We start from the raw sequence: 72,089 nt of genomic DNA on the forward strand, positions 1-72,089 counted from the left end.
GACCTGGCTGCTGGCAGAGATAACATTTCTTGGGGCTCTTCCCCTCCTTCTTCCGCCCTTCACTGGGATTTGAAACTGCCCGCGCGCGCGCTGTTCCAACTTCCATCGGCTCTGCGGGCGGGAAAGTTGGCTCCGGAATCTCTGGAATGCGGAAATCCCTCCAACGCTCCCCTTTCCCTTCCCGCTTCTCCAAGGCTCTAGCCTCCTGGCGTGCTCCAATGGTCAGCGCTGATTTGGTCAGCTGGTCCATAGACTCCGCCCTGGGTGCCCGGGAAAGTTCGTCTTTCACAGCCGAAGAAAGTCCCTCTTCGAAAAGCATTTGAATGGGTTCTGCTGACAGATCCCACCCCAATTTGTGTATCAACATAATAAACTCAGTCCAGTACTCACGGACAGATCGGCTCCCCTGTTTACAAGCCATCAACTGTCTGCGCACCACTCCCTGTTCAATGTCGCTGGAAAACATCAGGTCCATGGCGCGAAAAAACTTCCGTGCGTCTTTCAAGACTTCATTATGCCCTGCCATCAGGGGTCTAACCCAGTCTCTCGCCCCCCCTTCAAGATGGCTAACCACAAACGCCACTCGCGATTCCTCGTCGGGAAAGTCATCAAACTGCAGATTAAGGGCATACTGCATCTCTGTCCTAAAGGCTTGATAGTTCCTGGCACCAATCCTGGCATCTTTCTTGTTTGTGGGGGGGCCTTTGCCTTTTCTGCATCCGGAGCCCTCCTCTCATCGAGCCTCGCCGTTTGCAGCGCTAGCTGGACCTCCAACACCCGGTACCTTTCTTCCAGGCTTGGACCGGCTCCAGCTCCTCCTGCATCTCCGGTTCCGGCTGGGTTGCTCATGATGCCTTCTCTGCACAAGCTGCTTTCAGGGACTGTCGGATTGCTGTGATGGGATGTTGAGCTGCTTGTGCGTAAAGTCCCTAGTCCCTCAGTGTTTGGCTAAGTCCACAAACCACTGTCTGTAACGGAGCGCCATAAGCATGGCTCCGTCAGTCGCTGGCAGAATCCGACAGTGGGCGTTTACGGAATTTCTTCCAGCATAACAGCTCCTTAACGGAAACACGTCTTCTGGACTCTCTACGTGACAATTTCCGGCGAGGAGTGGGTGTCCCTATAGGAGGTCCTGAAACCTCCTCGCTGTTCTCGCTGGAATTGTCTCTGAGCCATTCTTCTGACTCGCTTTCCCTTGGAGCTCTTTCTCGCCCCCTGCTGGTTCCCTCCTCCGCTGATAAGTCTCTCTCAACCTCTGGGAGCCCCTCCACCACCTGTTCTTCCGATGACAGTTCCCTGACAGGTTCACTAATTGCTCATTTAATTTTTTGTAGTATTTTGCCATAAGGCCATCCGGGCCTGGTGACTTGCCATTTTTAGAGCTTTTTATTGCCTCTAGCAGGACGTGCACTGTTATCTGGGAATTAAGAATGTTCCTTTGCTCGTCTTTTATATGTGGCATATTACTACTTCTGATGTACTCTTTTATCCTAAATGTTTTTTCCTTCCCTTGTCTTTACTGCTCTGAGAAATATTTTACAAATGCTTCTCTTATTTCCTTCAACTTATCTGTGGTCTTTCCATTTATGCTAATTTTGTTTATGGAGTTCCTTTGTTCACTTTTTTTTTAACTGCCAGGCTAACAGTTTTCCGGTTTGTTTGCATGCTCAAATTATTTTTGTTTTACTCTTTTTATTTTCCAGCTAATTTCCTCATTTATTATCATTGAGTATTGGGTTCGTAGAGTCTTAATTGCCTGTTTTACTGCCTCTTTATTTGCTTTGTTTGGCAGCTGTTTCTCCTTTTTCATAATTTCCTCTAGAATTTCTTTTTTCTTTTTCTCTCTCAATTTCCTTTTATATGAGTTTTGTTGTATAAAGAGTCCTCTCATTACTGCCTTACTTGCATCTCAGACCATCTGTAATTTTGTTTGCCCTTGACTGTTTATTTCAAAATAATCCGTCAAGGTCTTTTTTGTTTTTTCTACAAATTTTTGGTCATCTAGTAAATAATTTAATCTCCATCTGAAAGAGATTTGGCTTTCTTTTTGTAATTCCATAATCAAGGTATTATGATCTGAAAAGGTTCTGGGGTTAATTTCAATTTTTTTGACTCTTATTTCCAATTCTTTGGAAAGCCATACGGAGTCTATTCCCGAGCTGCTATCATATATATGGCTGTAAAAAGTATACTCTTTAGCAAACATATGTCTCATTCTCCATATATCTATCAAATTTAAATTTTGAGTCATGTCAAAAAAAGTTTTTTGGCAATTTACCTTCCTTGGTCTCTTTTTTCCTGGCTGATCTGTCTTTATCTAAAGATGGAACTCCATTTAAATCTCCCATTAAAATAATCTTTTGATCTGCAAATTCAAGTAATTCTGTTTCTAATTTTTTTAAGAAAATTGTTTTTTTATCATTAGGTGCATAAATACCAACCAGTATCACTTTCTCTCCCTGGATTTTGACTTGTATAATTAAAATTCTACCTTTTTCATCCTTCTGAATCAATTTGGGTTCAAGTGCAGGATTACTACAAAAAACAACTCCTCTTTTTTTGTTTTATCTGATGAGATGAAGTCCATTCCTAATTTTTTATTGATTAAGACCCTTTTGTGCTTTTTTGCAATATGTGTCTCTTGGAGACAGATTATATCTAATTTCTGTTTTGCTATTACATGCTCAATCCGTTGATTTTTGGCTTCACAATTTAAACCATTTACATTCCAACTCAGTATTTTAAGATTGCCCATTTTCAGAGTCAGTTACAATATCTGTTTTCCCTGATGCTGCCTCTTCCAATGCTAGCTGTTCCAGAGCTTTCTTTTGCTCAGCTCGGGGGTCTCCCCTGTCTTGTTTGGGATCTAAGTCTCTCCTGCTTTTGTACAGAAACTCTCTTGCCTGAAATTCTGATGCTAATCTGTATCACCTCTTCATGTATGTGAAGGAAACGCCCTCTGGAAATTCCCATTTGTATCTGATGTCAGCTCTCCTAAGTGCCGTGGTAAAAAACCTATATTTTGTCCTTCTAAGTCTCGGTTTCAATGGAATCTCTCTAAAAATGTCTACTTTTTGCCCAGGAACCATGAGATATTTTTCAAAACTGTTCTGAAGGATTGGGTCCTTCACTTTTTTTGTCACTAATGTTAACAAAATATCTCCTGGCTGCTTCCTTTCTCTGCTCTGGAACAATTTAATTCTAAAACAGCTTTCTACTGAGCCATCCAACCAGTCTTTACTTTCCCTCATCCATTCTGAGATTGTCAGTATGATGTATGTCTCCAGGATTGGCTCAGAGTCAGAGTCTGGCAGACTTCTGATTCTGAGCGTCCTGTCTCTTTCTCTTAATTGCAGAAGAAGAACCTGATCTTCTAAGTCATTCTATTTCCCTTGAACCTCTTGTACCAGTCCCAACACCCCTTTTTGTTCCTCTTTTACTTCTACTACTTCCTCTCTTAATTTTTCTAATTTGTCTACTTTTGTTTCCAAATTATTGACCTTATCTCCCAATATCCCAAACTGTTCTTTCAGAACTTTGTTTGAGTTCTCAATGTCTCTATGTATTTGTTCCTTCAGTGATAGGTTAGATTTTTCCATGTCACTGCGAACCAGTTGTGTAAATTCTTGCATTGATTGAATCATCTCTTTCCTAAATTCCCAGAGCTGCAATGCAAAGAGATCAGTCTGCTCTTTCTCTCCCTTATCGCCATTGTCTCCCAAGTTGTACACTGACCTGTCTAGCAGCTGCCGCAGCAGCAGCTGCCGCTTTCCGAGTTATTGCTCTCTCCGTGCCAGACATTTCTTATCTGTTGGTTCCCAGCGTTATATGAGTTGTTCAAGGTCACACCTGCAAATTCTGAGTCTGTTCGACCATGAAGCTACCCCCCTCCCAGATTTCTCTTGGTTTCCCTTTCCCTTTTGTCTGCGTTCTCCCTCCCTGCCACACTGTCACATGCACTTTTATCACCAAGACAAAAGGGAAACATAAAAAAAAACTTCCAATAAATCATAAAGCATAAAATGTACAACTACAATATTGAACAGTGAAGGAGAGAAATAGTTAATTAATATTCCAAAAAGCAGAGGAGGTGAAGTGATAAGTATGTTAGGCCAGTCCAGTTTCCAGTTATTGTCTTTTAAAGAAAAGGAATAAAAAGAAGATTGTTCTTTAAGTTATACTTATCTACTTGTAAAATCTCAGATGATGGTGGTTTGCAATAGTTCCAGAACTTGTAGCTCCTTTTAATTAATTCTTATTTGTAATCCCATGGCAGTAGTCTTGTTTTCCAGTTCGCAAACAGCTGGGGTTTTAGTTGACAGATCTTATTTGGAGAGCTCTTTCATTTTGGGGAGGGGGTACTTCAGAGTGCTTGGGAAGCTGTTCCAGGCTCTTTTCCACTTTTATTGGGGTTGCCCCCCAAATGTGCAAGAGTTACCTTAGGCTTCCTATCCTTTCTTCCCCCTTTCTTCCTAAGCTCCTCCAATTTTTAATAAAGTTGCTCAAACCTCCAGCTGTCAATAGACTTTCACTTGTATCTCACTAGGTAACTGGATACAGTTAAAATTGCAAGCCATTAGAATGTAACCATCCATCCAGTCAAAGTTAACTGTTGCAATTCTCCTTCGCTATAAGCACAGTCTGAGTCCCATTCACAAAAAAGTTCCCTTTGCAGAGCCTGTCCGCAAAGATCGGAAGCTGACTTCCTGTTTTGCTTCCGTTTGCCAAATTGTAATTTTAGAGTCTAATTCCATGTTTAAAATATTTTATTGGCTTTTACCTCTAATTAGGAAGATCTGCTGCTTCTGGTGACAGATCGTAGCTTCGGCAGCGGGCTGTGTTGTTGCCGAGAGCGATCTCAAGCCTCTTCCCCTTCCCTCCCTCCCGCATAGCAGCAGCCGGGAGGTGATCGGGGGGGGGCGAGATTTCTCACTCCGCTGGAACCCTCAGGTCCCCACTCTCCTGTGGGGGTTTTTTGGGGGGTGCGCTGAGCTCTAGTGCTGCTCTCCAAGCCTCTCTGCTAGCTCCGTGTTGCGAACGACACTCAGCACACCGCCATTGTCCTCCGCAGCAGACCGGAAGTCCAGATTGATGCTTTATTATCAAACCCTTTTAACGTCTTATCTTTTTCAAAGGTCGCCCTAAGCTGGTACTATTCTAGCCAATTTACCCCTAGTTGTTTGAATTCTTCAAACCTTTTCAGTTTGGGACAATAATTTATCTCATCCACCAAGTCTCTGTAAATTGGCCAGTTATTGTTCATGTTATTCTTATGAATGGCAGTTGACTCTATAGGTGATATCCACCAGGGGTTTTGTTATAACTTTGGATTTATTCCTCTCCCAAACTTCGAATAAGGCCTTCCTCACTAGGTGATTTGTGAAGCTTTTATGTGCTTTTATTTTATCGTGGCATAATTAGCCATGCCACCCAAAAACCTTGTCCCAGCCCTCTAAATCCAAGACTTCAACATTCCTAATCAATATCCAGTCTTTCAACCAAGTCCAGCATGCGGCCTCAAACTACATTCTGAGCTTCGGGACCGCAAACCTGTCGGAATTCAAGCCTTAGTCAGAGGAATTGGCCACTCTCCAGGTGCCCGGCTTGGATTCCTTGTTGATCTCCCCCGTCTCGACTCCCGGCAAGACAAGGCCAGATCTCTGTCGGCGATCCTCCTCAAACGTGAGAAGAACACAACCACTCCTCCCCCCTCATTCCCAGGGAGGGGAGAGAGACAGACAGAAATGTATTTACATGCCTTTATTTCTGTCTTTCCAGCAGTACAGAGAAAACGTGTCTGCACTCTCTTAACACCAACAGCAGAGAGAGAAAAACTCCTCCCATGTACTTCCAGTACAGGGTCATGTGACACTCTGAGCTAACATCCGGTGCTCAGTGCACAGAATAGACTGTCCCTTTGTTCCCACGGTACAGTCCCAAAACATCAACATCCTGTTTGGCTTTCCAGCCATCTGGAGCACTCAGCTGCATTGCTCCTTTTTCGTAACATCCTCCCCCAAAAGAATCAATGCGTGTTGCGGCAAGCAAAGCGTGATCCAGAGAAGAAAACAAACAGTTGTTATACACATAACATTCCCTTGTTGTTACAGTTCCACCCTTGGAACTCCCCGCCACTGGTTTCCCCAGTGTACCTCTCTGGTTGTCTGGCTTCCAAGGAATGAGTGCATCTGCATTACCTTGGCTAGCAACTCTCTGTTGTGTCTTTGTCTCTGACTTAGACACAGCTCCAACCTGTCCTCGGTTGTGTACAACAGCAACACATGCAACAGCTAAGTTAGCAAACTCTTTTGAGTACCTTTTGGGTGGTTCACCCTTTGTAACTCTCTCAGACCTGCGTATGAGGTGCTGATCCTCTCTGCTCACTGGTTCAGTCTCAGGACTCTTAGGAGAACCAGTTCCAATAGTAAACAGTGGTTCATCCTTCACCTGTGAAGGTCTATCCATTGTGTGAGATTTCCTCTCAATGACTGTGACAACTGAGCTGTGTGAGCTATCACTGTCGCTCTCAGTACCACTGTAATCTGTAAAATCATCATCATCATCTGAATTGTCTTCTGTGGGAAATGTGTGTACTATCACTCTCTCCTGTTCAGGAGCACTCTCTAGAAATTTTGTGAGAATCACCTGACCAGATTCAGACAAAATTACTCTGTAGAGACCCTTTTCATATCGCACAAAAATGCCTCTGGCATTCTTTACTCCACCTGGAGCTTCTGTCCTCACATGAGACCCAAAAACCTTGAAATGGGCAACAGAAGGTTTTCTCTGGAACAGTTTCTCAAAAGGAGAACTTCCCAACTCTTTTGAAACCTTTCTCAACCACGTATAACAATACGACATTAGCGACTCCGCCCAGTACTCATGTGGCAGATGTGAACTAAGCAATTGCGCATTCATCCCCTTTTGCAATTCTTTGTTCACCCGTACACAGACACCCCTGTTCCACGCTTCCGCTGAAACAGCAACCTTGTGTCTTATCCCTTTCTTCTGCAGGAACTCCTGAAAATCCTGTAAAAGAAAAACTTGCTTCTCATCTGTTAAAAGACAATCAATGTTAGCATCATGCATATTTTTAACCTTGTCACAAAACTCCTGAAACCTTTCCAAGGCTTCCTGTGGCCTCTTTAGCACATAAATCCAGACAAAGTTAGAGAAATGATCCACACACACAAGATAAAATCTTGCATTGCCTCTAGATGGTTCTAGAGGACCAATCACATCAGCATACACCCGCTGAAACGCTCTGTCGACCCTGGCCATCTTCTTGGCGCTCGTTTTGGTCACACCTGCGAGAGAAATCAAGTTAGACTTAGAATTACATTCCATGTAATCACTTTGCTCAAAAGTCAACAAATACAGTCCAGCTTTCTCTCTGGCAGAAAGATACAACTCTCCATCTTTGAAGATCTTGCAGCTCTCAGCATCATAGGACAGTTTCAGTCCTTTCTTTGCAATCTGCGAAACACTCAGCAGATTGAACTTCAATTCAGGAACCAAGTAAACATTGTGTATAGTCAGGTTCAGACTCTTAAGATACACAGTTCCTATCCCGGTCGCGTCCAGCTCCTGACCATTGGCTTGTTTCACAGCGAAGCTTTGCTTCTTAAACATTGAAAAGAGCCCTCTGTGTGGGGACATATGAAAATTACAGCCCGTGTCGATTATAAACGAGTCTTCAACATCTGGCGTGGTTCCTTTCGCCATCAAAGCCTTTGCAGGTTTCACCGAAGACTTGGTATGACCTTTGCCTGCTGCCTCAGGCTTTGCTGAGCGGCCCTTAGCTCCTTTTGGCTGGCGTGGTTTCTTGCAGTTCCGCTGAAGATGCCCAGCCTGTCCACAATTGTAACATCGGACAACGTTCAAAGCTACAGCATTCTCTCCAGTAGCAACATCAGTGGGGGAATTAGAACTCCGTTCCTCCCTCCCCCTGTCCTTCACTTCCAGAGCAGCAAGGCGGTCGTGTTCATCCAGAACCACGGCACTCAGGGGAGGGGGACAAGGTAATCCTCCCCCCTCTTTGGCATCCATTTTTGAACCCAAGTCTCTGCTCTTACTCTCGAGCCTGTAAAATCCAAAAGTCTTTTCCGGGGTGTTTACTGCCTCTCTGGCAGGCAAACTGCAAGCTGTCTCAAAGTCAAAACAACTTTGAGTTCCCAGGCTCTCACTGAGCCAGCCCCACGTGTCAGTAACTCTCCAAGCCAGTCAGAGGAATTGGCCACTCTCCAGGTGCCCGGCTTGGATTCCTTGTTGATCTCCCCCGTCTCGGCTCCCGGCAAGACAAGGCCAGATCTCTATCGGCCGATCCTTCTCAAACGTGAGAAGAACACAACCACTCCTCCCCCCTTTTCCCCAGGGAAGGGAGAGAGACAGACAGAAATGTATTTACATGCCTTTATTTCTGTCTTTCCAGCAGTACAGAGAAACGTGTCTGCACTCTTTCTACAGCAACAGCAGAGAGAGAAAAAAAACTCCTCCCATGTACTTCCAGTACAGGGTCATGTGCCACTCTGAGCTAACATCCGGTGCTCAGTGCACAGAATAGACTGTCCCTTGTTCCCACGGTACAGTCCCAAAACATCAACATCCTGTTTGGCTTTCCAGCCATCTGGAGCACTCAGCAGCATTGCTCCTTTTTCGTAACAACCTCCCCCAAAAGAATCAATGCGTGTTGCGGCAAGCAAAGCGTGATCCAGAGAAGAAAACAAACAGTTGTTATACACATAACACTCCCCTGTTGTTTCAGTTCCACCCTTGGAACTACCCGCCACTGGTTTCCCCAGTGTACCTCTCTGATTATCTGGCTTCCAAGGAATGAGTGCATCTGCATTACCTTGGCTAGCAACTCTCTGTTGTGTCTTTGTCTCTGACTTAGACACAGCTCCAACCTGTCCCCGGTTGTGTACAACAGCAACACATGCAACAGCTAAGTTAGCAAACTCTTCTGAGTACCTTTTGGGTGGTTCACCCTTTGTGACTCTCTCAGACCTGCGTAAGAGGTGCTGATCCTCTCTGCTCACTGGTTCAGTCTCAGGACTCTTAGGAGAACCAGTTCCAATAGTAAACAGTGGTTCATCCTTCACCTGTGAAGGTCTATCCATTGTGTGAGATTTCCTCTCAATGACTGTGACAACTGAGCTCTCTGAGCTATCACTGTCGCTCTCAGTACCACTGTAATCTGTAAAATCATCATCATCATCTGAATCGTCCTCTGTGGGAAATGTGTGTACTATCGCTCTCTCCTGTTTAGGAGCACTCTCTAGGAATTTTGTGAGAATCACCTGACCAGATTCAGACAAAATTACTCTGTAGAGACCCTTTTCATATCGCACAAAAATGCCTCTGGCATTCTTTACTCCACCTGGAGCTTCTGTCCTCACATGGGACCCAAAAACCTTGAAATGGGCAACAGAAGGTTTTCTCTGGAACAGTTTCTCAAAAGGAGAACTTCCCAACTCTTTTGAAACCTTTCTCACCCACGCATAGCTAAACGACATGAGTGACTCCGCCCAGAACTCATGTGGCAGATGTGAACTAAGCAATTGCGCATTCATCCCCTTTTGCAATTCTTTGTTCACCCGTACACAGACACCCCTGTTCCACGCTTCCGCTGAAACAGCAACCTTGTGTCTTATCCCTTTCTTCTGCAGGAACCTCTGGAAATCCTGTAAAAGAAAAACCTGCTTCTCAACTGTCAAAAGACAATCAATGTTAGCATCATGCATATCTTTAACCTTGTCACAAAACTCCTGAAACCTTTCCAAGGCTTCCTGTGGCCTCTTTAACATATAAATCCAGACAAAGTTAGAGAAATGATCCACACACACAAGATAAAATCTTGCATTGCCTCTAGATGGTTGTAGAGAACCAATCACATCAGCATACACCCGCTGAAACGCTCTGTCGACCCTGGCCACCTTCTTGGCGCTCGTTTTGGTCACACTTGCAAGAGAAATCAAGTTAGACTCAGAATTACATTCCATGTAATCACTTTGCTCAAAAGTCAACAAATACAGTCCAGCTTTCTCTCTGGCAGAAAGATATAACTCTCCATCTTTGAAGATCTTGCAGCTCTCAGCATCATAGGACAGTTTCAGTCCTTTCTTTGCAATCTGCGAAACACTCAGCAGATTGAACTTCAATTTAGGAACCAAGTAAACATTGTGTATAGTCAGGTTCAGACTCTTAAGATACACAGTTCCAATCCCGGTCGCGTCCAGCTCCTGACCGTTGGCTTGTTTCACAGCGAAGCTTTGCTTCTTAAACGTTGAAAAGAGTCCTTTGTGTGGGGACATATGAACAGAACAGCCCGTATCGATTATAAAAGAGTGTCCAACATCTGGCGTGGTTCCTTTCGCCATCAAAGCCTTTGCAGGTTTCACCGAAGACTTGGTATGACCTTTGCCTGCTGCCTCAGGCTTTGCTGAGCGGCCCTTTACTCCTTTCGGCTGGCGTGGCTTCTTACAGTTCCGCTGAAGATGCCCAGCCTGTCCACAATTGTAACATCGGACAGCGTTCAAAGCTACAGCATCCTCTCCAGTAGCAACATCAGTGGGGGAATTAGAACTCCGTTCCTCCCTCCCCCTGTCCTTCACCTCCAGTGCAGCAAGCCTGTCGTGTTCATTCAAAACAACGGCAGACACCCTCTCCGCGGTCAAATCTTGCGCCGGAAGGGAACCAAGCTGACTGGCAACCGTTTTGTAAGTCCGATTTAAGCTGTTAATCATCATGAAGCAAAACACTTCCGCCTGCAGACGGAAATTGCGTTCCACCATCTGTTGGCGCAGATATTTCATTTCCGTCAGGTGCGCTTGAACATCTCCATCAGGCGCAAGCCTCAGATTGGTCAGCTTCTCAAAATACAGTAACGCTGAAGAACCAGCATCCCTCTGGTGTGTTCTACGCAGCGTCTCCCAAATCTCACGCGCGTATTCCAAATCCTGAATATGCACAAGTTGATCATCCGAGACACGCAGAATTATAGCCGTCCTGGCCTTCACATTCTGTGATTCCCAACCTCGCGTTGGTGCTTGAGGGATGGGGTTCTCAATCACCCCAAAAATCCTCTGATTCTGCAGCAGGACCTTCATCTTTACAGACCAAGATGAATAATTGTCATTTGTCAGGGGAGGCGGGTAAGGCAAAGCTCCCCCCTTCTTGGCATCCATTTTGAATCCAAGTCTCACCTCTCACTCTCGTGCTAGTAAAATCCAAAAGTCTCTTTTGAGCTGTTTACAGCCTCTCTCAGGCAGGCAAACTGTTTCAAAGTCCTTGCAAAGAAGCGAAGACAAAACAACTCTCGCTCTCACTGAGCCAGCCCCAGGTGTCAGTAACTTTCCACTGTACTGACCGTCGTTGCCTAGCAACTGTGCATACCTCTTTTCTTTATCTAGCCACAAGTATGCCTGGTATGCAAGCCTTTGCTCTCAGAGCTGTTTTTCCAAACGCAGCTCTTGTGAACCAGAGAATATTCAATCTGCATTCACACTTTTAGCCCGATATTCAGCATACCTTTTTGGGGCTCCGTTGCTTGGAAAACACCCCCTCTTGGTGTCCAGCCGTCTGTTCAGCTTCTGGCTGCAATGCAGACGTTATCTTCTTTCCTTGGTGCAGAGGATGGCACACGATCCATCAACCTCTCACCTCTCATGCTGATTCCCATGGATCAGATAACCAGCGGCGTATGCTACCACTTGTCGGAATCTTCAAGCCTTCAGTCAGAGGAATTGGCCACTCTCCAGGTGCCCGGCTTGGATTCCTTGTTGATCTCCCCCGTCTCGGCTCCCGGCAAGACAAGGCCAGATCTCTATCGGCCGATCCTTCTCAAACGTGAGAAGAACACAACCACTCCTCCCCCCCTTTTCCCCAGGGAGGGGAGAGAGACAGACAGAAATGTATTTACATGCCTTTATTTCTGTCTTTCCAGCAGTACAGAGAAACGTGTCTGCACTCTTTCTACAGCAACAGCAGAGAGAGAAAAACTCCTCCCATGTACTTCCAGTACAGGGTCATGTGCCACTCTGAGCTAACATCCGGTGCTCAGTGCACAGAATAGACTGTCCCTTGTTCCCACGGTACAGTCCCAAAACATCAACATCCTGTTTGGCTTTCCAGCCATCTGGAGCACTCAGCAGCATTGCTCCTTTTTCGTAACAGGTCGTTGCTTAGCAACTGTGCATACCTTTCTTCAGACAGGAATTCTTATCTACCACAAAAATGCCTGGTATGCAAGCCTTTGCTCTCAGAGCTGTTTTTCCAAACACAGCTCCTGTGAACCAGAGAATGAATCAATCTGCGTTCAAAATTTTAGCCCAAAAGTCAGCATACCTTTTGGGGCTCCGTTGCTTGGAAAACACCCCCTCTTGGTGTCCAGCCGTCTGTTCAGCTTCTGGCTGCAATGCAGACGTTATCTTCTTTCCTTGGTGCAGAGGATGGCACACGATCCATCGACCTCTCACCTCTCATGCTGATTCCCATGGATCAGATAACCACCGGCGACTGCTACCAGTTGTCGGAATTCAAGCCTTAGTCAGAGGAATTGGCCACTCTCCAGGTGCCCGGCTTGGATTCCTTGTTGATCTCCCCCGTCTCGACTCCCGGCAAGACAAGGCCAGATCTCTGTCGGCGATCCTCCTCAAACGTGAGAAGAACACAACCACTCCTCCCCCCTCATTCCCAGGGAGGGGAGAGAGACAGACAGAAATGTATTTACATGCCTTTATTTCTGTCTTTCCAGCAGTACAGAGAAAACGTGTCTGCACTCTCTTAACACCAACAGCAGAGAGAGAAAAACTCCTCCCATGTACTTCCAGTACAGGGTCATGTGACACTCTGAGCTAACATCCGGTGCTCAGTGCACAGAATAGACTGTCCCTTTGTTCCCATGGTACAGTCCCAAAACATCAACATCCTGTTTGGCTTTCCAGCCATCTGGAGCACTCAGCTGCATTGCTCCTTTTTCGTAACAAAACCCTCCTCTTTCTCTGGGTTCCGTCAACAATTTAAATTTCATTCTTGCTTTTTTGCCCTGCCAAATAAAATTGGCCAGGTCCCTCTGCCAATCTTTAAAACATTTTGTCCCAATAATTATTGGAATTGTCTGAAAGAGAAAGATGATTTTGGGAAGTACTGTCATTTTAATCATTGATATTCTGCCCCATAATGACACCTTCAATTTACTCCAATTTTCTAAATTTCCTTTAATTTCCTTCCATTTTTTTATATAATTGTCTTTAAATAAATCAGTGTTCTTATTTGTAATCCACACCCCCATATAGTTTACTTTGTTTGTGGTTTTTAGACCCATTATTCTTTCTAGGTCCTCTTGTTCCAGTGTGGTGTAGTGGTTAAGAGCGGTGGACTCGTAATCTGGGGAACCGGGTTCGCGTCTCCGCTCCTCCACATGCAGCTGCTGGGTGACCTTGGGCCAGTCACACTTCTCTGAAGTCTCTCAGCCCCACTCACCTCACAGAGTGTTTGTTGTGGGGGAGGAAGGGAAAGGAGAATGTTAGCCGCTTTGAGACTCCTTCGGGTAGTGATAAAGCGGGATATCAAATCCAAACTCCTCCTCTTCTTCTTCCTTCTCTCCCATATTTTTTGTTAATAAGATTTATCTTTATTCAGTTTAAATCCTGAGACCTTGCCAAATTCATTCATTTTCCCTAGTGCTTTTTGTATGCCTTCAATTGGGTTTTCAGTAGTTATAATCACATCATCAGCTTGTATCAATCAATCAATCAAATCCATTTATTGTGAGGACCATGCCTGTGCACAAACATCAACACTACAATAGTTAAAAATATTAAAATTCATTACATACTATGCCAACAAAACCTTCTTCCCACAGAATAGAAAAGGAGGGAAAACGAGCAACGAGTTAAACGGACGATGAAGGGGTCTTTACATTGTCGTCCATAAATCTTTCCCTGGCTTTCATGGCCTTCATCACAAAAACCGCTACCACATGGGTAATGCGTGGGTTTGCATCAACTAACAAAAATTTTACTCTATCTTCAGGACTGGTTATAGAATTGGGTATAATTTGCAGCAATGCGTCTCTAAAGCCCGAGTAAATGGGGCAATAGAGGAGGTAATGTGTAAGATCCTCTTTAATTTTCATAAGGCAAGGACATAAACGGTGTTCTACTGGGGTTTTTGTGTATCTACCGGTCAAATAAGCAGTTGGCAATGTTTGGAACCGTGCCATAGTAAAAGCTCTCCGAAGGGTGGGATCAGTGATCTCCACCAAGTAGTTGGCACAGATTTTGACTGCTTTTACTCGAGGGAACCAGTAGGAAAACCCAGAGTTTTTTATCTTAGTGGAGTCCAAAAAAGCGTCTTTTTCAAAGATCCATTCCCGAACTTTATCAGGGCTCCACAATTTGAGAGTATTAAACTCAGGTAGGTTGTATCTAGATAAAATATCTAGTAGATTTTTATGCCAAGTGGTATTATTTTGTAATGATACAAAGGCTTGTTTAGCCAATAAGGTGTTTGGGGCATCTATGAGGTTGGTGAAAAAACGCAGGAATCTTAAGTGGGCCCTGGCAGACACAGAGGGTAATCCTACTTCCACTCTTAGGAAAGCTGCCGGAGTGCTCTGAGGGAGGCCTAGAATTCTTCTGAGATAAAAATTTTGGAAGATTTCAAGCCGTTCTAACAGCTTCTGATTCCATCCCCAGAGTTCTACTCCGTATAACATCTGGGGAATCACTTTTCCAACAAAAGTTTTTAGTGCCGGGGTCTCCAGTTGCCCTCCCCAGTGGCGTAGCGTGGGTTGTCAGCACCCGGGGCAAGGCAAGTAATTTGCGCCCCCTAACCCGTGGATTTGCGCCCCCTAACCCGTGGATTTGCGCCCCCTAACCTGTGGATTTGCCCTAACCCCAGATGTTGCGCCCGGTGCAGCCGGCCCCCCCTGCACCCCCCACGCTACGCCACTGGCCCTCCCCTCGAATAAAAAAAGCTGAGCAGAGCACCAATTGTCCTACGTGCTAGAAGGGCTACAGTCTTGAAGTGGGCAAGCCAGCTAGATGTAGCTTGGAAAGTGATACCAAGATATTTAAAGAGAAGACATTCTTCAATTTTGTGTTCATCTAAAGACCATCTGAATGTGTGGCGAGCTCTAGTAAATACCACAATTTTTGTTTTATCATAATTTATCTTTAGAGAGTTTTGGGAACAATAAGCTACGAGCCCCTCCAGCATGCTATGTAGGCCCCTTCGAGTGAGTGCCATGACCGCCATGTCATCAGCATATAGCAGTATATTCAGGTGTTTGACTTCCAGGGCAGGAGCTGATGACTTATACTTTGCCATATGTTGAACAATGTCGTTTATATAGAAATTAAAGAGGAACGGCGCTAACAAACAGCCCTGTTTAACCCCTTTCCCCAGTGGCAGTGGGTCAGTATAGTTGCCTGACATCCCAGTTCTAATTTTAACTGTGATGTCTGTATGTAACTCTCTAAGTATTTTGAAAAGTCGTCTATCTATATCTGTGTCATATAGTTTTTGCCATAATTTGTCCCTACAGATTGAGTCAAAAGCAGATGTAAGATCTACAAAAGCCACAAAAAGTTTGCTCTTATATGTCTTTGTATACTTATCTATCATTGTCTGTAATACCAAACAATGGCCTATTGTACTATGGCCCTTTTTAAACCCTGCCTGTTCCGGATTAAGCAAGTTAGAGTGGTCAGCCCAGTCAACCAATTTATTTAACAGGTGACGAGTATAAAGTTTATAGACAATGTCCAGGAGACTTATGGGGCGATAGTTTGAGGGGTCTTGGGGGTCGCCCTTCTTATAGATGGGGGCTACCAGGCTCAGTTTCCAATTTTCTGGGATTTTGCATGTATCATTTATTACCGTAAAAAGTTGGGCCAAAAAAGCAGCCCACCACTGGGCATTTAGTTTAAGCACCTCAGGAGGAATCATATCTTCACCGGGAGCTTTGCCATTCTTGAGTGTTTTAATTAGCTGTAAACATTCTAATTCGGTAACAGGATCCCAGCCCAGCTTGTAATATCGGCTACCTAAATTGATGCCCCTTATTTCCTGGTCTTTCCTTATTGCTATTAAGAGAGACTCCAACATTGTGATAAATAAGAGTTGGGACAAGGGACAACCTTGTCTAGTCCCTCTTTCTATATTAAATTCTTCAGTGATTTCATCATTTATAATTATTTTGGCTTTCTGGTTGTCATAAATTGCCTTAATTCCATTCATGATGCTGTTTCCTATTCTCAAGCTCTCAAAAGTTTTAATTAAGGAGTTCCACAACATGCTGTCAAAAGCCTTCTCTGCATCTGCCAGTAGCATTGCTACCTTTTTGCTTGGTTTCATTTCTGTATATTCCAGTAAGTCAATAATTATCCTTGTATTATTTCTTATTTGCCTCCCTGGCAAAAAGCCGGCTTGGTCATTTCCTATTACCCTATTTAAGAAATTTTTCAGCGTGTTAGCCAGGATACCTGTAAACATTTTATAATGCATGCTTAGTAGTGAAATTGGTCTATAATTCTTAACTTTCAGATCCGTACCTTGTTTTGGTAAGAGTATTATTAGTGCTTTGTGCCAGGATTCTGGGGTTTTCCCTTTCTCCATTATCTCATTCATGATTTTTTTAAGCTTAGGGATAACTATTTCTTCTAATTTTTTATAATATATTATCGAAATCCCATCTGGTGATTTTCCAACTTTCATTTTCCTTATCACTTCTTTATTTTCATCTGTTTCTATATTTGAATTTAGTAGGCTACGTTCAGCCTCCTCAATCTCCAGCAACTTGTTTTCTATCAGATATTTTTTAACTTTATTCTCATCTTTGCATTCTAATTCATATAGTTTTTTGTAATAATTCATAAATTTATCTTTAATTTGGTCTGGGTTGATAATTTCTTTTCCCTGGTCTGTTACTTTATTTATAACTCTTTCCACTTGTCTTTGTTAACCAGGCCAGCATCTTGCCAGGTCTATTGGCCGATTCAAAATATCTTTGTTTAGTCCATTTGATTTTGTTTTCCACCTCTTTATTTATTAAATTGGATATATGGGATTGTAAAATTTTTATGTTTTGGAGTATTTTCTCATTTTTAGGGTTTTTTACCAACTCTCTTTCATTTTCTCTAATCTGTTTATTTATTTCCATGATATTACTCTTTTTACCCTTCCTAATCCTCCCCATTTGTTGTATTCCAAATCCTCTCATATAGTAAGTGTCAGAGCTACCCTAGGTCCCAGCTCACAAAGGACCAACGCTGCTTCGTTGTTAAGTATAAAAGTCTTTATTGAAGTTCAGTTTCACTTCCAGACCCGCAGCGCGCAGCTCCACGTCTCAAGTGTCAGACCGCTGATGCTCCGTCTGAGTCTCCTCCCCCTTGACACCAATTTAAGACTCTAGCCTTGCTCCACCTTCTCCGCTGCTCCTTCCTCCTCTGGGTCCGCCTGCCCGCCGGGGTTCCGCCCTTTCTAGCCTCTTCTCCCGCTGATTCCCCTGAGCCTTCTCCCTCCCTCCGGCGGGCTTTAGGAGCTGGTTCCCCATCCGGGTCTCCTGCTGTTCCGCGCGCCTGCACATTTGAACTTGGCGCGCGCGCCCAGCCAGCAGCTTTCCTCCTAACCGTTCCACTGCTGCTGTCACTGCTTCCCCCTTCGGGGGGGCTAGCTGCAACTGACCTCCCCTCCGTTGGAGGCGTGGTCAGCCCTGACTCCCTCTCTGGAGGAGACACTGCCCCTGACACATGTGACTCTTCCCCCCCACTACGCTCTGGTGGGGAAACTGGTCCCGATCCTCCACTGCTGCTTTGGGGTTCCCCTCTGGCTCCTTGTTTCTGGTGCGTCCCCCCTGGGACCCCCCTTGCCCTGACCATCGGCGCCCCCTTCTGGGAATCTTCTGATTCGCTGGAGAAGCTCATGGAATCTCTCGGGCCACTGTCATACTCCCCTACGCTGCCCTCGGATTCTTCCCCTTCGCTCTCCCAATCCTCTCTCCCCAGTGCTCCTGCTCCTGATTCCCTGACATCCATCCCCCCCTCGAAGCCCCCCCTTCCCCCCTCCCCCTCTTCGGGTGTGGGTTCCGGGTGCTCCAGTCCTGTGGGTGTGAGTGCGGGATACCATTCTTCCCCCCTGGTGTGTAGCCGGTCCACTGGATCCGGCCCAACCGCAACGGGCTCGTCGACGTCAATTTCCTCTGCTTCCATCTCTCTGCTGATGTGCTCGAATCCAGGATCCTCCCCCAACACGTCCATGTCCTCCCCTCCCCCGGGTACCTCTGGTGAGACTGCTTGCAAAGGTCCCCGCAGCAGCTCCCTGCGCCACCCCACCTCCGGTTGAGTGTCCCACCAATAGGAGCGGTCTGTGGCAAACCCCGAGAGAGACCCCTCCGAGGAGCTAGTGTCCGGCGTCGTCTCTTCAGCTGATGAAAAACCCTGGAACGTACTGACTGACAGTGTGGGTGTGAAGAGCCAGTCGTCGAAATACTCTGCCGGCATAGGTCTGTGTGGGAAGAGTGCATGGAACTCGTCTTTAAGATAGTGCTCCTCCACGGCATAGCACGGTACCCACCTGTTGGCACTGGCTGGGGTACCTTCCCTGGCGAGGAGGTATTCCACCCCCTCTTCCCCCCACCTCGAGTCCAAAATCTCCGTGACCTCGTTGAGTGGCGTCGCCCTCCGTGACCCCTCCCTCTTCGGAGATTCGTTAAGTGGGTCTGGCGCGTTCCCTGTCGCCTGAAACCTGTGGGGTTCCCTGTAGGGTGTGAGCACTGACCTATGAAAGACTGGGTGCATTCTGGAGCCCTCCGGGAGTGTCAACCGGAAGGCCACTGGATTGATTTGCGCCGCGACCTGGTAAGGTCCCAGCTGCTTGTGCTTGAGCTTCCTCTTAGCTAGCGTCCTGGCCGGCACTGCCTGGGCTGCTAACCAGACCCAGTCCCCCACCTGGATGTCCTCCCCGACTCTCCTGTGCTTGTCTGCCTGCATTTTGTAGGCGTGTTTCGCCAGTTCCAATTGCCTTCGGAGTTGCTCGTGGACCTCCTGTAACTCTGCTGCCAAGTGCTCTGCTCCCTTTGGCTCCCCCTCCCCCTTCGTCTCTAACCCCGGGAAAGTTCTGGGATGCCGCCCATTATTGGCGAAGAACGGTGTCACTCCTGTAGACCCGTGCTTCGTGTTGTTGTAGGCAAACTCGGCCAGCGGTAGGTAGTCCACCCAGGTCGAGGGTTGTTGATTGGCGTAGCATCGCAGGTACTGCTGCATGATGGCGTTGACCCTCTCCGCTTGTCCGTTGGTCTGCGGGTGTTGTGCCGACGCTAAGTTGATCTTGACGTTCAGGATGCCCAGCAGCTTCTGCCAGAAGGTGGAGACGAATTGGCGACCCCGGTCGGACAGGATGGACCGCGGCAAGCCGTGAGCTTTGAACACGTGGTCTATGAACAGCTTGGCGGTCTGTTCCGCTGTGGCCACCTTCGCGCACGGAATGAAGTGCGCCATCTTGGTGAACATGTCTACGACCACGAGCACCGCTGTTTTGCCTCGCGAGCTGGGCAGATCTGTGACAAAGTCCAGGGCCACTTTCTCCCCCGGTTCGAGCGGCGTCTGTAGGGGTTCTAGTAGACCCGCCGGCTTCCTGTGTACTGGCTTGGCCCTTTGGCAGGTGTCACACCTGGAGACGTAATCCGCGACTTCTCCCCTCACCTTGGGCCACCAAAAGTCTCTGGTTACTAATTCCGCCGTCTTGTCCTTGCTGAAGTGCCCAGCGCTGGGCGCGTCGTGTAGCTGCTGCAAGACTTTCGCGCGGAGGTCGTCTCCGGGCACGTAGAGAGCCCCTCTGCGGATGAGCAGTCCGTCTCGTATCTGGAACTCGTCGTCCTTCGCTGTGCCTTTTCGCACCTCCTCCATCTTGGATTGTGCAAACGAATCTGTCTGCAGCGCTCGACGCACCGCGTCCAGGTCCACGGCAGCTGAAGCGCACGCCCACGCTTTCGGTGCGAAAATGTGCTTGGCCGCCACCGGCGCCGCTTCCTCGAGATACTGCGGCTTCCTGGATAGTGCATCCGCCATGACGTTGTTGTCTCCCGGGATGTATTCTATCCGGAAATCGAAATCCGCAAAGAACTCCGCCCAGCGAATGTGTCTCTGGTTCAGGAACCGCGCCGTGCGCCAGTACTCCAGGTTCTTATGGTCCGTGCGGACTTGCACTGTGTGTCTGGCTTCGACGAGGAAGTGCCGCCACGCCTTGAAAGCTGCATGAATGGTCAGCAACTCCCTGTCCCAGATGGTGTAGTTCTGTTCCGCCTTGCTGAGTTTCCTGGAGTAGAATGCGCACGGCCTCCATTCCCCTTGCGGATCTTGCTGCAACAGGACGGCCCCCACCGCTCTGTCCGAGGCGTCCGTCTCAACCCTCAATGGTCTGCTGGGGTTTACATGTAGCAGCTGTTCTTCGGACGCGAAGAGACGCTTGAGTCTCTGAAAGGACTGCTCCGCCTGGTCCGTCCAGGTGAACTTCTTCTTCTTGGAGCTGAGGGTGTCCGTGATGGCCGCCGTCTCCTTCGTGAACCCTTTGATGAACTTGCGATAAAAGTTGGCGAAGCCGACGAACTTCTGGACCTCCTTCCGATTGCGCGGGCTCTTCCAGTCCAACACCGCGCGGACCTTGGTGCTGTCCATGGCGAGTCCCTTGTCGGACAGCTTGTAGCCCAGGAAATCCACCTCTGTCATGTCGAACTGGCACTTCTCTAATTTGGCGTAAAGTCTGTGCTCCCGTAGCCTCTGCAGGACCTCCTTGACGTCCCTCTCGTGAGCCTCCTGCGATTCCGAGAAGACCAGGATGTCGTCCAGGAAGCAAACACACTTCTTGTAGAGGAGTCCCGCTAACACGTGATGCATGAAAGCTTGGAAGGTATGGGAGCCATTTTGCAGACCAAAAGGCATTACACGATATTCATAGGTGCCTAAAGGTGTAAACATGGCTGTCTTCCACTCATCGCCGTCCCGCATGCGTATAAGGTTGTACGCCCCTCGTAGATCCAACTTGGTGAAGATCCGTCCCTTCCTCACCGTCGCGAGCAGGTCGTCGATCTTGGGCATGGGGAATGCTGCGGGCTTTGTTTTGGAATTTATGATCCTTTAATCAACTATGAGCCTGCGTTGGGGCGTGTCCTTCTTCTTCACGAAAAACACGGGACTGCCCCCCACTGCTTTAGATTCTTGGATGAACCCCCGCTTCAAGTTGTGATCTATGAACTCCTTGAGTTCTTGCAGTTCGTCTTCAGACATGGAATACAGTTTCCCAGTCGGCAGCGTCGCTCCCGGCAGGAGGTCAATCTTGCAGTCGTAAGGCCTGTGGGGAGGCAGGTTATCTGCTTCCCTCTCGCAGAAGACCTCCAAAAACTCCTTGTACTTGTTGGGTACCGCTTGCACCATGCCTAGGTGTAACTGCGGTTCATCCTCTTGCCCCTCCTCCTCCTGGCGGGTCTGGATGCAGTGTTCTGCGCAGTAGGAGGAGCAGAAGGTCAATTGCCGCTGGTACCATGCTAATGCCGGGCTGTGCCTATCCAGCCAACTCATACCCAACACTATGGGCGTGTCTGACAGGTGGGTGACGTTGAAGCTGATGACTTCGCGGTGGTTTCCAATTTGCATCACCATCGGTGGTGTTTGCTGTACCACCTCTCCTCCCAGTAGCTTCCTGCCATCGACCGTGACGACGTTTAGGGGCATCGTGGCTGGCATGAGTGCTATGCGATGTTGCTTGATAAAGTCCACTCCTATAAAGTCTGCGTTGCTCCCAGAATCAATGGTTATTGGTACTTGCATGGTGTGCCCATTGGGCAACTGGAGCGATGCGGTGAGTTGCACCACTGGTTTGGGTGGGAGGGGGTCTGTGGGCTGTAAAATCTCTGGGGACTGCTTCACTGACTTGCCTGGTTGGGCCCCAGTGGCTCTGTTTCCAACCAGGCGTCTTCTTCCCCCTGCAGCTGTTTCGGCTGCTGACTTGTTCCCTTTACTGTTGCTGAGGCTGCAGTGTGCTTCTGGAGCCTCTGGGGACACTCTTTGGCCATGTGCTGAGCACTGTCGCAGATGTAGCACTTCCTGGTCCCTCTAGGAGCCTTCGCCTTGACTGCTCCCGGTGTTTGGGCTCTGCTGGCAGTCTGAGCCCTGGCACCACCAATCTCCATCGGCTCTTCTCCCCTTCCCAAAGGAGGCATGGACAGCGCCCGCCCCGTCTCTCTGGGAAAGAAAGGGGTTGTCCTGGCTGGGCTGCTTGCCTTACGTCCTTCCTCCCTGCTCCAAGGGCGTCCTTCCAGGCGCACACCAATCGCCAACGCTCTTTGGGCAACTTCTTGGGTACTTTGCGGTCGTTCCCCTCTTGCCAGCTCATCTTTCACCTCTCCACTTAGCCCCTCCCAGAACAGGTCTCTGACAGCAATAGAGTCCTTCTCCCAGCCCAGCACGTTCAATAAGGCAAAAAAGCGTGAGTGATATTGCCTCACCGTCGCTTTCCCTTGCTGTAGTCCATGCATTTCCCTCCGAGCAACATCTACATCTACCGTAGATTTAAAGCAAGCGTCCATAGCTTTGATAAATGCATCGGAATCTTTGAGGGCGGGGTCTTCTTCGCGCCACAAATTCCGCAGCCACGCTTTTGCTTCCCCATGCAAATGAGTGATTATGAAGCCCACTTTCTCTTCCTCATCTCTAAAGTCCTTCCGAAGCAAATTGAGCGCGTAAACCACGTCAGCTCTGAAGTTAGGGTATTGCTGCAGGTTCCCATCGAAGTGGGCTACTAGGCTGCCCCCCCTCTTCCCGAGGCCAACTCCCTCCGGTTTGGGTCCTGGCAGCCCCTCTTTCCCCCAACGGTCCCACCTGGCCTGCAGATACCGGCAGAGCGCTACTGCTTCTTCTTCTCTTTTCCTGGATGCTGCTACTTCTGCGTAAAGCGTCGTGACTGCTTCTTGCAGTTCTTTCACCTGGCTCTCTGTAGTCATCTTTGCCTATCTTCGTGAGCTCGCAAAACACCAAGTCTTGCCCCTCGCTGCACCAACTCACGCTGCGAGGTTTTTATGCGAGACGGAGCATACTGTCAGAGCTACCCTAGGTCCCAGCTCACAAAGGACCAACGCTGCTTCGTTGTTAAGTATAAAAGTCTTTATTGAAGTTCAGTTTCACTTCCAGACCCGCAGTGCGCAGCTCCACGTCTCAAGTGTCAGACCGCTGATGCTCCGTCTGAGTCTCCTCCCCCTTGACACCAATTTAAGATTCTAGCCTTGCTCCACCTTCTCCGCTGCCCCTTCCTCCTCTGGGTCCGCCTGCCCGCCGGGGTTCCGCCCTGTCTAGCCTCTTCTCCCGCTGATTCCCCTGAGCCTTCTCCCTCCCTCCGGCAGGCTTTAGGAGCTGGTTCCCCATCCGGGTCTCCTGCTGTTCCGCGCGCCTGCACATTTGAACTTGGCGTGCGCGCCCAGCCAGCAGCTTTCCTCCTAACCGTTCCACTGCTGCTGTCACTGCTTCCCCCTTCGGGGGGGGCTAGCTGCAACTGACCTCCCCTCCGTTGGAGGCGTGGTCAGCCCTGACTCCCTCTCTGGAGGAGACACTGCCCCTGACACATGTGACTCTTCCCCCCCACTACGCTCTGGTGGGGAAACTGGTCCCGATCCTCCACTGCTGCTTTGGGGTTCCCCTCTGGCTCCTTGTTTCTGGTGCGTCCCCCCTGGGACCCCCCTTGCCCTGACCATCGGCGCCCCCTTCTGGGAATCTTCTGATTCGCTGGAGAAGCTCATGGAATCTCTCGGGCCACTGTCATACTCCCCTACGCTGCCCTCGGATTCTTCCCCTTCGCTCTCCCAATCCTCTCTCCCCAGTGCTCCTGCTCCTGATTCCCTGACAGTAAGGTTACCAGATTTTTTCAAAGAATCCAGGAACATATTTTTTTTTTTAAAAAAAGGAAAAAAGGTATTTAAATAATAATAATAATTAAGAAGTAATATCTTCTCTTCTGTGGTCTCCTCTGTCGCACGACCTTCCTCTGGGCCCAGTTTCATGGGGTTATATAACTTTTTCAGACATTACATATTCATGTAATGCAGCAAAATTAAACCAATAAGCTTGGACATCACCCTTCCTATACCCTCCTATGTCCTTATAAAGATTACTTATTCTTTCCATATATTTGCTCATTATATTAGCAATGACTCATATATTGTTATCAGCAAGCAAAGCAAAAAACCCCTCTTTGGCCAGCAAAGCAAAAACCCCTTCCTTATCAGACATCCTGTGTCCTATATGGAAAACACCCAACTTGGACACCCTGTGTTCCAGAACATCTGGTGTTAGTGCCTTGTCTTGTGACTATGATGGACGCCTTCCCCTTCCCCTATATTCTGCAAGCACAGCTAAAAATATTAATAAAATAATAAATGTTTCTGCTAATACAGCAATAAGGCACAGAGAGAGAGAGACAGCATTTGATCCTCAGAATAAGGCACTTTTAGCATTAGGCACTAAAAGGAAAAATGAGGCACAGCAATATGTTTTTCTTCAGGTGGCCATGACACACTACAACACTTAAAATATAAATCCGGGGACATTAAATGAAATCCAGGGACATTCTGGGGACGGATTTTGTCTGGGGACAGATTTGTAAATCCGGGGACTGCCCCCGGGAAATGGGAACGTCTGGTAACCATATCATATAGGCTTTGCTTGCATCCCAGATTATTTTCCTATCTGTGCCTTGTTTTTCATTTATTTCAAAGAATTCTTTCAGCACTTCTTTGGCTTGAATTACCCTTTGATCATCTCTCCATAATTCATAATTCATCCTCCCCCTCCCCCTTGTATGCTTTTTAAATTTCATACGTATCTGTCAGAGCTGCCCGAGGTCCCAGCTCACAAAGGACCAACGCTGCTTCGTTGTTAAGTACAAAAGTCTTTATTGGAGTTCAGTTTCACTTCCAGAGCCACAGCGCGCAGCTCTACGTCTCAACTGTCAGACCGCTGATGCTCCGTCTGAGTCTCCTCCCCCCAGACACCAATTTAAGACTCTAGCCTTACTCCACCTCTTCCTCTGTTCCTTCCGCCTCTGGTTCCGCCTGACCGTTGGGGTCTCGCCCTTTCTAGACTCTTCTGACGCTGAGTCCCCTGAGCCTTCCCCCTCCCTCCGGCGGGCTTTAGGAGCTGGTTCCCCATCCGGGTCTCCTGCTGTCCCCCGCGCCTGTACATTTGAACTTGGCGCGCGCGCCCAGCCAGTAACTTTTCTCCTGACCGTTTCACTGCTGCTGTCACTGCTTCCCCCTCTGGGGGGGCTAGCTGCAACTGACCTCCCCTCCGTTGGAGGAGACGCTGGCCCTGACACATGTGACTCTTCCCCCCCACTACGCTCTGGTGGGGAAACTGGTCCTGATCCCCCACTGCTGCTTTGGGGTTCCCCTCTGGCTCCTTGTTTCTGGTGCGTCCCCCCTGGGACCCCCCTTGCCCTGACCATCGGCGCCCCCTTCTGGGAATCTTCTGATTCGCTGGAGAAGCTCATGGAATCTCTCGGGCCACTGTCATACTCCCCTACGCTGCCCTCGGATTCTTCCCCTTCGCTCTCCATTTCCTCTCTCTCCAGTGCTCCTGCTCCTGAGCCCCTGACAGTATCATTACTGGGTTGTGGTCTGACAGGGATCTATTCAAAATTTCTGCATTCTCCAAGCTCAATATCAATTTTTTCGAAGTCCAGATCGCATCAATTCTCCCACCTGACTTCTTAACTTCAGAAAAATGTGTAATATCATTTATGTTAGGATGTTTAATTCTCCAAGTATCATAAAGATTGAAATTTTCTGTCATTTGGAAGAAGAGTGGTAATCTACCCGATTTAGATAGCCTATCACTGTCCGTTCTATCCATATCAATGGATGTAACTGTTGGGATACTGCCAGGGAGATAAAGCCCATCATGGCCCCCACGTTGTCTCCGGACGTCCATCAATCTCCCGTAGACACGCAGTATCAGCAATTAGCGACACGAGCTCCAGAAAATAGCTTGCCACATTCTAGAACTGATGCACGCTCTATCAGCAGATAATGCACAGCGAAAGATGCACGCAGGAGAGCATTTTCCAAGTTTATTCAGCGTTGGTCAGAACAAAGAAAAAACATGACTGCCTGCTTCGGTCTGCTCAGGCAGAGAGAGAGAAATGAAAGCATAGACACAACAGAAACATCCTGTGAACAGGAAATACGCAGACTCTGTGACTCACAAAGCCTGCTCCCTTTTAAGGTGGAACGGAAATATCCTAACAGTAACTCCATTTAAGTCCCCCATAATTATTATATTTTCACTGGCATAGTCCCAGAGTCTCTCTTCTAAGTTTCTGTAGAATTCTAATTTGTTATTGTTTGGGGCATAAATCCCCACCATTTTTTTTTTCATTTATTTGTATCTCTACCCCTAGGACTCCGCCTTCTTCACCTTGAAATAACAGTTGCGGGTTTAGGATTGGTTTTACATAGATTACCACTCCCCTCTTTTTCTCCATAAATGATACTATATACTCTAGACCCAAATATTTATTTTTTAAAACCCTTATATGCGTATTAGATATATGGGTCTCTTGTAAACATATAATGTCCCATTTTTTCCTCTTTAATATACATTCTATTTTGTTCCTTTTTAATTTTTAAATTTACTGTTCAGCCCAATCACGTTCCAGGAGATACATTTAAACACCATAAAATTTTATGAAATTTTTCAAGTCTTACTTAAGTAATCAAGCGGTGATAGAAAGAAAAAAAGAACAACAGAAAGTAGAAATCGTAATTAAAAGTCTTAGTCTTATCTTGTTTTCATTTTCTCCCTCTTGAAGCTTCTCTCCTAACTCTTCCCAGTACTTCCTCCAGAAGATTCTGGTTTCTTCCACTGATCTGAAAGTTCTTCTCCTCTTTTTATATGTAATATAATAATAAGAGGAAGAGGAAGAGGAAGAGGAAGAGGAAGAGGAAGAGGAAGAGGAAGAGGAAGAGGAAGAAGTAGTTGTCATTATTTATATCCCGCCCATCTGGCTGAGTCTCCCCAGCCACTCTGAGCGGCTTCCAATGAAGTGTTAAAAACAATACAGCATTAAATATTAAAAACTTCCCTAAACAGGGCTGCCTTCAGATGTCTTTTACAGAGAAGATAGTTGCTTATTTCCTTCACATCTGAAGGGAGGGTGTTCCACAGGGCGGGCGCCACTACCGAGAAGGCCCTCTGTATGGTTCGCTGTAACCTCACTTCTCGCAATGAGGGAACCACCAGAAGGATCTCGGTGTCCGGGCTGAATGATGTAAAGGTGAGTCCCTCAGGGAATTCCCATTTGGGTAATATTTTGTTTTTCTTAAGCGCCGATGTAATAAATCTATAATTGTCTCTCCTTTTGAACAGATGGGTCGGGACTTCTTTTATTATCTCAATATGTTTCCCATCTATACACAATGGGTTGTTGGGAGTCATTCTGCAAAGAAACAGTAAAGTTGTTTGTAGCTTTAAGAACTGTTTCTGTGAGCTCTGGGCAGATTGGTTACAGCTGGTCATGACTATAAAAGGAGGAAAGTTGCAGTTTAAACTTTGCCTGCAGGAAAAACACCCACAAGATTTGCTGTTTGTTGCTTTGAAATAAAACCTTTATTTGATTTGGTTTTACACCGGTCTCATGGTGTCATAGCTTCTGTCATCTGCCACCAGAGGTAAAACTCCCTCTAACAAGGGTGTGCTCTGCCCTTCAGCAAGATTTTGTCTCTGAGTAGCCTCAAGTTCAAAAATACTAGACAAACCCCTGGTCCTTTCCTGCTTTTTGACTTGTTCACTCTTCTTCTAAATATTTTCTCAATATCCAGAGACAAGTCCTCTTCCAGTACTCCTAACCAATCTGCCAGGTCTTTCTGTAACTTCGTTGATAGTTCCTCATTTTGGTCCTCTTTAATGCCATGAAAGCGGAGAATCATTTCTCTTTGTCTCATTTCGAGAATGGCAAGAGTGTCCCAGGTCTGCTCTTGTATGCTCTTCAATTCATCAATCACTTCTTTATTTCTCTCCTGAGACTTCCTTGTTTCCTTTTGGTCTACCTGGATTTTTTTCATGGTTTTGTCTTGTTTTTGTGTCCTAATTTTTACCTCTTGGATCGTTTTATCCAGATCTTTATTTTTTTGTAGTTAATTGGTTTACTTGACTGGAGAGGTCCATTATTAAAGTATAATTTTTTTCAATCTTCGTTCCCATATTCTTCACTTTCCCGTCTAGCATTCTAATATTCCCATCTAAAATGGTTATCTTAGCTCCTAATTTTTTCTCAATTCTTTCCTCTCTCTTTATATTTTTTTCCTTCCAATTCAATCTTTATTATTATTATTAAATTAACATTCTTATGTCACATATGTATACGTTATCATATTACATTACAGGGCATATTATAATATAATTTCCAACACGTATATAAAGTTTATATACCAAATTTATGTACCTAAAGAAAGAATAAAATAAAATAAAATAAAAAACAAAGACATAAATCCATTTCAAAATAATATTTGTACCAACACAATGGGCTTCCTGTCAAACTCGTATATTCTTTTTTTTTTTTTTACAAATGAATGTTCACTTATTATTGTATATTTCTTTACATTTTATCTAATACATTCCTATATCAATATGTACCCTTAATCTTGTTTCTCAACTCAATTTCTCTCCAACGTCAATCGAATGCTAGCATAGATAGCAAACTTTTACTATATTTTTGAACATATATCTTATATCTATCACATTTTCCCATAATTTTTTTATTTGAATTGCCTCTCGGGCTATTTGCCAACTGCGCCATTTCAGCAAATTCTTGTAGTTTATTATGCCAGTCCGTTATTGTTGGGACTTCTTCTTCCTTCCACCCCTTTGCCACCAAAGTCTGGGCTGCAGCCGTTGCATATAAGAATACCTCTCTAAAGGCCTTCGGGATGTCCCTGCCAACAATACTTAACAGAAATGTCTCTGGTTTTTTTAGAAAGGTTATTCCAATTTTTTTTTTTAACTCATCGTAAATTAAACCCCAAAACACTTTGATCTTCCTACACGGCCACCACATATGATACATATCGCCATTACTCCCACCATACCTCCAACAGATATTCGCTAAATTATTATACATCTTAGATAATCTTGAGGGGGTGAGGTACCATCTGTGCTGCATCTTTGTCATGGTATTGCCAGAGAATGCAGGGGAGGAGCAGAAACAGGCAGAGGGAGGTGGACAGGAAGTGGTGATTGAGGAAAGAGGGGAAAGCCAGGAGGCGGGACAGCTCGCAGATGTTGAACCAGAGCCTCAGCACCGCACAGGAAGTTCTGGCACAGACAGTGAGACAATGCCTATTCCGTCTGCCAGGGAAAGGAGAGAGTTAAAGAGGAGGGGGGGGCGAGGCATCACGTGAAACTTCCCCGCTTTTTCTGTTGGGGAAGAAGCCGGCGTAAGCCACTCCCAGAATCTGAGCTGGAGATTTAGATGCATTATTGTACTGCGCTGCCTGTACATATGTAAAATAAAGACTGATTATATATATATATATATATATATATATATATATATATATATATAATATAACTGAGTGAGCAGAGGTACTTCGGTACTTCTTGCGAAGAGCATTCACAAGCCATCACAGCATTCTGGGAGTCACCGTTCTCTTTGCAAGGCAGAGGAAAGCTGAGCCATGTAAGACCCATCAAAAGCCAAAAAAGGTACGTCCAAACAGCTGAAGGGAGCAGCTGGGGGAAACGGAGGAGGGTTATCGATGGAGGCGGTCTGGCAGCAGAACCTCTTGTTGCAGGCGCAAGTTGGGGAGCTTGCTGGAAACGCTGATCTGAGTGAGCAGAGGTACTTATTGCAAAGAGCATTCACAAGCTCTTTGTCTTTGGATCATCTATAATTTTTTCTCCTATTTTTAGCCTATTTATCAATTTTTCATTTTCTTTAATTTCCAAGCCAAATATTTGCCGGGTTTATTAGCAAATTTGAAATTATTTTGCTTCCAAATTTTTAATTATTTCTCCATTCTTTCCATTGCCGCTAGTAATTCTTTTGTGTCCATATTATTTTCACTTCCTGCTACTGATGTTCTCCTTGATTGATTTGAGGATGATGTTAAGCTGATCGTTGTCTGTATCTTCCTTGATCCCATTAGAATATCTTCCCTTCAACTCCTCTGTTATTGTCTCCCTTGGTGCTTCCATTCCGTAGAGGGAATTCCCTTTTATATTTTATATTTCCATTCACTTTTGGATGTGTATAGCTTTCTTCTGGCTTTTTACAATTTGTTAAAATAGAGGTTTAAAAGTTGCCCTCTGTCTGTAAGTCCCAATCATTGCTTATTCCACTCTTTTCATTTGTTTAATTTTTATTGTTGCAATTTTAAGGTTGTCCCATAGGTGGCGCTGCAGCCCAGTTGTTCTGTAATTAGTTGTAAGTCCTTTCTTTTTTTCTTTTTTTTCCTTTGCTTTTTATTGAAATTTTCCACAGAAAACAAAAGGCATATAGCAAAAGAAAAAGAAGAAGAAAGAAAAAAGACAAACAAAAAAAGTCAAAATAATCACTCTTATCAATCAATGTTAAGTATCGTCCACTTATTTACATTGTGTTAACACGCATCTTGACCTCCCTCCTATCCTGCTACGGTTTTCTTACATTTTTTCTTCTCCTGCAGTTTCTATGTCTGAAATTTACGCATAACAAGGTTTATGTTAGACCTACTGTAGTTTTTAATATGCTACAATTACTTTCAATATACGTCACAAATTTACTCCACTCTTCAATAAACTTTGTTTCTTTTTGATATCTGATTTTGTTTGTCATTCTTGCTAATTCTGCCAGTGTTTGTAAAAAGCAAAAAAGGAGGAAAAGGTTCTGACCTCCCTTTGTCTCCTCAGCCTGGTCCTCGGACCCTTGTCGGCACAAAAAGAGTCCACGAGAATATCCTTGCAGAGTTTTACTCTTAAAAGTCCTTGTGCAAAACACGACTGAATAACTATACACACCAGCACTAACCAACCAACCCAAACACCAGCCTCAGCAAACTAACATTTCTCACTCTATATATACAACTTGGTGCAGGCCGCTGAGTCATGCTGACCCACCTTTATTCGCATTAAAGAAACAGCGGCCATTTTAGCCGTGACACCCCTCACGGCTCAGCAAAGGCTTGGTAAACAAATCAGCAATATTATCTTGTGACTGACAGTACTCCAGTTTGATTACCCCATTCTGTACACAATCTCTAACATTTGCATGACGGATAGCAATATGTTTTGATGCAGATTTCATTATTTCCGAGCCCGCTAATGCAATGCACGATTGGCTATCTTCATACACTTGGATAGGCAAATCTACTTTACAATCTAGATCTTTTAGTATCTGTATAAACCACATGATTTAATTGCATGCTAGCGACAGGCTCCCATATTCTGCCTCACAGGATGAGGTCGCAACAAATCCTTGTTTCTTTGACCTCCATCCAATTATGGAATTGGCAAACATCATAACCATTCCACTTGTAGATTTTCTGGTAGCTACACAGCTTCCCCAGTCCGCATCAACAAATACTTCTAGTTTTTCATCTTGTGTACTAGATATCTTTAAACATACATTTAATGTCCCCTTTAGATATCTGATAAGCCTTTTCAAAGCACACCAATCAGCAGTACTGGGTTTAGATACACGTTGGCTCAGAACATTTGTAGCACATGCAATGTCTGGCCTTGACTACTGGCTTAAATACAACAGTGATCCTATTTTTGAGTGATACAACTCAGGCTGATCAAATTCATCATCACACACTGTCTTTGGGAAATCTGGTGTCATGGGAGTTTGAACTGGCTTGCAGTTTTCCATGCCAAACTGCTCTATCAAATGAAGAATTTTCTCTTTCTGGTTCAATAGGAAGCTTCCATCAGCTTCCTGCCTTACTTCTACTCCCAAGTAATTGCTTACAGGCCCTAAGGCTTTAAGCTTAAACCTCTATTCCAGTTGGCTTGTGAGCTTCTGGATCTCATCTGTGGAACTCCCTGCCACAAGCAAATAATCAACAAAGACTAAGAGCATTAGATATTTGTTGCCTGTCCCCTTTGTGTACAGGCATGGATCAGCCACACTCCTTTTAAAACCAAGTTTTACAAGGGCTTCATTTAAACACTGGTTCCAACACCTTCCACTTTGTTTGAGACCGTAAACAGCCTTTTTCAAACGCCAGACTGCACCATTCCCCTCTTCAAACCCAGGGGGTTGTCTCATTAACACTTCATGGTCTAAATTTGCATGCAGATATGCAGCATCAACATCAAAATGGTGCACTGCTAGTTGTCTTACAACAGCAATGGAAAGCATTAAACGAAAAGTTTCACTCTTTACAGTGGGAGAAAACACTTCATCATAACTCTCCCCTTTAATTTGAGTGAACCCTCTGCCTACTAATCTGGCTCGAAAACGTGGTTCCCCAGATGCAAGGGTTTTCCTTTTGTAAACCCACTTGCATGACATCACTCTGCCACCAGGTGGCGGCATTATGACCTCAAACACTTTGTTACGTTTAAAAGAGTTCATTTCTTCTTTCATAGCTTGTTCCCACAAAGCACGTTCCCCAGGGGGTAAGTCTAAGACTTCATTATAACTTTGTGGTTCCACACAACTCACATTGCATACTCTCACTCCTCCTAGGGTCAAATGCTGAGGAGGGACGCCCTTGTTTGAACACTGGGAGCATCTAGGCACAACTACTTCTTCTTCCCCCCTTATCTCTGGCTCTTCGTCCTCTTCCTCTAGAAAAGTATTATCTATTGCCATGTCTTTTGGGGAAATCTGTGCCTCCTCCTCATCCTGCTCCTGCGTTGCCAATGGCTGAGAAGAAGCCTATTCTCTTACTTGCAGGGGCAGTAGGCAATCAGAGTTGGCATGGATCGCAGTCCATCTGTCCTGGTCATCAAAGTCTGCACTTTGTGACAGAACCACGCGTCCTGGGCATAAATTGAAATGCCACCCTTTGCCATAGGACTGATATCCCACAAACCGCAGTTTCTGCGCTCTAGCGCCTCCTTTCTGGTGCTGAGCTTTGGGGATATTTACATGTGCCCAAGAACCCCAGTTATGGCAGATGATCTAGTTTTGACGTTACAGGAGCCAGAATCTAGTACTAAAAGAGTTTTAGAACTAATTCAAGAATTTGGTCAGGTGGCAGGATTTAAATTGAATAAGACCAAAACTAAGGTTTTAGAGAAAAATATGACATTGTTTGAAAAAGAGAAATTTCAGAATGAAACAGGTCTGTCTGTGGTGAGGAAGGTGAAATATCTGGGGATTAATATGACATCTAAAAATGGGAACTTATTTAAAAATAATTATGAGAAATGCTGGTCAGAAGTGAAAAAAGATCTCGAAACATGGTCAAATTTGAAGCTTTCCTTGATGGGTCGAATAGCAGCTATAAAGATGAATGTATTGCCTAAAATGTTGTTTTTGTTTCAAACATTACAAATTGTGGACAAGATGGAATGTTTTAAGAAGTGGCAGAAAGATATTTCTAAATTTGTCTGGCAGGGCAAGAAGCCTAGGATAAAATACAAGATTTTGACTGATGCAAAAGAAAGGGGTGGCTTCGCCCTGCCAGACTTCAGACTCTATTATGAGTCAGCAGCATTCTGCTGGTTGAAAGACTGGCTGCTTCTGGAAAACACAGACATTTTGGATTTAGAAGGTTTTAACAATGTGTTTGGATGGCATGCATATTTGTGGTATGATAAGGTCAAAGCTCATAAAGCGTTTAAGAATCACATTGTTAGGAGATCTTTGTTTAATGTTTGGACTAGATATAAGGATTTACTGGAAAACAAAACCCCAAGGTGGTTGTCACCAATGGAAGCGAAAGCTCAGAAAAAACTCAATATGGAGGCCAGTTGGCCAAAATATTGGGAAATTTTGGAGCAAGAAGGAGATAGACTGAAATTGCAGAGTTTTGAGAAATTAAAAAACAAAGTCCGAGACTGGTTACATTACTTTCAGATAAGGGAGGCATATAATTTGGACAGGAAAATTGGCTTCCAGGTGGAAAAATCTAAATTAGAAACAGAAGTGCTAGAACCTAAAACTAAGATTATGTCAAAAATGTATAACTTGCTGCTGAAATGGAATACACAGGATGAAACGGTTAAGTCAGCTATGATTAAATGGGCACAAGATCTTGGACATAACATCATGTTTGCTGATTGGGAACAGTTATGGACCACAGGTATGAAATTCACGGCATGTAATGCCTTAAGAGAGAATATTATGAAAATGATATACAGGTGGTACATAACCCCAGTCAAGCTCGCAAAAATATATCATTTGCCCGATAATAAATGCTGGAAATGTAAGGAAGTGGAAGGTACATTTTTTCACCTATGGTGGACGTGCCCAAAGATCAAGGCCTTTTGGGAAATGATTTATAATGAAATGAAAAAGATATTTAAGTATACTTTCCTGAAAAAACCAGAGGCTTTTCTCTTGGGTATAGTCGGCCATTTGGTGCCAAAGAAGGACAGAATCTTTTTCATGTATGCTACAACGGCAGCAAGAATACTTATTGCAAAGCACTGGAAGACTCAAGATTTACCCACTCTGGAAGAATGGCAGATGAAGTTGATTGACTGTATGGGACTGGCAGAAATGACCGGCAGAATCCGCGACCAGGGAGAAAAGTCAGCAGAAGAAGATTGGAAGAAATTTAAGGAATATCTACAGAAATACTATAAAATTAATGAACTTTGAAAAGATGTTGGTTTGAACTTTGGTGGTCTCCAGCTGTTATGATAAAGATAATGGGGATCATAATTGTTTCTGTTACTAAATTTAAAAAAAAAAGTTGAGTGGAATATAAGGTGATATTTTAAAAGGAATGTTAAGAGATTAGGATTTGCTGAATTAACAAATTGAACTAGAGAACAAGAAGGGGAGGTATGAGGAAGTCAAAGAAACATGTGACTGAAAATTGTTATTGAAACTGAATTGTTTTTAATATTTTTCTTTTTCTTTTTCTTTTTGTCTTTATATAAAATTGGAAAATTTAATAAATATTCATTTTTAAAAAAAAGAACCCCAGTTATGGAGCATTGTCCACTCTGGTTCTTTCCCAAACAACACACGATAAGGAATATCTTTTATAGAGCTAGACGAGGTTCTATTAATCAAAAAGTTCGCTGTCAGAAAAGCCTCGCCCCACAGCCTATGGTTGTGGCCCAATCCTGCATCCACTAGCAGGCAGTCCTTTATTGACTGTATTACAGCCCCACGTCTTTCACACAGACCATTTTCAGCAGGGCTATAAGGGTTAGTCAAGCGATGAGTGATCCCCTTACGTCGCAACCATGTCCCAAATTGTTTGTTCAGAAATTCTCCGCCCCTATCTGTTTGCAACTGCACAACAGGGCGAGCGAAGAGCTTTTCAGCTTGGGCAACCCATTCTCTGAATGTGGGGAAACACTCAGATTTCTGCTTTAACAAAAACAACTAACTAAAACGTAATTTATCATCTATTACCAGAAAAGCATATCTGACGCCCCCTTCAGTCTTCTGTGGAAAAGGGCCTATCACATCACAATGGACAAGTTCTAAAACCTCTTTAGATACTCTGTCACTTTTAGAAGCCACAGGCTTCCTCTTAGATTTGGCCATTTTACATACATTGCAATCTAGGAAACAGTTACAGCTATTTACTTTTAGATTTTTGCACACCTTTTGCATTTCTGAAAGCACACGGAAATTGGCGTGACCCAGTTTTCCGTGCAGTTCATGTACACACCCCTTATGAACTGGCAAATTATCCTGAACCACCTGGGCTGCTTTAACAGGCTTGTCCTGCATTACATATAACCCATTTTCCAACTTTGCATGGCCACATACCTGAGTTCCATTCTTTATCAGACAGCCATCCTGCGTGAAGTTAACACTATACCCTGCATTAATCAAACAGCTTACAGACAGTAAACAATAGTCCAAACTGCTGACAAACAGAGTCTCTGGTAGAGTAGTGTTCAAGCACTGCAGGAAACATGTTCCCTGGCCATCAATCTTGCTTCTACGACCATCAGCAAGATAGATTGAGTCTTTTCCATAAGCTGGCTTCCCCAGGGTCTTAAAGTCCTCCCGACGGTTGCAGATAATACTGCTGCTCCCAGAGTCCAGCAACCATGTTCCTCGAGGTATCTTCCTCTCCTCCCGAGAAAATGCAGACACAAACTGAGCAGAACGCGTGTTCTTTCCTGAAGAGAACCCCTTCTGCTTACGTTTCTGCGTCGATTGCTGTCTCTGCTCCACGTCGTCTCCTGGAAGTCTTGCCCTGCATTGACGTTGGAGATGCCCGGGTTGGTTGCATCTATAGCACCTCCTCACCGCCATGGCCAAGTCCAAACCTTGGCGTTGCTCCATTGGCAGATTCTGCTGCTGGCCCCCTCGACTGTAACTCCTCCGCTCTTGGAGTTCAGCCTGTTTATCTGACCTTCTTTCTGCTTCTTCGGTCAATCTTCCAACCACATACTCAAGGGTCAGATCTCGGGGACGCATACTCTCCATGCTGTTAATCACAGGCAACCAGCTTTCAGGCAAACTTGAAAGGATAATGTAGGTTTGGTCAGTCTCATCATAACGCTTACCTCTCTGCTGTAGTTGAAGAAACAGAGATTTCAGCGTTTGAAGATGAGTTCCCAAACTCTCACCTTCTTTCATAACAGTCCTGAACAGCCTTCTGGTCAGAGAAATGATAGTTCCAGCAGTTTCTCTGACATGCATTGCCCTTAATAAATTCCAGCACTCAAACGCTGTGCTGGCATTTGCTACATGCAATAACTGAGAGTTGCACAAACACAGCATAATTTGGGCACCGGCCCTTTCATCCAGCCGTTTTTTCTCAGCAGTGTCCCGTCTCAAAACCTCAGTTTCAACACAGTCCCATAGTCCATCTCTCCTTAGCAACTGCTGCATTTTAATTGACTAACTCAGCCAGTTGTGAGAGAAGTTCAAAAGGGATGCCTCCCCCAATATTTACAACTTGGGAAGACTGGAAATCTGCCATCTCTGCTGGTGCTTGCTGAGCCCCTTCTGTGGGGCCTCCAGCAATCTCTCCTGACTCTCTCTTTAGAGTCCGACTGGATGATCCTGGCTGGCACTCACTGGCTTCTAGATGCTGCCTCTGTTGACCCTCAGGTCCCGCCTGGCTCTGCAACTGGTGTAGCCGCTCTGTGAGTCGCCTACTGTGGTCCTCTAGTAGTTCAAACTGTTCCAGTAGCCGACGCTGAGTGCTTTCCTGATCCTCAGATCCTAGCCGCTCCAGCGTCGCTGCAGACAGTTACAGCTTGCCACCAACTGCTCCAACGCACAGCCACTGGCTCCATACACCACCAGGACTCACCAGCTCCCTGCTGAGATGCTGTCATTCGTTTTGCACTCTGCACATGCTCAGAAACACTGGGCCCATAACCTGTCAGTGTTTGTAAAAAGCAAAAAAGGAGGAAAAGGTTCTGACCTCCCTTTGTCTCCTCAGCCTGGTCCTTGGACCCTTGTCGGCACAAAAAGAGTCCACGAGAATATCCTTGCAGAGTTTTACTCTTAAAAGTCCTTGTGCAAAACACGACTGAATAACTATACACACCAGCACTAACCAACCCAAACACCAGCCTCAGCAAACTAACATTTCTCACTCTATATATACAACTTGGTGCAGGCCGCTGAGTCATGCTGACCCACCTTTATTCGCATTAAAGAAACAGCGGCCATTTTAGCCGTGACAAATTCTGCATATTCAAATAATTTTGTTTGCCAATCCGTGATCGTGGGAATCTCGACTGATTTCCATTTTTGAGCTATCAATATCCTAGCTGCCGTTGTCGCGTACTGAAATAAATTCTGGTCTTTTCTTTTAATTTCATCCCCAATTATTCCTAAGAGGAATGCCTCTGGTTTTTTTAAGAAGGTGTACCTAAAGATTTTTTTTAATTCATTATATATGAGCTCCCAAAATTTTTAAATTTTGTCACACGCCCACCACATGTGGTAAAAATCCCCCTCCTTCTGTTTACATCTCCAGCACACTTTATTTCCACTTTTATACATTTTATCCAATTTTACCGGTGTGGTGTACCAACGATACATCATTTTCTCTAAATTTTCCCTTAGATTGACACACACTGTAAATTTCATTCCTGAGCAAGGAAGATTCCTGGCAATTGAAATTCAAGTTCAAGGAGAGAAATTTCTGATCGTAGGAATTTATGCACCGAATGAGGGGAAATCGGAATTTTTTAAGAAGTTGCATGAGACCTTATTGGACTATTTGGATTACAATCTGATTTTGATGGGGGACATGAATGGAGTAGTATCTACAAACATGGACAAGGCACAAAGACAGGTAGTTACCAAGGATGGTAGACTACCAAAAACTTTTTTTGAGATGACAGACAATATGGACTTAGTGGACATTTGGAGAACAAAGAACCCCTTGGGAAGAGAGGGAACCTTCTTTTCTGAAGCCAAGATGACATGGACTAGAATCGACCAAATATGGGTAACTAGAGGAATGGCACCAAAGATAAAGAAAGTGGAAATCTGCCCAAAAACTTGCTCCAACCATAACACTGTAAGGATGGAGATGAAGCAAATATCAACTGGCTCCTTCAGATGGAGGATGAATGACACCTTATTTGGAGATGAAGAAGTGTATAAAAAGGCCCAAAAAACTTTGAGAGATTATTTTGAAATAAATATGAACACTAAAGTAGAAAAAAGAGTAATCTGGGACGCAAGCAAAGCTGTTATGAGAGGGTTTTTGATACAACAGAATGCAATAAAGAAGAGAAGTCAAAATGAGAAGAAAGATAAAATTTTGGAGAAAATAAAAGAAAGTGAGAAGAAATTGAGGGCAAAACCAAAGTCGCAGGAGATCTTGAGAGAAATAAAACTATATCAAGTACAATATATGGAAATGATGAATCAGGAAATAGAATGGAAAATTAAACAAATGAGACAAAAAACATTTGAATCAGCTAATAAATGTGGGAAATTGTTGGATTGGCAAATGAAAAAAAGACAAAAATTAAATACTATTACAAATTTAGAAGTGGAAGGAAAGAACATACATAACCCAAATGAGATTAGAAATTGTTTCCAGAGGTATTTTAAACAATTATAATCACAAGGGCCACAGAAAGAAATGGATATAGACCGATTTTTGAAGACAAATGGATTACAAAAAATCTCTCAAGAAAGTAAATTAATGTTGAACTATAAAATATCTGAACAGGAAGTAGAAGGTGCCATTCAAAATATGCAATTGGGCAAATCTCCAGGACCGGATGGGCTGACTTCTAGATATTATAGATCTTTGAAAGAGTGGTTATTACAACCTTTGAAGGAAGTCTGCAATGAAATTCTGGAAGGGAAGAGGGCACCAGAGTCGTGGAAAGAGGCGTATATTACACTTATACCGAAAACAGAGACGGAAAAGACTCAGCTTAAGAACTACCGCCCTATATCGTTACTTAATGTGGATTACAAAATTTTTGCTGACATTTTGGCCAAGAGATTGAAAAAAGTATTGATGGAAGAGATTCATAAAGACCAAGCGGGCTTTCTCCCGGGAAGACATTTGTCTGATAATTTGAGGAACATAATTGATATCCTGGAAAAACTAGAAGTGAATATAAACACTAAAGCAGTTCTGATATTTGTGGACGCGGAGAAAGCCTTTGACAATATCTCTTGGAGTTTTATGAAAAAGAACCTACAGGGGATGGGGGTAGGCCAAAGTTTTGAAAATGGTATAGGTGCAATATATTCTGAACAAAAGGCTAAATTAATTGTAAATAATGTGGTGACGGAAGAATTTAAGATCGAAAAAGGGACACGACAGGGGTGCCCAATCTCCCCATTGCTTTTTATATCGGTCCTGGAGGTTCTGCTGAATATGATTAGAAGGGACCGGTTGGTTAAAGGTATACAGGTCAGAGCCAAACAGTACAAATTGAGAGCATTTGCAGATGACCTAGTTATTGACGTTACAGGAGCCAGAATCTAATACTAAAAGGGTTTTAGAACTAATTCAAGAATTTGGCCAAGTGGCAGGATTCAAACTGAACAAGTCAAAAACTAAGGTTTTAGAGAAAAATTTAACACCGATTGAAAGAGAGAGGTTTCAGAATGAGACAGGTCTGACTGTGGTCAAGAAAGTGAAATACTTGGGGATTAACATGACAGCAAAAAATGGGAACTTATTTAAAGATAATTATGAAAAATGTTGGACGGAAGTGAAAAAAGACTTAGAAATTTGGTCAAATTTGAAGCTTTCCTTGTTGGGTCGAATTGCAGCTATAAAGATGAATGTATTGCCTAGAATGCTGTTTTTGTTTCAAACACTGCAAATTGTGGACAAGATGGATTGTTTCAAGAAGTGGCAGAAAGATATCTCTAGATTTGTCTGGCAGGGCAAGAAGCCCAGAATAAAATTCAAGATATTAACTGATGCAAAGGAAAGGGGTGGATTTGCCCTGCCAGACTTTAAACTTTACTATGAATCAGCAGCGTTCTGCTGGTTGAAAGACTGGCTGCTTCTTGAGAACACAGACATTTTGGATTTAGAAGGTTTTAACAATGTTTTTGGGTGGCATGCATATTTGTGGTACGACAAGGTTAAAGCACATAAAGCATTTAAGAACCATATTGTCAGGAAAGCTTTGTTCAATGTTTGGATAAGATATAAGGATTTATTGGAAAATAAAACCCCAAGGTGGTTGTCACCAATGGAAGCAAAAGCCCAGAAAAAGCTCAATATGGAGGCCAAATGGCCGAAATATTGGGAAATTTTGGAACAAGAGGGAGATAGACTAAAACTGCAGAGTTTTGAGAAACTAAAAAACAAAGTGCGAGATTGGCTTCATTATTATCAGATAATGGAGGCATATAATTTGGACAAGAAAATTGGCTTCCAGGTGGAAAAATCAAAATTAGAAACAAAACTGTTAGAACCCAAAACTAAGATTTTGTCAAGGATGTATAACTTGCTGTTGAAATTGAATACTCAGGATGAAACGGTGAAATCTGCTATGATTAAATGGGCACAAGATGTCGGACACAACATTATGTTTGCTGACTGGGAACAGTTGTGGACCACAGGTATGAAATTTACGGCATGTAATGCCTTAAGAGAGAATATTATGAAAATGATATACAGGTGGTACATGACCCCAGTCAAGCTTGCAAAAATATATCATTTGCCCGATAATAAATGTTGGAAATGTAAAGAAACTGAAAGTACATTCTTTCACCTTTGGTGGACGTGCCCAAGAATTAAGGCTTTCTGGGAAATGATCTATAATGAAATGAAAAAGGGTTTTAAATATACCTTCCTGAAGAAACCAGAGGCCTTCCTTCTGGGCATTGTCGGCCAATTGGTGCCGAAGAAGGACAGAACTTTTTTTATGTACGCTACAACAGCAGCAAGAATACTTATTGCAAAGTATTGGAAGACACAAGATCTACCCACTTTGGAAGAATGGCAGATGAAGGTGATGGACTATATGGGATTGGCGGAAATGACTGGCAGAATCCGAGACCAGGGAGAAGAGTCGGTGGAAGAAGATTGGAAGAAATTTAAAGACTATCTACAGAAATATTGTAAAATTAATGAATGTTAGAATGATGTTGGATAGAAATTAAGTGGTTTCCAGCTGTAATGCTTTAAGAGAATATGAAAAAAGGGTTATAAATAGGTAAAAACATAATTAAAATGATGTTGGATTGGAAATAAGTGGTATTAGCAATAAAGTTAATAAGAATATGCAAAAATGAATTGATCATGGATGAAAATACAGAGTTATAAAATGTTAAGATATAGAGTTAAGATAAACGAAAGAGGGTAAGGATTTGCTGATTTGATTATTTAAATGGGAATACAAGAAGGGGAGGTGTGAGGAGGTCAAAGAAACAAGCAAATGAGTTTTAAGTTATGAAAAATGGAATTGTTTTTAATTTTTCTTATTTTTTCTGTGTTTTTATATGTTGTATCTTTATTTTTCTTTTTCTTTTATTATGTGTTCTTGCATATTTGTTTTTGTAAAACTTTAATAAATATTTCTTTAAAAAAAATAAAAATTCATTCCTCTATTCCATAACCTCTCCCACTTGTCGTACTCTATATTATGTCCAACGTCCATGGCCCATTTTATCATTACCTCCTTTACTACTTCTTTTGTGTCCCATTCTAACAACAAATTATACATCTTGGCTAAAAGTTTAGTTTTCTCTTCTAATACTTCTGTCTGGTATCTAGATTTTTTCTCATTCATCCCCAATTTTTTGTCCTCATTCCAAAGTGCATTTATCTGATGGTATTGCAACCAACCTGTTAATCTGTCTTTCAGTTCATCATATGATTTAATCTTCCAACCTTTTTCCGCTTTAATCAATATGTCTTCATATGTTAGCCTTTTCTCTTCCATGTTCACTTTTTTTATCGTTAGGATATCTGTCAGAGATAACCACCAAGGAGTGTTCTTTTCTAAAAGTTTCTTGTTTTTTTCCCAAATTTCAAGCAATGCTCCTCTGAAAATATGATTGGAAAATCCTTTATGGACCTTCCCTTTGTTGAGCCACAAGTAAGCATGCCAACCATATCTATTGTTAAAGCCTTCTAAGTCTAACAAATCCAAATTCTCCAGAGTAATCCATTATTTAAGCCAACACAGGCTGGAAGCCTCATAATATAATCTTAGGTTTGGCACGGCAAAGCCCCCTCTTTCTCTCCTATCTGTTAGTATTTGAAACTTAATTCTTGGCCTTTTTGCCTGCCATATAAATTTTGAAAGACTTTTTTGCCATTTCTTAAAGATCGAAGATCCCCTAATTACCGGGATAGTTTGAAATAAGAACAGCATTTTCAGGAGGATATTCAACTTGATTGCCGCCATCCTTCCAGACTGTCAGGGAACTGACATCAGAGCCAGAGGTGGAGGCAAGGCTCCCAAGCGATGCTGGAGAAGGGCCCAGCAGGGAGAGAGGGAGCTCATCGGCTGGGGAAGGAAATCAGCGTAACACCAGGGATAAAGGGGGGCAGATGGGGGAATCGGCGAGGGGGCTCCAGGACTCCTCGCCGGAGACCAGCGGGGAGAGCACGGGTCCTCCGCTACCCACACCCACCCTGCGCAGAAGACTTCCACGCAGGGAAAGTAGGCGTAGACTTGGCGTCAAAGAACTTCTTTGCTGGAAGAGGTTCAAGAAACGCCCACTGACGGATTCTGCTAGCGACTGAAACAGCCACGAAGTGAAGGGCTGTCCAGCCAGAAAAAGGTTTAACCAGGCAACCTAGCCAGGAGTGGCAGCAACTTACGCACGAGCAACCCCATATAACCATTACACGGACCATGAAAGTTTTAACCTATTCCATATATCTAGATCTTTTTTAATCTCTTTCCACATAGGTGTATAATTATCGCTAATTAGATTGATATTTTTTGAAGTTAGCCAGATACCTAAATACTTGACTTTTTTGTGACCTTAATTCCACATTCCTGTTCTATGTTCTCTTTTGTATTCCTATCTATATTTTTCACCAACATTTTAGTCTTTGTTTTATTTAGTTTGAAACCAGATACTTTGCCAAATTCATCTAATTGTTCCAAAACTTTACCGATGCTTATTTGTGGTTCTTCTAACGATAACACTAGGTCATCCGCATAAGCTTTCAATTTATATTCCTTTGTTCCAACTTTAATCCCCCGTATCTCTGGCGTAGATATCACCTTATTCGCTATGACCTCTAAAACCATTATGAATAGTAAAGGGGAGAGAGGGCAACCTTGTCTTGTTCCTTTCATAATGCTAAATGTGTCTGTCAAATTGTTGTTAACAATTAATTTAGCTGTTTGGTTAGAATAGATCGCCTTTATACCTTTTATGAAGTTGCCCTCTATCCCCATTTCCTCCATAGACTTTAACAAAAACTGCCATGAAACGTTATTGAACGCTTTTTCAGCATCTATAAACAATAAGGTATTTCATTTTTGACTTCCAGATATTCTATGATATTTATAATATGTCTGACATTATCCTTTAGCTGTCTATTTGGAAGGAATCCGGCTTGGTCTTATGTATAACATCTTTTAAGCAATTTTTAAGTCTATTTGCCATTATTCCCGCAAAGATTTTATAATCATTGTTCAGCAATGAGATAGGTCTGTAATTTTTTATGTTCAAACTGTCCGTGTCAGGCTTGGGAATCAAGGTTATATGTGCATCCTTCCACGTGTCTGGTAAGTTCCCTCCTTGCAAAATTCTGTTCATCACCTCACGTAGCACCGGGGTTAGTTGATCCCCCAGTGTTTTATAATATTTGGCCGATAAGCCATCTGGGCCTGGGGCTTTGCCCAGCTTCATCTTATTTATTGCCTCTTTTACTTCTTTCGTAATTGGTTTGTTCAGCTGTATTTTTTCTTTTTTTATATAATAATTTTTATTACATTTTCCATTATACAAATTCACCATATCAAAGAATTTTCACAAATTTCAACTTTTTAGACTTCCATCAGCTTCTCTGCAAATCATCCATATTTTTTACAAACTTTGCGCATTCTCTAAATTTAATATTGCCTTTTAGTATACCCTTACTATCCTGTTCCTTTTTAACAATACTCCTCTAACTTTCACAAAACTTCTTTAAATCCCACTAGCGTTGTTTGTTCATCACATATACTTTTCAGATATTCTGTGAATTTCCCCCAGTCCTCGATGAACTTGTGATCCCATTGATATCTAATCTTCCCAGTTAGTTTGTCCAATTCTGCATAGTCCATAAGTTTCATTCTCTACTCTTCAAGGGTCGGTAGTTCCTCCTGTTCCCATTTCTGGGCCATTAATGTTCTCGCTGCCGTTACTGCGTATTGAAAAAGTTTATAGTCCCTTCTATTTATCTCACTTCCTGTTATTCCTAACAGAAAGGCTTCTGGTTTCTTTACAAATGTATATTTCAACATCTTTTTCAACTCATTATATATCATCTCCCAGAAACCCTTCACCTTCTTACATTCCCACCACATGTGATAAAATAAACCTTCTTTTTCTTTACATTTCCAACACTTATTACATGTTTTAAACATTTTTGCTAACTTAACCGGTGTGATATACCATCTATATACCATTTTCATGATATTCTCCTTTAACGCAGTACATGCTGTAAATTTTATATTTTCATTCCATACTTTTTCCCAGTCATCCAATTGTATATTATATCCAAAATCTCTGGCCCAGTGTATCATAACCGACTTTACTTCCTCATCCATCGTATGCCATTCCAACAACATTTTATACACTTTTGACAATATCTTATAATCATTATTTATTATCTCTATTTGAAATTTCGATTCCTTTTCTGCATATCCACTCTCTTTAAAATCCTTTTTGAACATTTCATTTACCTGAAAATAATGCAACCAATCAAACACATATTCTTTTACTTGTTCATATGGCTTCATTTTCCATTTTCCTCCTTCTTTGATTATTAATTCTCCATATGTAATCCAATTCCGTCTCATATTAATTTTCTTTACACTCATAACCTCTAATGGAGACAACCAGTGTGGAACTTTTGGTTCTAGTAGGTTTTTATACCTATCCCATATTTCTATTAAAGATCTCCGGAAGATATGGTTCTCAAAACCTTTATGACTTTTCTTATTCTCCAACCATAAATACGCGTGCCATCCAAATCTGTTATCAAATCCTTCTAAATCTAACAATTTGTTGTTTTTTAATTTTATCCATTCCTTTAACCAACAGAGACAAGACACTTCGTAACATAATTTCAAGTCTGGCAGGGCAAAGCCTCCTCTTTCCTTCGCATCTGTTAATAACTTAAATTGTATTCTCGGCTTTTTACCCTGCCAGATATATCTTGAAATTACTCTTTGCCAGTCTTTGAAAATCGTTGTCCCTTTAATTATTGGAATCATTTGAAATAAAAATAACATCTTTGGAAGTACACTCATTTTAATCGTTGAAATTCTGCCCCCAAAAGAGAGTTTCATCCTTCCCCACACCTCCAGATCTTTTTTAATTCCATTCCACACCGGTATATAATTATTTTGAAATAAGTCAATATTTTTAGATGTTAACCATATTCCCAAATATTTTACTTTCTTCGCCACTTCAATCCCTGTTTTTTGTTGCATTGTTTCTGTTACACTGTGATCCATATTTTTTACAATTACTTTAGTTTTTTTCTTGTTTAATATAAACCCAGCCACTTTACCAAATTGCTCAATCTCCTCCAGCACTTCATTTAAACTTTTTAACGGATCTTCTATCATTATTACCAGATCGTCTGCAAAGGCTTTAACTTTATATTCATTCTGACCTACTGTCACCCCTTTTATTAATTCATTTTGTCTAATTGAACTCAGAAGGACTTCCAGGACCGTTATAAATAACAATGGCGAGAGAGGACATCCCTGCCTTGTACCTTTCAATATCTTTACTTCTTCCGTAATTACATTATTCACAATCAATTTTGCTCTCTGTTCTGTATAAATCGCCCTTATTCCGTTATAAAAATCTTTCCCCACCTCCATATACTCTAAATTTTTTAGCATGAATTCCCATGATATATTATCAAAGGCCTTTTCCGCATCCACGAACATCAATATAGCTTGTTTCTCATTCCTAGCAGTCAGATACTCCAGAGTATTAATTATATTTCTAACATTATCTTTCATCTGTCTGCCTGGAAGAAAACCTGCTTGATCTTCATGAATAATTTCTTGCAAAACCTTTTTCATTCTTTTTGCTAATATTCCTGAGAAAATTTTATAATCTGTGTTCAGCAATGAAATCGGCCTATAGTTCTTTACTTGTGTTAAGTCGGAATCTTGCTTAGGGATAAGTGAAATAAAGGCTTCTTTCCATGTTTCCGGAATATCTTTTCCCTTCAAAATATTATTCATAAGTTCTTTCAGTGGCGCCGTCAGGGTATGCCTCAATTCTTTATAATATCTTGACGTAAATCCATCTGGTTCAGGAGCCTTTCCTTTTTTAAATTCTTTTATAACCTCTGTTATTTCCTCACTCTCAATTGGGGCATTCAGTCTGTCTTTCTTTTCTGTCGGGATCTTTTGCACCTTTTTTTCTTTTAGATATTTTTCTATTTTCCTCATATTATTATTCTCTCTATTTCTGTACAGATGGCTATAAAAGTCCAAGAATCCTTTTCTGATGTCTTTCGGGTTTTCTATCTCTTCTCCATTCACCATAATTTTACTGATTGCATTTTGTTCCTTTCTTTTCTTAATTTGCCACGCAAGCCATTTGCCTGACTTATTAGCAAACTCAAAATTTCTTTGTCTTAACTTTTTAATGTTCCATTCCACCTCTTTATTTATTATCATTGCAAATTGCGTTTGCAAAACTTTAATATTTTGTTTTATTTTTGAGTTATTAGGTTTCTTGATTAATTTTTGTTCATTGTCCATTATTTGTTTCAAGATTTCTTTCTTTCCTTTCTCTCTATACTTATTTTTAATTGCGTTCTGTTGAATGAAGAATCCTCTCATTACCGCCTTACTTGCATCCCAAACTGTACTCATCTTCGTGCCTTTATTACAATTGTCCATAAAATATTCCATCAACTTCTTTTGTGCATCCTGTAGGATTTTTTGATCGTCTAAGAGGTAATCATTAATTCTCCATCTGAATGATCTTTCTTCATAACCTTTAATCTCCAATTTTATTGGACTATGATCTGAAATTACTCTTGGTTGGATTTCAATTTGTAGAATTCTTGGAGTTAGTTCGTTTGAGACCCAAATTTGATCTATTCTTGACACTGACTGATTTGGTTCCGAGTAAAATGTAAACTGTTTCTCTAATGGATGTCTGAGTCTCCAAATATCAATTAAATTACAGTTCTTCGTTATTGAAAAGAAAGTCTTAGGTAGTTTTCCTTCTTTGCTAACTTCTTTATCTCTTAATCTGTCCATTTCCACTGAAACTACTCCGTTCATGTCTCCCATTACTATAATTTTTTGATCCATATATTCAAATAGTCTTTCTTCTAAATTTTTATAAAAATCAGTCTTATTTCCATTAGGTGCATAGATCCCGACAATTATTAGTTTTTCGCCTTGCCATTTGATCTGGACAGCAATAATTCTTCCTTCTTCATCCTTAAAAATTTGCTGGGCTTCAATTTTATTTCTTACATATAATACAACCCCTCTCTTTTTCCCTTTATCGGAAGATATGAATTCATTTCCTAATCTTTTATTAATCAAAATTTTTCTGTTTTCTTGCCACATGTGTCTCTTGCAGACAAATAATGTCCAAATTTTTCCTTTTTAAATATTGTTCAACTTTATTTCGTTTTTTCCTATCATTCATTCCATTAATGTTCCAGTTCCATAATTTCAGCGCCATAATGACCTCCTGATTAAAATTAAGTTATTATTTTTTATAATCTATCAACTTCTTGTTCTTCTTCTTCTTGTTGTTCCTCTTCCGTCTTTTCCCCGTTCTCCTCCTCCTTCTCTTCCAAATGCTTCCCTCCTAAGGGACCTACTCCTCCGACTGCTCTTTTTACTTCTTCCTCTTCTGCTGTTAATTCCTTGTATCTTCTCTGAAATTTGCCTGTTTCCTCTGGGCTAGTACGTCTGTGCTTCTTACTTTTATAAAAAAAGAAAATCCCTTCCGGGAATTCCCATTTAAATTCAATCTTGTTCTTCTTAAGAATTTGGACCAGTGGTTTGTATGGGCCTCTTCGTTTCAACAATCTTATTGGGATGTCTTTAAAGATGATTATATAGTTCCCATCAATATTTAGTCTTTTTTCTCTGTTATTTTGGAGTATCAAATTTCTCATTTCTCTGTCTTTAAAGGTAATTAGGCAATCTCCTGGAACTTTCCTTGATTTTGTTGTTCTTACTCTCATCCTAAATGCATTCTGCACTGTTCTCGCAACCTCTTCATTTTGTAGCTCCAACCATTGTGCTATCTCTGTTATTAATTTATCTCTAATATTCTCTCCTTGAACCTCAGGCACAGCTCTCAGCCTGAGGTTCACTTCCCTCTGCCTCAGTAAGGTCATGGCAATTGCATCCCATATCTCCTCCTGTGACTTATTGATTTCTGATAGCCCCACTTTGATTTTCTCTTCTTCACGCTTCACTTCCTTCATTTCAATTCTTGTCTTCTTCATCCCTTCCTCTAGGGATTGTGTTCTTTTAGATACCTCTTTGATTTGCCCTTTCAGCTGATTTACTGTCTCATCAATTTTTTAATCCATTTTTCCAATTCTCGTATCTATTTGTTCTAATTTTTCTTCTAAGTTCTTTTCACTTTGCCTGCTTTCTGCAAACATTTTTTTAAATTTCTCCCTTGAAGTCTGATTCTTGCTTTGATCCTCTTCTATCTGCTGGTGTTCCCCCCTCGCCTCCTTTCTTCGGTTGGTGAGACATTTCCACAAATCTACTTTAAACACTTCTCACGTAGTAATCCAAATTAAATTTATGAAAATAAATTCCCACCACCACTTGATAAACAACCTTGTATAAACCTAACCCAAGGCACAAATATATCCAATTAAATTCAATTTTGGTATTTTATATATTATTAAATTTGTAATTTAGTCCTTTATTAATTCCAATTTCAAATCTTCACTTTTAATGTCCAATTATCTTCAGCCCAATCGGATCCTTAAACTTAGGAAGAATAAGAACTTAAAACACAAACCAAATGAATATGTTCTTCTTGCCACCAATTAGGCTATTCCCTTTAGAAATCTTAGTAGTCCATTTATAATCCCATTTGTAATCCAATTTTGTTCCAGCTGTGCCACCAAAAAAGTTTATTCTTCTCAAAAAATCCAAAGTTTAAAATCTTCTGCCACCAATTAGGCTATTCCTTTCCGATCCTTTATAATCAGGTTGTAATTCGAATTGTAATCCAATTTAAAATTTGTAATCCAATTTAATTTTGTAATCCACTTTAGTCTTTTAATTGTGCCAAAAAATTAAAAAATAATAATCTCCAAATATTTGTATCCAAATAAAGGGTAATGTAATCCTTCTTAAAGTTAAACCACACTTATATCCAGATGAAGAAGATCCAAGTAGATACTTCACAAAAAGCCCAATAATGAGGAAAAGAAAGAAAAACCAGAAAAGCCCAACCCCTTCTGGAGGGGCAAAAAATACACAAAACCAAAGAGAACAAGAAAAAAAGGTGACAAAAACAAGTTGTAATTTCTCTTCTGTCCACAGGGGGCCCAGGCTCCAAAAAGTTAAGTGAGAAGTCTACAAGTCAAACTTTACTTAGAGGTTTTTCTAAAAATAAAAAAAACCAAATGGTAATAATGGCCAATGAAAATATAAAATAAATCCACCTAAATAATAATCCCCCCAAAGAGAATATGCAGAAATGCCCAAAATAAAGAGAAAAAAAGGTCCTTTTCACAATTGTCTCCGTCCATAAAGAGGAACAATGGAGTAGGAAGCTCTTCTTCCGTTGCACAGTTTTTTAAAAAAGTGAAACTGGAAACGTTTTTTCCTTCTCTTTTCTCTCACAGTTACAAAGAGGACCTTCAAATTCCAATTTTAGTCCCTCTGCCCCCCCTTTTAACTTTGTTTCTTCTTAAGTTGCTCCGTATCCTCTTAAAAAGTTATTTCTTTGCCAGTTAAAAGGGGGGAAAGAAACAATAGCCGCTAGCGGCAACTCACTTCCCTTTCTCCAGCTTTGCTTGTATGATGCGTCTGAGCTGATTGCAGATGACGGCTGACCTCCGTATTTATTTCTTTCGTATCCGAATCCTTCCTGATGTTACAATCCACTTTTTAAATCAATTTTGGGTCCGAATTTCTTGCGTTCGAGAATTAAGCGCTTCCCCAGCAAGCTCGGGGCTTCGTTTTCCGAAGGTAGCTATGGCTTCCCTTCAGCCTGCTTCTCCCCCCCCCCCCGCCGCATTCTTCGCTCCCGCCGGGAGTTACCTGGCGGTCGGGTGGTCTGCGTTTCGGCTTCCGCGGGAACCAGAGTATCTGGACACCCTCCAGGTACTACTTCTGGGGGCCACTGCGCCCTGTGGCACCCCTAAATCCTCCGAAAAACCCGGGATTCTCCGCTTGGAAAAATCCCCGCTTGCGACGGGGTCGCGCTCAACTGGAAGTCAGCTGTATTTTTTCATCTTCACCTATGCGTTTCCCTTTATAATCTTCAAAATACTTTCTTATTTTGTCTGGATCTTCAGTTTCTTTTTTATATAGGTTTTCATAATATTTAAGAAATGTTCTCATAATTTCCTCCGGATTTTCTATTTGCCGTCCTTCAACTTTGATCTTATTTATTACACTTTGTTTTTGTCTTTTCCGCAACTGCCATGCCAAGAGTTTCCCTGTTTTGTTGGCTGATTCGAAAAATCTCTGCTTCATGGATTTTATTCTCCATTCTACCTCTTGATTAACCAAAATTGAATATTGGGTTTGTAGCATCTTGATAGCTTGTTTGTTTTGTTCATCTTTAGGTTTTATCATTAATTTTTTTTCACATATTATATGATTTAAGATATCTTATTTCTTTTTCTCTCTTAATTTTCTTCTAAAGCTATTTTGCTGTATTAAATGACCCCTCATGACAGCTTTGCTTGCGTCCCAAACTATGTCAATGTTGGTATCTTTATTTAAATTCCATTTAAGGTAATCTTCCAGAGTGGCCTTTGCCTTTTCAGTTACCTCGGGGATCTCAAAGAGATAGTCATTCATCCTCCATCTATAAACGCTCTGTGTTTTGCCCTTTATTTCTAAACTAATGGAGTTATGATCCGACAGAGTTCTTGGCTGTATTTCACATTTTGAAATTCTTGGTATTATACATCTTGAGACCCAGATCTGATCTATCCTTGCCCAGCTCTGATGGGGTTCTGAAAAAAAGGAGAATTGTTTTGTGCTCGGATTCTTTTCCCTCCAAACATCTATTAAATCCATGTTTTCCACCAAATTGAACCAAGTTTTTGGCAGTTTCCCTTGGTTGCCTTTCTTTTTCTTTGATGACCTATCCAATTCCGTTTTAACCACTCCATTAAAGTCGCCTAGTACAATTGTTTTTTGACCATCTAATTCAATCAGTCTCTCTTCCAGTTTTCTATAGAATTCCGCCTTATTAGTGTTAGGGGCATAGATAGAGACCACATTCAATTTTTCACCTTGAACATTAATTTGTACTCCCAATATCCTCCCCTCCTCGTCTTTACAGATTAATTTGGGTTCCCATTTTTCTTTAACATAAAGGACAACCCCTCTTTTTTTGCACTCATCAGAACTAATAAACTCCTCCCCTAGTCTTTTATTTTTCAGAATATGCTTATGTTTTTTAGCAATATGGGTCTCTTGCAAGCAAATTACATCCAGATTTTTTTTCTTCAGTACATTTTCAATTTTATTCCTCTTAGATTTTTCATTCAAACCATTCACATTCCATGTTATTAATTTTAATGTCATTATTATCTAATTAGAGTTAACTGTCAAAAAACTACAATTGGAAAAAAGACTAAAAATTAAATTCGAGTAGTCTTGTCTTCTAAGTCCTCCTCCTCCTCTTCTTCTCCCTCTGCTTCTTCTTCTATTTCCTCATCCTCCTCCTCTTTTCCTCTTCCTTCTATCTCCTCCTCTCTGTCCCTCCTCCTCTTTCTCTCCTCCACTTCAGACTCCCTTTCCCCGATTTTATCCTCCATCCTTCCAAGGTCCTTCTCATATCTCCTTGAGAATTTCCTCACTTCTTGTATATCTGTCAGCCTAAATCTTTTGTTTTTATAATAGAAGGAGATCCCTTCCGGGAACTCCCACCTATACTGTATACTGTTTCTTTTCAGGACACTCACCAGCTGTTTATATCCCTCTCTTTTTTGTAAGAATCTAGTAGGTATTTCTTTGAATATGATGATTGGTCTGCCATCAATTGTCAGCTTTTTTTGGTAGCTTGTCTTCAGTATTGCATTCCTCATTTCTAAGGAGTTGAATATCACTAAGCAGTCTCCCGGTAACCTCTTTGTTTTGGCTTGTAGGGACTTAACTTTTATTCTAAACGCATTTTCCACAGTGAATTCAACCTCTTCTTCCTTCATACCAAGCCATTTAGCTAACTCTTTAATCATTTTAACCTTGATAGTTTCGTTTGTCTCTTCACCTACGCCTCTGAATTTTAGGTTTAATTGCCTCTGTCTCATTTCCAGCATGGCTAGGCTGTCCCAAACTTGATCTTGACTTTTACTCAAATCTCCTAGTTCCTCTTTGATTTTGTCTGTCTCTCTTTTATTCTTTTTCACTTCCTTTTGGATTCTCTTAGTTGATTCCTCTATTGTTTTGGATCTAATTGTCAGATCCTTTATTTTAGTTGAAAGTTCGCCGACTGCCCCCTCTATTTTCTTATCTAACCTTTCCTGCACCTCCCCTAACTTCTTTTCTAGGAGCTGATCACTTTGCTTGAATTCTTCTTTTATCTTCCACCACAGAGCATCCAGATCTTTGATTTCTTCTTGTCGTGATGCTCTCCTTTCTGCCGGCATTCCCCCTACTTTCTTGACATTTTTCCCTGACATTTTGAGCCCACTTTCTTAGATTATTACAGTGTTTTCCAAACTATTACCAAAATTCCTGGTGCAGTTTATAGTTTTACCCCTAGGGGGCCTACAGTCCACCTCTAATGATTTCTAAATACAGAGAGCTTCAACACTGTTTCCTCTAATATCCAACCAACCAGATGTCCATTGCAAAAATGCCACTAGGTGTCCCTTTTCAACCACTTTCCCCAATTCTCTATATTTTGATTTAAACCCCTTCTTCCTTGAGCTCCTTATCTGTATTATATTCTCCTATTGGCTAATTCTTGTTTTTAGATCTAATATTACCAATAGACCACTTTTGTTAGCATGTTTCCAAAAACCCTATAAACAGTTATTCCGAAGGGACCAATACCTTAATTTAAAAGGGTTCAGTCCAAATTAGTAAACTCAGTCCAATTAATACAGTTTAGTACTCCTTCTGTCCGATTAACCCACTTAGTCTAATTAGTGCAGATGTGTCTTTCAATTTTCAATTTTCAGCCACTTGGCGGCCTAATCCCATTTAATTTAAATGCTCTTCAGCCACTTGTAGGCCTAATCCAGATTCAACCGATCTATTTAAAAGTTTTTAGTAGTCCAAAAATATGTATTTATACTCCAAGAGGTTTCTTTTGTTCTGTCTTTTTATTAAGGAGTTATGGTGTTGTAATCCAAATCAGGACATGGAGTATTGCAATCCAAATCAAGACATAGAGTTCAGGGAGCAGGCAGTAATATGTTACAAGAGAAGAACAAAAAAAAAAAGAAAAGACAAAAAGAAAAAAGTGTCTTTCAATTTTCAGCCACTTGGCGGCCTAATCCCATTTAATTTAAACACTCTTCAGCCACTTGTAGGCCTAGTCCAAATTTAAACCGATCAATTTAAAAGTTTTTAGTAGTCCAAATATATGTATTTATAGTCCAAGAGGTCTCTTTTCTTCTGCCTTCTTATTAAGGAGTTATGGTATTATAATCCAAATCAGAACATAGAGTACAGGAAGAAGGCAGCAATACATTACAAGAGAAAAGCAAGAAAATGGCTCCCCACTCCTGAGTCACTGTACTTCCAGAAGGTCACAAGTAAAGCACAAAAACTTGCTGCAGTGTATATCCGATATTCAGTTTATTATAAGGGAAAAAAAGGAGTCCAGAAAGAGGAGAATTTTTTTTTCTCTTGGAAAAACCAAAAAAGAGGGAGTGTGAGCACTTAAAGTGGAAGGACTCTCCATATACTTGCAGCCATTAGTAGTCAATAAAGTGAGATGAGTGCTGCAACCCCAGAGTCGTCCACGACTGGACCTAATGGTCAGGGGTCCCTTTACCTTTAGCTTCCTTTATATTCTGCCAGGGTCAGCACAGCGTGTGGTACATTGACCGCAATTTCCTGTCCAAAGGTTAGTTTATCTGCTTCTTTTATCAGAAGAGCTGTAGCTGCCACTCCTGAAAGGCATGGGGGCCATCCTTTGTCGACATTCTCCAGTTGTCTTGAAAGGTAAGCTACTGGTCTCTTCCAGCTCCCCAATGTTTGGGTAAGTACTGTTGGAAACTGGCCCCCTCGGGAAAGGCTGACTCCTCTTCCAGGCACTGGGGCCTGTTACCGGTGATCTTCCCTGGCTGGTCTTTGGTCAGACCAGGGAGATCTTCAATGAGCGACACCTCCCTCTTGAGAGATGCACACTCCCTTCCCCCTTGCATGCCAGCAGGAAGAAGAAAACAGTCAGAAAAGTAGTCTATTTATTCTACTTTATTCCTGGACTGTACATTGCATAAGAGCTTGCACAAAGCATGTCTGCTCTCTCAGAAACCTCCAAACGTCTCACTAACTCCTCCTTTGCAAGAACAGCAGGAAGGTCTCAAGTTACACTGAGAACACAACCCTGAGAAAAGCGTTGAACATCCGGTCCCACGCTCAGAAACATCAGACAATTCATGTGATGTAAACAATGTGCTGCTACTTCGCAGGTGCTGAGCACTCATATTACAACATCCTCCCCCATATGAGTCGAAGTGAGCTGCAAAAACAAAAGCAGCATCTAGAGAAGTAAACAAACAGTTGTTATACACATAACAATCCCCTGTTGTTTCAGTTCCACCTTTGGAACTACCTGCCACTGGTTCCACCAGTGTAAACCTCTGGTTGCTTGTTTTCCAAGAAATTAGAGCTTCTGCTCTACCTTGGCTAGGGGGAATTATGTTGCTTTTTGCAACTTTCAGGAGTGACTTTGTCTCTGTCTTGGACAAACCTTGAACCTGGCTTGAGTTGTTAACTACAGCAATACATGCAACAGCTGAGTTAGCAAACTCCTGAGAGTACCTTTTGGGTGGTATTCCCTTTGTGACTCTCTCAGATCTGCAAATGAGGTGCAGATCCTCCTTGCTGACTGGTTCATCCTTGGGACTTTTGGGAGAACCACGCCCAACAGTAAACAGTGGTTCTGTCAATTCCAATTCAGCCTTAACCTGTGAAGGCCTGGACATTGTGTCGGAATTCAAGCCTATATCAGTAGTAACTGGCAACTCTCCAGGCACCCGGCTTGATCTCCTGTTGACCTCCCTGTCTGCATTCCCCAGCAAGATTCAGGCTAGGTCACGATAGGCGATTCTTCTCAGCGTGAGAAGAACACACCCTCTCTTTTCTGCCCCCCCCCCGGCAGGGGAAAGAGATAGACAGAAACGTATTTACATGCCTTTATTTCTGTCTTTGCAGCATTACAAAAAACATGACTGCTCTCTTCAAGCTCCAGCAGTCGAGTGACAAACACATCCTGTACTTCCTGTACAGGAACAAGAGGAAGAGCTCATATTACACTCTGAGCTAATTCCGGTGCTTCGCACTGTGAATTGACTGTCCCTCTGTTTCCCACGGAACAGTCCCAACATTCCATCATGTGATGTTTTCAAGCTAGCAGCTCGCAGCTGCATTGCTTCTATATCGTAACATACTCTCCCATATGAATCAATGTGAACTGCGAACAAAGCTTGATCCAGAGAAGAAAACAAACAGTTGTTATACATATAACACTCCCCTGTTGTTTCAGTTCCACCCTTGGAACTACCCGCCACTGGTTTCCCCAGTGTACCTCTCTGGTTGCCTGACTTCCAAGGAATGAGTGCATCTGCATTACCTTGGCTAGCAACTCTCTGTTGTGTCTTTGTCTCTGACTTAGACACAGCTTCAACCTGTCTTGAGTTGTCAACAATAGTAACACATGCAACAGCTGAGTTAGCAAACTCTTTAGAATACCTCTTGGGTGGTACACCCTTTGTAACTCTCTCGGACCTGCGTATGAGGTGCTGATCCTCTCTGCTCACTGGTTCAGTCTCAGGACTCTTTGGAGAACCAGTTCCAATAGTAAACAGTGGTTCATCCTTCACTTGTGAAGGTCTAGCCATTGTGTGAGATTTCCTCTCAATGACTGTGTCAACTGAGCTCTTTGAGCTATCACTGTCACTCTCAGTACCACTGTAATCAGTAAAATCATCAGCATCATCTGAATTGTCCTCAGTGGGAAATGTGTAAACAATTACTCTCCTCTGTTCAGGAGCACTCTCTAGAAATTTTGTGAGAATCACCTGACCAGATTCAGACAAAATTACTCTGTAGAGACCCTTTTCATAACCCACAAAAATGCCTCTGGCATTCTTTACTCCACCTGGAGCATCAGATTTCATATGAGACCCAAAAACCTTAAAATGGGCAACAGAAGGTTTTCTATGGAACAGCTTCTCAAAAGGAGAACTTCCCAAATCTTTTGAAACCTTTCTCAGCCAAGTGTAACAATAACACAACAAAGATTCAGCCCAATACTCATGTGGCAAATGTGAACTCAGCAATTACGCCTTCATCCCATTTTGCAATTCTTTGTTCACTTGCACACAGACACTTTTGTTCCATGCTCCTGCAGAAACAGCAGTCTTGTGCCTTATGCCTTGCTTATCCAGGAAATCCTGAAAATCCTGCAGAAGAAAAACTGGCTTTTCATCTGTGAAAAGACAATCAATGTTAGCATCATGAACATTTTTAACCTTGTCACAAAACTCTTTAAACCTTTCTAAGGCTTCTTTTGGTCTCTGCAATATGTATATCCACACATAATGAGAGAAATAACCCCCACACACAAGATAATATCTTGCATAGCCTCTAGATGGTGCTAGAGGACCAATCACATCAGCATACACTCGCTGAAATGCACTGTTAACTTTCGTCGCCTTCTGGACGTTTTTCTTCACACCTGCAAGAGAAATCATGTTAGACTCGAATGCATTACAACTATTGCAATCATTTTGATCAAAAGTCAATAAATATAGTCCATCTTTCTCTCTGGCAGAAAGATACAGCTCTCCATCTTTGAAGATTTTGCAGCTTTCTCTATCATAGGACAAAGTCAGTCCTTTCTTTGTGATCTGCGAAACACTCAGCAGATTGAACTTCAAATCAGGAACCAAATATACATTGTTAATAGTCAAGTTCAGACTCTCTAGATACACAGTTCCAAACCCGGTCGCTTCCAGCTCCTGGCCATTGGCCTATTTCACAGCGAAGCTTTGCTTCTTAAACGTAGAAAACAGTTCTCGGCGTGACGTCATGTGTTGCTTGCAACCCATGTCCAAAACAAAAGCGTTTTCCACTTCTGGTGTGGCTTTTAGTGACATCAAAGCCATAGCTGGTTCCATCTGGGACTTAGTATGAGTCTTGCCTGACGCCTCAGGCTTTGCAGAGCTCCCCTTAGCTCCTTTCTGCTGACGTGGCCTCTTACAGTTCCTCTGAACATGCCCAGGCTGGCCACAATTGCGACAACAAACAACGTTCAGAGCTTCTGTTTGCTCTTCTCTTGCAATAGCAGTGGGGGCACTACAACTCCAAGCCTCACTCCCCTTGTCAGCAACATCCGTTGCATCAAGAACAGGAACATCAACAGCAACAGTTCCTTCACTCCCCCTTTTGGAGTCAAAGCTCTTCTCAGCTTTCGATGAGCTTTCAAGAATCTGGCTATCGCTTTCTTGGCTCTCTCTCTCTCTGGTGGTGCAGCCAACTCTTGGCCCTTGCTTCCCATCCCAGCTTGACAAGCTTTTCGGAGGGATTGCCAAGCGATTTGTGGCTCCACAGCATCCAACAGAATAGGCTCAAGATCAGCTTCCACATTCTCAGCCAGAATTCTGATCAAACGCTGCTTAAGCTCATTTTGAACTTCAGCCTTTCTCCCCTGTGCATGTCCAGCATCACGTAGTGGGGATTGCACTAAGTGCCAAAGTTGCTCTCCCACTAGCAAATATTCCATTGCAAAACTCCACTGTTCCCAGTTTTGCCCACTCAGCTTCTGACTGAATAAGGCCATCTTCATTCCAAGCCTCTTCTCTCAGTCACGCTGTCAGAGCTGCCCAAGGTCCCAGCTCACAAAGGACCAACGCTGCTTCGTTGTTAAGTACAAAAGTCTTTATTGAAGTTCAGTTTCACTTCCAGACCCGCAGCGCGCAGCTCCACGTCTCAAGTGTCAGACCGCTGATGATCCCTCTGAATCTCCTCCCCCCGTACACCAGTTTAAGACCCTCGCCTTGCTCCACCTTTTCCGCTGCTCTTTCCTCCTCTGGGTCCGCCTGCCCGCCGGGGTCTCACCCTTTCTAGCCTCTTCTGACGCTGATTCCCCTGAGCCTTCTCCCTCCCTCCGGCGGGCTTTAGGAGCTGGTTCCCCATCCGGGTCTCCTACTGTCCCCCGCGCCTGCACATTTGAACTTGGTGCGCGCGCCCAGCCAGCACCTTTCCTCCTGACCGTTTCACTGCTGCTGTCACTGCTTCCCCCTTCGGGGGGGCTAGCTGCAACTGACCTCCCCTCCATTCCCCCACTCTCCGATGGAGGCGTGGTCAGCCCTGACTCACCTCCTCTCCCCGCTGGAGGGGACGCTGGCCCTGACACATGTGACTCTTCCCCCCCACTACGCTCTGGTGGGGAAACTGGTCCTGATCCCCCACTGCTGCTTTGGGGTTCCCCTCTGGCTCCTTGTTTCTGGTGCGTCCCCCCTGGGACCCCCCTTGCTCTGACCATCGGCGCCCCCTTCTGGGAATCTTCTGATTCGCTGGAGAAGCTCATGGAATCTCTCGGGCCACTGTCATACTCCCCTACGCTTCCCTCGGATTCTTCCCCTTCGCTCTCCAATTCCTCTCTCCCCAGTGCTCCTGCTCCTGATTCCCTGACACACGCGCTGGTAAAATCCAATAGCTGGTTGTTTACTGCCTTGCACCTGGCAGCTAAACTCAGGCTGTCTTGATAACAGACAAAACAAACGCTGGATTTTTTTCAGCTGTGTTTTTCCAGCCTCTCACAGTCCCAGCCTCATTTCCGTTGGCTAGTAATTTTCCACTTTCTTTTCAAGCTAACTGGCTCAGAAGTAGCTGAAAAGCATACACATCTCGTTGCTTAGCAACTGGACTTGGCAGGCTTGAGCAGCAAACCTTATCAGTCCCAGGAATGTGAAATATGCGGGCTGTTTCTCCGTGCTGTTTTTATCCAAAAGCAGACACTCTGTGAACCGAAGAATGCTTTAATTCGCATTCACTCTCACAGCCATAAAATCACCATACCTTGAGGGAATCCGTTGCTCCTGGCTTATCAGCAAAAACATCTTGACCGGTGCCCAGCCGTCCTTTGTAGCCTCCATCCGCCCGCTACCATATCTTCCTTTATCTCCTTGCAGAGGATGAATACGATCCATCAACCTCTTTTGCTACTGCATGTAGCAAAAACATCGGAGCTGCTACCAGATGTCGGAATTCAAGCCTATATCAGTAGTAACTGGCAACTCTCCAGGCACCCGGCTTGATCTCCTGTTGACCTCCCTGTCTGCATTCCCCAGCAAGATTCAGGCTAGGTCGCGATAGGCGATTCTTCTCAGCGTGAGAAGAACACACCCCCTCTTTCCTGCCCCCCCGGCAGGGGAAAGAGATAGACAGAAACGTATTTACATGCCTTTATTTCTGTCTTTGCAGCGTTACAAAAAACATGACTGCTCTCTTCAAGCTCCAGCAGTCGAGTGACAAACACATCCTGTACTTCCTGTACAGGAACAAGAGGAAGAGCTCATATTACACTCTGAGCTAATTCCGGTGCTTCGCACTTTGAATTGACTGTCCCTCTGTTTCCCACGGAACAGTCCCAACATTCCATCATGTGATGTTTTCAAGCTAGCAGCTTGCAGCTGCATTGCTTCTATATTGTAACACATTGTGTATGAACCCTTCTCAATGACTGTGTCAGCAGAACTCTCCGAGCTCTCTGTGTCACTCTCAGTATCAGAATACTCATCTGTGTTGACATCAGTGGGAAATGTGTGGAGAACCTCTCTCTCCTGTCTTGCGGTGCTCTCTACAAACTTTGTGAGAATCACTTGATCAGATTGAGGCAGTACTACTCTGTAGAAACCCTTTTCATAACCCACAAAAATGCCCTTGGTACCCTTAATTCCCTGTGGTGTATCCATGCGCACATGAGACCCAAAAACCCTAAAGTGTTTAACTGAAGGTTTTCTGTGGAACAGCCTCTCAAATGGAGAACTTTCCATACCTGCTGAAACCTGTCTTTCCCACGTGTAAGAATATGCGTTCAGCGATTCGGCCCAGAACTCTTGGGGCAAATGTGAACTTAGCAGTTGGGCTTTCATGCCTTTCTGCAATTCTGTGTTCCCCTTCACACACACACTCTTGTTCCATGAAGCTTCAGAGACAGCAATCTTATGATCTATCTCACGTTTCTCAAGGAAATCTTGAAAATCCTGTGAAACAAAAATTGGCTTTTCATCTGTGAAAAGACCTTCAACATTAGCATCATGAACAAATTTAACCTTATCACAAAACTCTCTGAACTTTGCTAAGGTTTCCTGTGGTGTCTGCAGCACGTGAATCCACACATACTGAGAAAAATGATAAACAATTACAAGATAGAACTTTGCTTTGCCTCTAGAGGGCGGTAGAGGACCAATTACGTCAGCATACACCCGCTGAAATATCTTGGTAACCTTCGTGGATTTCTTCTCCTTGGAACCTGTGGTAGAACCTGTAAAAGAAGACATCTTAGTTTCACAAGCATTACAATCATTGCAATCAAAACACAACAGATACAAGCCATCTTTCTCTTTGGCAGAAAGATACAGCTTTCCGTCCTTGAAGATCTTGCATCTCTTCTCATCATAGGATATCGCCAATCCTTTCTTTGTCATCTAAGATACGCTCAGCAAGTTGAATTTTAAACCTGGGACAAAGTAAACGTTGTTTATAGTCAAATTCAGACTCTCCAGAAATACAGTCCCAAATCCAGTTGCTTCCATCTCCTGACCATTGGCCTGTTTAACAGTGAAGCGTTGATCCTGAAATGTAGAGAATAAACTCTGCCGTCCTGTCAGGTGCTCTGTGGCTCCAGCGTCTATTACAAACGCATTCTCAACCGATGATGAAGCCTTTGGCGACATCAATGCCTTGGCTGGTCTCGCCTGTGACTTGGCACGACCCTTGCTTGTAGCCTCTGGCTTTCCTGAGCTCCCCTTGGCTCCTTTTGAAACACGGCTCTTTTTACAGTTCTTCTGTACATGCCCAGCCTGACCACAATTGTAGCATTGAATGACGTTTAGGGCTACAGCCTGCTCCTCTTGAGCAACCACAGTGGGTGAAGTACTGGCAGATGCAGCTTCACTCACCCCATCAGCAACAGCCATTGCAGCCAGTCTGTCATTCTCATTAAGCAAAACAGCACAAATGCGTTGCACCGTCAGATCTGCAGCAGGTAGCGATCCCAGCTGACTCACAACCATCTTGAATCTCTGATCCAAGCTGTTTATGATCATAAAACAAAAAATTGACTCATCAAGTGGAAAATTCCTCTGCGCCATCTGCTGGCGAAGATATTGCATCTGCGTCAGATGCACTTGAATATCCCATCAGGCTTCAGTCTCAAGTTTGTGAGCTTCTCAAAATGCAGCAGCGCAGTCCCAGCTGCCTCACGCAAATGAATACGTCGTAAAGCAAGCCACATGTCCCTTGCGTATTCCAAACCTGAAATATGCACCAGTTGATCGTCCCCTACATACAAGACGATTGCAGACCTTGCCTGCATGTTAGAGTCATTCCAGGCCCTTGTTGGTGCAGCAGGAATGGGATTTCGAATTACTCCAAATATTCTCTGTCTCTCGAGCAGGGCTTGCAGTTTCAGAGACCAGGAAGAATAATTGCCATCTGATAATGGCGGAGGGTAGGGCAGCCCCGTCCCCGGTTTGGCATCCATCTTGAGCCCAATTAACAGCTATCAACCACTAGCTGTAAATCCTTGGCAGCAAGCAAGCTGTAAATTCCAACAGCCTTTGAGCCTTAACTGCTCAACTCCGGCTTGCGTCCTCTGCCTTTGATGCTTAACGAGCCCATAAATCAGCACAGAGTACTCACAGTTCCTTGGCTGTTACTGGCTCTCCCCCAGAATGCAGGAACTTTACTTTCGCTGTGTTTTAATCCAAAAAACAAACAGCAGGAAAACAGCTGAACTTCGATGAACCGGAGAATCCTTCAATCCGCGTTCAACAGGCAGCAATCCATCAGGAACTGTCAGAGGTTGATGGATCGAAACCATCCTCCGCTGCCACTTGTTGGAAACTGGCCCCCTCGGGAAAGGCTGACTCCTCTTCCCAGGCACTGGGGCCTGTTACCAGTGATCCTCCATGGCTGGTCTTCGGTCAGACCAGGGAGATCTTCAATGAGCGACACCTCCCTCTTGAGAGATGCACACTCCCTTCCCCCTTGCATGCCAGCAGTACTCCTGCTGCCATCCCGCTTTGCTCATGTACATATAGCTGAAAAGGTTTTTCTGGACTGGGCAAACCTAAAGCTGGGGCTGACAGTGGCTTCCTTTTGAGCTGGTTGAAAGCTGTCCTCTGGTCCGGGCCACACACGAAGGGGTCCCGTTCTCCTCCTCTGGTGCTCTCATATAGGGGGCCATTCCATGCCAAATCACCTGGTGCCATGTGCTGTCACGATTCAGATTTTCTTCTTTTTTTTAATGTGTATAACCTCAAGTTAATTTTTAAAGATTTTTTGGTTCAAAATTGGGTGCAGGAGAATTTTTTGAAAATTTCGATTTTTGATCGATTTAGGCTAATGCAATTTCTGCGTCAGTTTAGAAAAAACCTCCTGTTTCACTTATTTTTCAACCGATTGGCTTATTTTGGTATCAAAATAAAGCTAATTGTGGTCTCTTTCAAAATAAGGTATAAAAATGGTATTAAGTGCCACAGAAAATGGTCACCGACCATTCAAAGTGAATTTTTGTCATTTTATTCCTGGTAGGTTCAATAAGCCATAGTGCGCAAACCACAACTAACTCGTGTATCATACTTTTGTTGTAGAATGGGCTAACCATGTACTTGTTAGGTTGTAAAAATAAGGAGTGTGTTTTTTGTGGTTATAAAAGAAATTGATTTTGAAGTAAATTTTTTACAAAATTTCAAAACTTTTTTTTGGACAGGTTTTTTTTTCTTCTTTGGCAATCACTCGTAGCCAAGTAAGATTGTCTTCCATAAACATGGTTTTAACAATGAGTCTGTAAGTAACTGTAGAGGCCAATTATGGATCCACATGTCTTTCCACAGTGGGGACATTGGTTTCTGGGTGGGAGTTGATCACGGTGTGGATTTGCCTAGCGTGCCTTCCCCTTAACACGTTTCTCCCTTGTTTCCTGAGTTCGAGTGTCTTCAAAGCCCATGACACCTTTGATAAAGGCTGTTCTCCAACTGGAGCGCTCACGGGCCAGTGTTTCCCAGTTGTCAGTGTTTATTTATTTTTTTTTTTTTTTATAATATATTTATTGAAGTTTTCAAATAAAGCATATATTAGATAAGCACCACTTATCATTGTCCATTTAACATCTCTCAATTATTACATGGGACTCCCCCACACCTCCCGCATACACTTACATCATTATTAAATTAATTTCAAACAAATTATCATTTAACTCATCTTAATTAATAATCTTAATTTGGTTTGACATATAATTCAGCCTTAAATCTAATTTAATGGTAGACAATTGTCTGCACTGGCATCCAATTCAGCACTCAGCCAAATTACAATATTTTTGTAAATAAATCTTAAATTTCCTCCAGTCTTCTTCCATCCTTTCTTCTCCCTGGTCTCGAATTCTGCCGGTCATCTCGGCTAATTGCATATAGTCCATCAGTTGCATCTGCCATTCTTCCACAGTGGGTAGCTCCTGAGTTTTCCAATTCTTGGCAATTAATATTCTTGCTGCTGTTGTTGCGTACAAAAAGAATGTTCTGTCCTTTTTTAACACACTCTGGCCGACAATACCCAGGAGAAAGGCCTCTGATTTCTTAGTAAAGGTGTATTTAAACACCTTTTTTAATTCATTATATATCTTCTCCCAAAAGGCCTTCACTCTAGGGCAGGTCCACCAGAGGTGAAAAAATGTTCCTTCATTTTCCTTACATTTCCAACATTTGCTATCAGACGAATGGTATATTTTAGCCAGTTTAACAGGGGTCATGTACCATCTATACATCATTTTCATCACATTTTCCTTCAACGCATTACATGCAGTGAAGTTCAGCCCAGAGGTCCACAACCTTTCCCAATCTTCAAACATAATATTATACCCAATATCCTGCGCCCATTTTATCATTGTTGATTTTACCATTTCGTCATGTGTGTTCCATTTCAGCAGCAAGTTATACATTCTTGAAAGTACCTTAGTCTTAGGTTCTAACAGTTCAGTTTCTAACTTTGACTTTTCCACTTGGAATCCTAGCTTTTTGTCATTTTTAAACACTTCTTTAATCTGAGCATAGTGTAACCAGTCTCGCACTTTGTCTCTCATCTTTTCTAAACTCTGCAATTTCCAGTTGTCACCATCCTTTTCTATTATCTCCCAATATTTTGGCCAGTTGGCCTCCATATTGGCTCTTTTCCGAGCCTTAGCCTCCAGGGGTGACAGCCACCTCGGAGTTTTATTCTCCAGTAAGTCTTTATATTTTGTCCAGACATTAAAAACTGATTTTCTGACAATATGGTTCTTGAAGGCCTTATTTATCTTAGCTTTATCATACCATAAATATGCATGCCATCCAAACGCATTATTAAAACCTTCCAAATCCAAGACATCCGTATCTTCAAGAAGTAACCAATCTTTTAACCAGCAGAAAGCTGCAGCTTCATAATACAACTTTAAATCTGGCAGGGCAAAGCCCCCTCTTTCTTTCGCATCTGTTAATATTTTAAATTTGATTCTGGGCTTTTTGCCCTGCCAGACAAATTTAGAAATATCTTTCTGCCACTTCCGGAAGCACTCTGTCTTGTCTACAATCTGCAGTGTCTGAAACAAAAATAACATTTTTGGCAATACATTCATCTTGATGGCAGCTATTCGGCCTAACAAAGAAAGTTTTAGTCTTGACCAACTATCCAAGTCTCTCTTAATCTCTGACCAACATTTTTCATAATTATCTTTAAATAAACTCAGATTTTTTGCTGTTATGTTTACCCCTAGGTATTTAACTTTTTTAACCACATTTAGTTCTGTCTCTTTCTGAAGCTGTTCCAACTCAATATCTGTCACGTTTTTCCCCAAAACTTTAGTTTTTTGCTTATTTAACTTAAATCCTGCCACTCGACCAAAGTTTTGAATCAGTTGTAGTACTCTTTTCAAACTAGACTCCGGCTCCTGTAATGTCAGAACTAGGTCATCTGCAAAAGCTTTAAGTTTATATTGTTTCGCTCCGACCTGAATCCCTTCCACCAACCGGTCCCCCCTAATCATATTCAGGAGCACTTCCAGAACCGAAATAAACAGTAATGGGGAAATCGGGCAGCCTTGTCGTGTACCTTTTTCAATTTTAAACTCTTCTGTAACCACATTGTTAACTATCAGTTTAGCCTTTTGTTCTGAATATATTGCCTCAATCCCGTTCTCAAACCCCCGTCCCACTCCCATTTCTTTTAAATTCCCCTTCATAAATTTCCAAGATATGTTGTCAAAGGCTTTCTCCGCGTCTATAAAAATTAAAACTGCTTTAGTGTTTATGTTTGTTTGTAAAAGTTCCAATATGTCTATGATGTTCCTTGTGTTAGTAAACATATGTCTGCCCGGGAGAAAGCCTGCCTGGTCTTTATGGATTATCTCACTTAAAACTTTCTTAAATCTTCGTGCCAAAACATCTGCAAATATTTTGTAATCCACATTTAAAAGGGAGATGGGACGGTAATTCTTGAGTTGTGTCTTTTCAGTTTCTGACTTTGGAATCAATGTGATAAATGCTTCTTTCCACGATTCAGGCGCCTTCTTCCCCTCCATTATTTCATTACTGACCTCCAACAAAGGTTGTATCAAATAGTCCTTCAATGTCTTATAGTAGTTAGAGGTCAGTCCATCTGGCCCTGGTGATTTGCCCTGTTTCAGACTCAGGATGGCCTGTTCAATCTCTTGTCGTGTTATTTTGCCATTTAAAATTGTTCTATTTTCTTCTGACAGCTTTGCTAATCCATTTCTCTCCAAAAATTGTGTAATCTCTATTTCATCTTGTGGCCCTTGAGTATATAACTTTTTAAAATACCTCTGGAAGCACTTTCTAATCTCTCCCGGGTTCTGAATGTTCCTTCCTTCAACCTCTAAGTTTGTTACTGTATTTAATCTTTGTCTCCTTTTCAACTGCCAAGCTAGCAGTTTCCCACATTTATTTGCCGATTCAAAAGTTTTTTGTTTCATTGTTTTAATCTTCCATTCTATTTCCTGATTTATCAGCTTGGAATATTGCGCCTGATAAAGTTTAATTTCTCTCAGAATCGGTTGGGACTTCGGGTTAGATCTTAACTTCTTCTCCAACTCTTTGATACTTTCCAGAATTTTATCTTTCTTTTCATTTTGCAGTCTTTTCTTTAAGGAATTCTGTTGAATCAAGAACCCTCTCATCACAGCTTTACTTGCATCCCAGATAGTTCTTTTTTCCACCGTAGTGTTCAAATTAATCTCAAAATAGTCCTTTAAGGTTTTTTGGGCCTTCTTTACAATTCTTTGGTCTCTAAACAGGCCATCATTCATCTTCCATCTAAAGGAGCCGATTGGGATCAATGTCATATCCATTCTCAAGGCGTTATGGTCGGAGCATGTTTTGGGGCAGATTTCCACCTTCCTCACCTTAGGTGCCAGACTTCTAGTTATCCATATTTGGTCGATTCGTGTCCAAGTCAGTTGAGCTTCAGAAAAGAATGTTCCTTCTCTTCCCAGGGGGTTTCTAACTCTCCAGATGTCAACCCAGTCCATATTGTCAGTCATTTCAAAAAAGGTCTTAGGTAGTCTTCCCTCTTTAGTAATGTTCTGGTTCTGTGACTTATCCATATTTGTTGATACGACCCCGTTCATGTCCCCCATCATGATGACGTTGTTGTAATCCAGATAATCCAGCATGGTCTCGTGCAACTTCTTATAAAAATCCGATTTTCCTTCATTTGGAGCATAAATTCCTAATATCAAAATTTTTTCTCCTTGATACTGTACTTCTATTGCGAGGATTCTTCCACTTTCATCTTTAAAGAGAAATTTTGGTGAAAGGCTCTCTTTTGCATAGATCACTACACCTCTCTTTTTAACTGTATCCGATGATATAAATTCTTGACCAAGCCTTTTATTTATTAACACCTTTCTATGGAGCCTAATCACATGTGTTTCTTGTAAGCATATAATGTCCAATTGTTCCTTTTTTAAAATATGAAAAATTTTAGACCTTTTTTCGGGACTGTTACAGCCATTTATGTTCCAGCTCAAAAGCTGCAGAGACATCCTGGATAGGTCTGGTTATTCTTTCTGGGGTGGTACCTTGTTCTCCGGTCCTTGAGGATCCGAGGGGGCGGGCTCCCCTGGAAGTTCTGGCGCTGGCAATCCAAGTCCTTTGTGGAGGTCTTCTCCGTGTGCTCCCAAAAACTTGTCTCTATCTTCCACTGTTTTGATTTTGATCTTTCTCCCTCTGTAGGTAAAGGATAATCCTTGTGGAAACTCCCACCTGAAGATAATTGCGTTGCTTCTCAACAGTCTTGCCAATTCCGTGTAGTTAGATCTAAGGTCCAGCAACTGCTTAGGAATGTCCTTGTAGATTTCAATTCTCTTGCCCAAAATGTCTAGTGACTTTTCGTAGTGCAAGCCCAAAATCTTGTCCCTTTCCTCCTTTGATCTCAGTGTTATCAAACAATCTCTGGGCTTCTCTGTCCTTCTGACTCTGCCAAGCCTGAAAGCAGATACAATTTTAAAGTCTTTTTCCTCTAACTTCCAAAACTTGGCAAATTCCTTAGTTAGAAATTCAATAAAATTATCTTCTTCCACCTCTGGTATTGACCGTATCCTCAAGTTGGTCTCCCTGTTTCGCAGTTCTGTCATCAAAAAGTAAATCTGATGTTCTCCAACTTGTTTGCTGAGTGGTCTTACTTCTTTCTCAAGTTCTTCCAATCTTTGACTAGTATCTTCAGCCAGTTTACGATTTTCACCTACAGCCTCCTTTAATTCTCCAATAGACTGGGCATTCTGTGCAACTTGTCCAGTCAGCTTATTCAAGCTTTCTGTGTTCTGTTCAATTTTAGCTGTATGCAAATCAGCCTTCTTGTCCAGAGCCTCCAGTTTCTCCAAAATTTTCTCCAAGACAGAGCTACTTGTCCCTGAAGCCATATCTCCCAGGTGCAGCTCCTCTGTCTCACCCTCCCCTGCCTGTATTAGGGAGGCCGCCTCTATGTCTGGAGGCAAAGTGGAAAGCAAGGCCGGCACAGAAGATCTACGCTGTGAGGCTGCAGATAAAGTTAGAGTTGTTTGTTTAGTCCTTCCTCTTCTCCTTGCGCCACTCATTCCAAAGTTATCTGTAATCCAAGGTCAATCCAAGTTGTTCCCATGAGAAAGCAGAGTCCCAGATACAATAGTCAAACAGAGGCCGGGAAAGGGAAAGTAAAACAAAGTCACTGCTGTAAGTCCAAAATCCTCTAGAGGGAGCTTAATACGTCTTCAGGGAAAAGATCAAATCCAAGTTAGACTTATAAATTTAAATCCATGTCTATCGCCTCCACAATGTATTATTTTTGGCAGAGTAAAACTTAAAACAAAACAGTGTTTCTTACAGTGCCTTGACTGCAACAGTTTCAAAGTATCCAGTTCCAACTCAGAATGTTTCAAAACCTGAATTCAATGTATCCAAAGTTGCAAACTGGTGCTCATCCAGGCAGCTCCAGCACCAGAGATTCTTATTTATTTTATAATCCACTGGTGCCACAGAAGAAGGATATCAATGCACCCCGAATATGACCAGCAAAAGTCAATAGCTCAAAGTCTTTCACTCAGAAAACTGCTTTAACAGGGTGCCAGCATTTAGTTGACGCATAACTTTTTGTCTCCACTCCTCCTGCTCTTTGCTTAAAGTTCAGTATAGCGGGAGATGGGCTTCCTGCTTATCCTCACTCCGTTTTCAGCCAGATTTCAACTTTTTAAAAAAGTTTTAAAAGTTTCATAAAGTTCTCAAAAAGTTTCAGAAAGTTGACAAAAGTTTCAGGAAGTTTTCAATGTCCAAATTTACTCACGGGTTGTAGTTTCCAAAGTTCAGAAAAGTTGCAGGAAGAAAGGACAGCGCTGACCGGCAACAGCAACGCGGCTTCACTTCGCTGTTTGCGCAACGACCCACAGCGCCGCTACCCCCTCCGCGATCCGGAGCCCTTTACGGGGTCCCTTCAGCGTTTTGGGGGCTGCTTCTGGCGCCCGCCGGGTCCCGAGACCACAGGCTTCTGCCACCTGTGGTTTTCCTGAATGGGTCTCCTCTTCGCCGTAGCGGACGACCCGTTTACAGCGGAGCTCCCTTCTCCTTACTCGGAGAAGGCAGCCATTACCGGTCGCGCCGCCTCCGGAAGTCCCCCAGTTGTCAGTGTTTATACTACATTTTTAAAGATTTGCCTTGAGACAGTCTTTAAACCTCTTTTGTTGACCAGCATTACGCTTTCCATTTTAAAGTTCGGAATAGAATAGTTGCTTTGGAAGACAAACATCAGGCATCCGTACAACATGAACAGTCCAACGAAGTTGATGTTGAGGAATTATTGCTTCAACACTGGTGATCTTTGCTTCTTCCAGTACACTGATATTAGTTTGCCTGTCTTCCAAAGTGATGTGTAAAATTTTTCGGAGACACCGTTGATGGAATCTTTCAAGGAGTTGGAGATGGTGTTTATAAGCGGTCCATGTTTCACAAGCATACAGTAAGGTTGGTAGTAAACAAGCATGATTTGTAAACAAGCATGCTTTGTAAACAAGCATTTTAGTTTCCCTGTGAATGTCCCAGTCCTTAAACACTCTGCACTTCAATTGGGAGAAAGCCGCACTCACAGAGCTCAGGCAATGCTGGATTTCGGCATCAATGTTGGCCCTTGTGGAAAGATAGGTAGGAGAAGTGGTTGACATTTTTGAACGTTACACCATTGAGTTGGATTTGTGATGCTGCAGAGGGGTTGTTTTTTACTTGTTGGTGCAGCACTTTGGTTTTTTGGATGTTGAGTGATAGGCCAAGCTTTTCGTAAGCTTCTGCAAAGATATTTAGGATGGTTTGGAGCTCATCCTCTGAGCGTTCGCACACTACGTTGTCATCAGCATACTGAAACTCTATGACAGAAGTTGCGGTAACCTTACGCTTTGCTTTCAGCCTGCTCAGATTGAAGAGCTTTCCATCTGTTTGATATATGATTTCTACTCTGGTGGGGAGTTTCCCTTCGACAAAGTGTAGGATCATGGCAATGAAAATAATGAATAGAGTTGGGGCAATAACACAACCCTGTTTAACACCTGATCCCACTGTGAATGGTTTACTCTGAGAGCCATTGTTATCTGTGACTGTTGCTGTCATGTTATCATGGAGGAGCTGAATGATGTTTACAAATTTATCCGGGCAGCCAATTTTCAGAAGGACAGTCCACAGGGCATTACGATTTACAGTGTCAAAAGCCTTAGTCAGGTCAATAAACGCCATATACAGGGGTTGGTTTTGCTCTCTGCATTTTTCTTGAAGCTGTCGAGCAGTGGAAATCATATCCATTGTCCCCCTAGAAGGCTGAAAACCATTTTGGGATTCAGGAAGGGTCACCTCGGATATTGTTGAGACATGGTTTGCTAAGATCCTTGCAAGAATTTTTTCGGCTGCAGCTAATAGAGAGATGCCTCGATAGTTTCTGCAATCAGTTCTGTCACCTTTTTTAAAGAGATTGATAATTTTTGGCATCCCTAAAGTCTGCTGGGATCTCTTCTCTTTCCCAGATTTTTTCGATGAGCTGTTTTTGTTGTGTAAGTTCAATTCCGCCCACTTCAAAGTTTTCGGCAGGTATCCCATCAGGTCCACTGGCTTTGTTGTTTTTCATTTGGTTAATAGCTGTACACAACTCTCCCAGATTTGGAGA

The 72,089-nt window shown here is 42.8% G+C and overlaps 1 long non-coding RNA gene across 1 annotated transcript; it reads right to left on the bottom strand.

Annotated features, from left to right (window-relative positions):
• Positions 1 to 10,491: 10,491 nt before the first annotated feature.
• LOC310753877 lies at positions 10,492 to 58,992 on the bottom strand. Its single transcript, XR_014543482.1, has 2 exons — positions 58,532 to 58,992; positions 10,492 to 10,613 (listed from the first exon to the last, which is right to left on the bottom strand). It is a non-coding gene; the product is annotated as an uncharacterized lncRNA (long non-coding RNA).
• Positions 58,993 to 72,089: the final 13,097 nt, after the last annotated feature.

This window comes from Podarcis filfolensis (genome assembly GCF_964270895.1).
Source record: "Podarcis filfolensis genome assembly, chromosome: W".
Lineage (NCBI taxonomy): Eukaryota > Metazoa > Chordata > Lepidosauria > Squamata > Lacertidae > Podarcis > Podarcis filfolensis.